Source organism: Nicotiana tabacum, chromosome 6 (assembly GCF_000715075.1).
Source record: "Nicotiana tabacum cultivar K326 chromosome 6, ASM71507v2, whole genome shotgun sequence".
NCBI lineage: Eukaryota > Viridiplantae > Streptophyta > Magnoliopsida > Solanales > Solanaceae > Nicotiana > Nicotiana tabacum.
In genome coordinates, this window is record NC_134085.1 from 119,445,207 (window position 1) to 119,517,295 (window position 72,089).

The 72,089-nt window shown below is 38.4% G+C and overlaps 1 protein-coding gene and 1 long non-coding RNA gene across 4 annotated transcripts; both read left to right on the forward strand.

Annotated features, from left to right (window-relative positions):
* The first annotated feature begins 7,776 nt into the window (after positions 1-7,776).
* On the forward strand, positions 7,777-11,536 carry LOC107828806 (proline-rich receptor-like protein kinase PERK8). Its single transcript, XM_075255248.1, has 4 exons — positions 7,777-8,561; positions 8,980-9,240; positions 9,318-10,190; positions 10,748-11,536. Exons 1-4 carry the CDS (start codon positions 8,132-8,134, stop codon positions 11,227-11,229), a joined length of 2,046 nt encoding a protein of 681 aa, XP_075111349.1. The 5' UTR covers positions 7,777-8,131; the 3' UTR covers positions 11,230-11,536.
* Positions 11,537-23,406: 11,870 nt separating this feature from the next.
* LOC107807434 (uncharacterized) lies at positions 23,407-45,176 on the forward strand. Of its 3 annotated transcripts, XR_012710675.1 has the most exons (5): positions 23,407-23,583; positions 23,720-23,802; positions 31,930-32,011; positions 32,186-32,339; positions 44,694-45,176. It is a non-coding gene; the product is annotated as an uncharacterized LOC107807434 (long non-coding RNA). The 3 variants fall into 3 exon arrangements; XR_001652909.2 differs by lacking the exon at positions 44,694-45,176 and having other exon boundaries at positions 32,186-35,123; XR_001652900.2 differs by lacking the exon at positions 44,694-45,176 and having other exon boundaries at positions 31,930-35,123.
* Positions 45,177-72,089: the final 26,913 nt, after the last annotated feature.

Below are 72,089 nucleotides of genomic sequence, written 5' to 3' on the forward strand. Positions count from 1 at the left end.
GCATATCCAAATATAATATCAAATTTTAAATACTATTTTTCAACTTAAAGAGTTAGGTACTGATAGGTCTAATTTTGGAGAAATAAAGTATACTAAATAGTTTGAAATTGATAGAATTATGAACTAGTTCTATGATTAAATATAAATACCTTTTTATTTACAAAATTTTTGGACTAATTCAAATTACTCATAGCATGGGTAAATATAAATCCACAAATTAAGACTCAAACATGAACCCCGATGATTGAGTTTTCTAAAATAGCTATGAATTAGCCTAAATAAGGAAATTAACATGAGATCGATATTATGTAATTATAGATTGATTGGAGGAATTTGTACGCATTGCTCGAGGTGAAGCATTTGGTATTTCGGCACGAGTACTGTGAGTAACAATCTTACCGCAATTTATGTTTTCATAACTTGCATGATTTACACATGATTTTTAATATGAATATGTTACCGATTATTTTAAGTTGCATGTGAGACAAGTCTTTTACTCGATTGTCGACGCCCCCCTTTTCTACGGGTCGAAATCGGGTATACGATATTGGGAGGACAACTCTATTCCCTTTCGAGAATTGGGTTTAGAAGTTGAAGAGTCGCCACCTAATGATTATAGTGCATTAGGACACTTTTTAGAAGAGTTTGAGATGAAGAGACCAGAGATTAGAGTAAGGGCTAGAAATTATCCCAAGGGGAAGGTATTAGGCACCCCTCAGGATCCACAAGTGTGGTTCCCGGCCATGCTACAATTGTGACTTTAAGAAGACAAGTAGAAAAATAAAGCAAAGGGCTTCACATAGTTTTGCAAACAAGTTTAAAAGTTGAAAAAAGAAAAGAAGTAGAAGGAGTTTAGAAAGTTTAAAAGAAAACTTAAAAGAATTAACAAGTAAAGGGGAGAGGGGGTCCTAGGTTTACAAACAATATGGATCACATCAATGCAATATCCATCAATCTCTCCTCAGAAGAGGGGCCGCACGTGATATTAGCGCACCGGTCATCATATCCATATTCTACCCTTCCCACCCCGTTAAGGTATTAAAGCGCGGAAAGTTTTGTTACTTATTGCATGCTAGTACCCGTCCCAATCCTATCAGTCCCGGAGGCATTTAGGACTACTAATCCTAAAGGGAAAGATATTTGGGGCCTTTTGAGATTTTTCAAAGGACAAAAATACTAGGGCGTCAATCAAAAACACATAATACAAGTAGAGGGGAAAGCAAGTAAGCAGTTAAGGCTCAGGTAAACCTCCTTAAATCAGATAAGCCATGGAGTTTAGCATGTCTTGCATGTACTGGTTTGGTCTTTAAAATTAAAGCGATAAGCGGACTGGTTCAACTCATACTTTTAGACAGGAAGCCGCATTAGGCTCGCTCGAATGCAGTTGTCAAAGACTGAGCCACTTTAATTAGTCAACTTTACCTTAAGTGTGGGACATAACTACTGATTGTAAAGGAGTTGCAGAATAAGATAAGTTTCAGAAAAGATGGCAGACTTAATACAGAGAAAATGGTTTAAAACGAGTTTCAGAAAACATACTTATTTAAGAAAAAGAGTTGCCGAGTTTTAACAAAAGAACTGAATTGCAGACTGATTCAAAAGGTTTATCAGATAAGTATAAAGAAGTGAATTCAGATTGATTTGAAAAAGTGTTTGTCAAATTATCAGGAAAGCAGTAAGTTTTCAGAAAATATGCACTGATTTGAGAATATTTATCAAGAAGGAAAAAGATGCACTGATTTGGTTGCAAGAAAAGTTTTACGGGCTCAGAAAACATGCAGAAAGTCGCTTGTTTTAGAAAAAAGTGTCCGTACTATTTTAGACGAGTGAAACAATGCTGATCTGAAGTTCCTATAGGCATGATCTCTACGAGTTACTGATTTTAATACCTTTCAAACGTTAACAGCCTTATAAACATGATATCTATATGCTGATTTATCATTAAACCTAACGGTTTGCCTAATGTCATTATAAATGCAGAAATGCAAATCCCTATAGGCATGGTATCTATATGCATAGTTGCAGAAATCAGAAAGTTAGATCCTATAGGCATGGTTTCTACTTGTGAGATTGCATAGATTAACAGTGAAAGTCCTATAGGCATGATTTCTAGCCCTTTGTGCATAAAAGTAAATCCCCTCCCCTTTTCACTAAAATTCCATGAGTTTATACAAATTATTACAAACCAGTAAAAAATAAGACAGAAATAAAAAATATATCAGAAATTACAACTACATCCGAGCAGCCTAATTCAGACTTAGTATCTAACAATATGGGATTGAACCACTTCCGAGATCCAGATTTCCAAAGCCTTCTCTTATCTAGGGTGTTTCAGAGATCCAAGGAGTTTCAAGAACTCCAGGCAATGCTTACACCCAAGATATTAATTAGAAAGTGTTATAGTGCAGTGTGGAAGGGCCAGCCCTCAGGTGTCCAAGTTCAGAGGGGGCTCAGGGGGGTCCCAAGGCAAGACTCACAAGAGAGGGGCAAAACTTAGTTTCTAAGAATGAGTGTAAGTGCAAGAGGGGGGTTAGGGAGTGCCATGGCAGGCTGGTGGTCATGCCAAGCCATAGGATAGGCTAGCACACCCCTGACCAGGCCTATTCAGCCAACAAAGAAGAGCACAAACCTATTGAAGGTCAGACTATGGTCTAGACAGTGATTAGGACACTGCCAGACCAAAGTCTCAGGCTCATAATACACATAAAGGGAAAGGGGAATGGGAATTGAAAGAGTTTAGGACTCAGGGAGTCCAGTCCATATACATGAACAACAATATCAAGTGTTGTCATGTTTTCTGAACCATAACTCAACATACAAAGGGTTTAGGGATGGGGATTCATATAGGAGCAGGAATAAACAAACTTGCAAAAAGCAATAAAATAAACAAAGAGAAGACTGAAGCATAAACACATAGGAGAGAGGCAGAATTTAAACAAGAAGAGACATACCAGTTGCAGAAAAGTAAGCAGGAAGAAAAGCAGAATACTTGCAGTCGAAGCACAATCAGAGAAGAGGACTCTAGCTTATGAGTTCAGAGAAAAACTCGAATGCTTTTAAGAAAAAACTAAGAGTATTTGAGAGAAGAAGTAGTGACTTATGTTGTGTGTGTTCGTGTCTTTGAAAGAGAAGAGTATAGGTATTTATAGTTTTGAAACGAGTAAATAATAAGGTAACAAGTATAGCTTTAACACAAATATGGGCATGATCACAATCATAATCAATTAACACAAGACTTCCCTTTAATCAAGGGATTATTGTTCAAACGGATACTAACAGGATCAAAAATAAGGAAAGAAAATCAGTCGGTAAGCAGAATGGTTGTTTCCATAAAAGGAGCAGTAAAATCATACAATAGGTATTTAAGTCCAAGTACAGGATTGTGCTTATTTTTGGAAAGGGTTTAGTAAGGCCAAACCAAGAAAGAGAATCTATTAACCCTTAACAAGCGAGTAAGAGGGAAAAGTTTTGAAATCAGTTATGAGTTTGAAAATCAATCACAGAAGGGACTCAGTATATAAAGGAATGCACAAGTAATAGACATGTGAGGCCAAGCTATGGCAAAAGAAACAACATACAGTAGTAGCATAGAGCAAGCATTCGAAGCATGATAGTCAGGTTTCAGTGGTTTAGTAATAGAGAAAAGGATCAGAGGCATGCAAAGAGTCGAGTGAAAATCATAGTCGAGTTTGACAGGTAGCAAGAACTCAGAACCAAAAGAGTCACATAAAGAAAAAAGAGAGTTGAAGTAAAGGAATCACATTGAGCAATTTCAACAGACGAAGAACTTCAGGAACTCAAATAGACCCCCAAAGAACTAGGGTTTTCAAAATCAGTCAGGTTTAGAGGCGATAAACAAGTGAAACAAGCAAACAAATTCAGAATCTCGAATAAACCCCAAAAATTAGGGTTTTCAACATGCTAACTCAGATAGAAAAATAAGGTAAATGAATGTTAACAAACAGACTAAGAAACTCAAACAAAATCTCAAGAATTAGGGTTTTAAACATGCTAACTCAGATAGAAAAACAAGGTAAACGAATGTTAACAAACAGACTAAGAAACTCAAATAAAATCTCAAAAATTAGGGTTTTAAACATGCTAACTCAGATAGAAAACAACACAAGCAAAACACAGTATAACATGTTGAGAATCAGAGAGGAGATTCGAAATATCTTAACATAAAACCCTAATTAAAGAATAAAGAGTTTTGAAAGCAAAAAATTAAAGAAACTTTCAGAAAGATGCTTAGAAAGTTCAAACACATATAGATCCAGGACAGATCTGAAATAAAATCGAAGGAACCTTAGAGATTAGGATTTCATAAGAAACCCAGGCGATGAGAAAGGCTTTGAAAACCATTAATCTAAGCAGGAAAGTCGAAGATCGAACTCGAATAACCATAGCTGGCCTGGATAAAGGTTGAAGACGACCGGAGAACAGTCATCAAGCAAAAGCTTGGTCGAAACCCCTTCTAGATCTGGTCATAGGACCTCATAGACGAGCACGTAGAGGCCATGAGAGGCTGGTACAGGTCTCCGATGAGCCTGGGAGGCCATGGATTAGGGTTTCAGTGAGAGGCGGCGGCTAGGGTTTGAGGTGGGTTGAGAGAGAGTTGAGAGAAAGAAGGGATTCAAAGGCGGCGTCTCTGAAGAAATGGGGTAAGTTTAGGGGTCGTTTGAAATTAAAAAGGAAAGAATCAATGGTGGCCGTTGATCTAAGTGATCAACAACCGAGATTGAACGGGGTTATGGGCTGGGTCGGTTGAGTAGGTGCTGGGTCGGGTTAAAGGTAATTGGGCTGGGTAGTTTGGGCTCGAATTTGGGGCTGAGTTGGGTTAATTAGGGGTGCCAAATTGGCTGAAATTGAAATACAATTGAGGCTAGATTGTAAATAGCCACTTTTCCCATTTTGTTTTATAAAAAATAGCAATAACGATTTTAAGAACAAATTTAAAAGTGCTAGGTAAACAAATATCATATAAATATTAATTAAAAAATGCTGGGGTTAATTTTATAATTATAAGATGCTATCAATTACAAAATAGGCTATAATTACAATTATATGCAATTTAGCTTTTAAAAATGTCAAACGAATTTGTAAGAATGTGCAAAAATCACCTTAATTGTAATTTGGTGTAAATATGAGGATAAATTAAGTTATTCACCAAAAATAATAATTTTGGGAACAATTATTGGATTTATGGTATTAAAATAGGCAATAACTTGGTTTTAAAAATCATTAAAAATACCAAAACTCTTGGATGTGCTGATATATGCACATATATGCTATTTTGGAAATATTTTGAGTATAAAATTATCTAGGGAAAAATTGGGTATCAACAACTGCCCCTCTTTACCCGAGGAGGATGAAAAAGTTGTCGGGTAAAGACAAGATGACCAATTTTGACCGGAAGCGGGGATTGAAAAGAACTTTGACCGAGCTTTGGTTTCTGAGCTGCCTACATATCCCTGGTTTTACAGGAATCAGGCCATATGTAGTTCAGTAACCATTGACGGAATATGCCGATGGAGATTTGAAACGGACGAACGCGATGTTTAGATTGAGAGAGGTTTCTGAAAATCGATAGGCTGTGGGAATTGGAGCGAGATCGCTCCTGATGAGACGACCATTGCTAGCCGGTTTACCTGCAAATGAGCAATACAAACATATATTGTGCATAAATTTAAACGTGATGCAAGTTCCCATTGGACCATGAATGCTGTCTTTGGACGGTTAGGATGACGTCCTTGGACCATGACATCCCGGGCTATGATGAGCGTAAATAAAAATTTGCAGGCCATGAAATGATGTTCTCGGGCCATGTAGATGATGCCTCCAAACTATGATGCCTTTGAATAATGATATGCAAAATATAAAATGGGGTCCTCAGGCCATGGCATGACATTCTCGGGCTATACAAATGGTGCCTCCGAACAATGACGCCTTTGGACAATTTGGCGATCTTTCAGCCCATGAAATGCAAAAGGTGGCGATCTTTCAGCCCATAAAATGTAGGATTTGGAGATATTTCAGCCGATGCAAGACGTAAATAAAAGGTGGCGATATTTCAGCCATGCGAGAGAGATAAGGTGGCGATCTTTCAGCCGATGCAAGAAAATAAAGTGGCGATATTTCAGCCATGCAGGATGGAGACAGAGCTTAGTCTCGGAAGACAGAAAGGTAGCCTTATGCGATGCAGGAAATGCAGATGGAGGTAGAGCTTAACCTCGGAAGGCAGAAAGGTAGCCTTATGCAAAATGCAGATGGAGACAGAGCTTAGTCTGGAAAGGCAGAAAAGTAGCCTTATGCAGATGATGATGGAGGTAGAGCTTAACCTCGGAAGGCAGAAAAGTAGCCTTATGCAAAATGCAGATGGAGACATGGCTTAGTCTCGAAAGGCAGAAAAGTAGCCTTATGCAGATGATGATGGAGGTAGAGCTTAACCTCGGAAGACAGAAAAGTAGCCTTATCAGGCAGAGCAACATCTACCTCTACTTCAATGAGCAGTCTGGCAAAGTTCAATCCAGTCTTCTTTTCCTTGTTTTTATTTACCATAATAGGCATTCCAATCAAACTACCTATCTTACTCAACCCTTTAGGATTCCAATACTTGAAATCCAACCCTGACATCTTCACCCAAATGGACACTGTAAGTAACTCCTTTCTTGTAAACTCCATATCTGGTGACCAAACCTTTACTATGAATGGTTTGCTATCAAAGTGGTAGATTCTACCTTGAATAACTTCATTCTTCTCAATTTCCATGTCAAATTGAACTATCACTATACTATTTTTTAGCATAGCAATTTTGTTTATCCCATGTTTTGCCCATAAACGTTGAGTATAACCATTTAGTACAGAGAAATGGGGGTGTTCCCCCAAAACATAACACATTACTGCATTTTTCCAGTAATTAATCTTCGAACTAATGTCCTATGTTTCGATTTCACATACTATAGACTCACCTAGCTTCTTTGGCGAGACATAATCCAGCTTGAAACCTGCATTTGAGATTTTCCCTATGTCGAAATTGTCCTAAATTGAGCTTTTCTTCTCCAATTCCTCCATTTCTTCAACTTCATCAGCCCAGGATAGTCTTCGGCTATTACTTGCTCCTTTGACCACGTTAGTCGACGATTTCTCATTCTCATTCACTGTTTCATTGATTACTATACTGTTTCATTGATTTCAATTTCTGGTGTTTCCATCACATTTTGGGCTTGAGTTTTGCTTCCTCCTTCGCTACTTTCTGATGGTGCATGTCCTTTCTTAGCTTGATTCAATCCTCTTGAGGTTGTAGGTTGGTTCATTGACACCATTACAGCCTTCTGGGATGGCACACGAGCTCTTTAGCCCATGGCTGGCGCACATTAGCAACATACGCCGAGAGAAAAGTCGTACCGTAGTACCTATCATGGCCTAAAGTTAACTCGAGTTCTAACACTAACTCCAATTTTTTTTTTTCCTTCAAAAACCTTAATTTTTATGTCCAAATGCCTACTCGATCACCGGCTGACCATTAAGCTCTTGGTGATGATGATTGTTAGACTCAAGATTCAACAATATATGCTGCCTCTGTCCCTGGCGAGCTAAAATCTATTTGTGAGAGTTCAACCAACTCAACAATAATATATATCTCTGTGTTAAGATATTTTTAAAAGTTAATGTCGACTTAAACATCACTATATATAAAAAACAAAACCACTTAATTATTTTAGCCAATAGCAATGTGGGCGCCCAATAACTTTGTCCCTTCTCCTTGTTCGTTCACTTGTTCTCTTTTTTTTTTGGGGTATTAATGTTGATATTGGTGTCTCTTGGAATAGTTACTTTCACTTGCACTGCTGCACGCTTCCAACGCCGATATACGAACCTCACCTCGGTCCCTGCCCTCTTCTATCAAAAGCCAAGAACATAGGACAACACCACAAACACAGCAGAAGAACAAAAAGCAAATATTTAAAAACAAAACACTATACTACTAAAGCAAGCAGACACATTTAAAGAAACATTAGTACTACTCAAGAGAAAAAGAAACCAAGTGCGTCAGTAACCCCAGGTCCCCAAGTACTACTTCTCTGAACCCACAAAAACCTCAATCTCCACCATTTTCAGTCAAAAGGGTAACATGAGTTTTCCTCCATTTCTCTGCTTTCTCCTCACACTCTTCACATTCTTTTCTCCAAAACCCATATATGGAAATGCTGAGTTGCAAGCTCTTATGGACTTAAAGGCAAGTCTTGACCCCGAAAATGCTTTGCTCATTTCATGGACAGTTTCTGGTGATCCATGTGATGGTTCTTTTGAAGGTGTTGCCTGTAATGAAAAAGGTCAAGTTGCAAATATTTCTCTTCAAGGTAAAAGGCTTTCTGGGAAACTATCGCCGGCCATTGCTGGGCTTTCTCACTTGACGGGACTCTACTTGCATTATAATTCTTTGTATGGAGAAATACCCAGAGAAATTTCTAGTTTGATTGAGCTTAGTGATCTGTATTTGAATGTTAATAATCTCTCTGGTGAGATTCCCCCCGAACTTGGTAATATGTCCAGCTTGCAAGGTTAGTGTTGGAAACTTCTCTCTTTATGCCTTGTGTTTTGTTTGATTTTTAGGCATTTTTAAGTGGCATTGTGATAAAAAGAAATGATTTTTACGTTTTCCTTGTTAGTTAGTACTATGTTTCTCTCCAAATGTGCTGAGCTCTTGTTGGAAAAATTAGGAGCTTTGCTGTTAATACTTGATGTCTCACTGAATTTTTTGATATTATTTCATTGTAAAATATAAATTGAAACTTGTTCTGGTTTTGGAAATGCTAAAGATTATTACCCCCCCCCCCCCCCCCAAATACTCTAGTAGTTTATCCACTGTATGTTCCAAAAGGTGGCATCGATCTTGGTTTTTGGGTGTTTATTTTCATCCTCATTTCGATTATGGAGTCTGTTTCTTATCAATTTATTATCTTGTTGCGGATTGTACAGTTTTGCAACTATGCTATAACCAGTTCAGTGGTAGCATACCAACTCAACTAGGGACTCTAAAGAAGCTCAATGTCCTCGCTCTGCAATCCAATCAGTTAACTGGCGCGATCCCCGCTAGCTTGGGGGAGTTAGGAGTGTTGATGAGGGTGGACTTGAGTTCTAATCATCTTTTTGGTTCAATTCCTTCAAAACTCGCGGATGCTCCCCTTCTTGAAGTCTTGGATATCCGAAGCAACAAGCTTTCGGGCAATGTGCCTCTTGGTAATAAAATTTCTCCCCTACATTATGTTTGTTTGGTGAAATTATATCTTATGTCTATCGGAAACAGTCTTCTGAAGCTTTGAAGAGATTAGTTGGTGGATTCCAGTATGAGAACAATCCAGGACTATGCGGAGTAGGTTTCCCATCCTTAAGAGTTTGTACATCTTTGGATCGCTCGAATCCTAATAGACCAGAACCCTATGGAGGTGGCTCGAGTGGTTTATCAACTAGAGATATTCCAGAGACAGCTAATCTCAATCTAAATTGCAGTGGAAATGGCTGCGCAAAGTCATCGAAAACCTCACAGGCATCTGTTGTTGTAGGGGTTATTGTGGTTACTGTTATTGCATCTGCTATAGGAGTTCTTACTTTCACTCACTATAGAAGACGAAAGCAGAAACTTGGAGGTGGACTGGATATGTGTGATAGCCGTCTCAGTACTGACCAAACCAAGGAGGTTAATAGGAAGAACGGTTCTCCACTAGTTAGTCTTGAGTACTCGAGTGGTTGGGATCCCTTGGCTGAGGGTCGGCGTTATGGTGGTGTATCCCAAGAGGTTTTGCAGAGCTACAGATTCAATTTGGAAGAGGTGGAGTCAGCTACACAGTACTTTGCTGATAAGAATCGATTGGCTAAGAGCAGCTTTTCGACTACATATAGAGGGACTCTAAGAGATGGATCACTTATTGCTGTTACGAGAATTACGAAAATTAGCTGCAAGTCAGAGGAAGCCGAGTTTTTAAGAGGACTAAACATCTTGACGTCTCTGAGACATGAAAATTTAGTTAGGCTGAGAGGTTTCTGCTGCTCTAAAAGCAGGGGAGAATGTTTTCTCGTTTATGATTTTGTTCCAAGAGGTAACTTGTTGCATTACCTAGACGTGAAGGAGGACGAAGCTCGTGCTCTTGAATGGTCCACCAGGGTATCTATCATAAGTGGAACTGCAAAAGGTTAGTTTTGAATAAACTCTATCTTGTTGGATTTAATATGCAACATTTTGAGATTATATTACTTTTTGAGTGCTTACTATCAGCAATTCAACATTGAGGGGTATTATGAGCAGAAACTGTTTAACATGCATTAAGATGTTAAGCATGCCTGTTACTAAAAGTCAGTTTGGTTAGGCCCAAGAGAACAGAAAAGGCATTTCATGGCTAAATGTCTAAAGAATTCATATGTATTCTTGTCCAGCCAACTCATGAGACATAGAGATCCTTGATTGCTGTTGGTTTCTGACTTTCTCCTCCTGTACTTTTTAGCACAAAAAAGAAACTAGTTGCATATCAAGATTTTATATAGGACTTTGTTGGATAGTTTTTACTGTGTTTTTCAAGCCTTGTCTTACTAGCATGGGCGTTCCTTAAAGTGAAAGGGTTTTTTCTTATATTGATTTGTGCTATTAAAAACAAGCGTAATACTTAATACAACTGTCAATTTGGGGCGCTTTACTGTAGAGTGGATCTAACAAGGGGCTGCCCTTTAATCCATCTGTTATCTTCTTGAGCAGGGATCGAGTATTTGCACGGGTGCAAGGTGAATAAGCCAGCTCTAGTGCATCAAAATATCTGTGCTGAGAACGTGCTCCTTGACCAGCGATTCAAACCATTGCTTTCAAACTCAGGCCTGCATAAGCTTCTCACAAATGATATCGTCTTCTCAGCACTCAAGGCCAGTGCTGCCATGGGATATTTAGCTCCAGAGTACTCTACTACAGGCCGATTTACGGAGAGGAGTGATATTTATGCCTTTGGAGTACTAATTTTTCAGATTCTCTCTGGCAAGCGAAAATTCACCAGTTCAATGCGTGCTGCTGCTGAGTCGTGCAAACTCCATGACTTGATGGACGCGAATCTCCGTGGAAGGTTCTCTGAGTCTGAGGCTGCAAAACTAGCAAAAATAGCTTTGTTATGTACACATGAATGTCCAGAGGAGAGACCAACCATGGAAACAATCGTACGAGAACTTGGTAATTTAGCTATCTTTTCCTAATGCTAATGAACTTCTTCTATCAGCTGTTGGCTCTACCAACTTTTCTTTCCTAACTTATTAGCTGGTGATAGATTCCTACTAACCTCGCCTCGCACGAGTATTGGGGCGGAGTGGATACACATATAGTTTGCCAAGTCCTTTGACCGCGAACTTGTCTCTTTTGTGAATGTCTGTATCTTGTATTCCATTTAACCTTAGAATTTCTCAGTTTGGAGGAATTTCTTCTATTGTTCTCATGGATTATTTCTATTATTATTATTATTGTTATTGTTATAGTTATTGTTTATAAAAAGATGGATTTTCCTCCATTTACTAGGATCATTGCTTTGTTCTTTTCATTTCTCATTTGTCCATGCTCCTATGTTCCACACGCTGAAATCTTATGCCCTGAGTCTCGTATGCAAGGGGTTCAATTATTCAATATATTTAAATGATAGCTGCCGTCGTAACAATTTTCGGACTACCATATCGTTTGGAGCAGCTTCGGGCACACTTTGGCTCAACAGAGCTGTGCTTGAATTCAGTGATTGTCATCTCACAAACAAATATATGATGTGGAGATTTGCTCCTACTATACTTCTTTCGCTAAGATAACCTGAAAAGATTAATATATGCACACGAAAAGATTAGCTCCAATCCCCCATCTTTGCAAGACATGTCTTTTACTGGTCGGTCGAAACATCTCCATCATAGAGTGGAGTTTCCCTTTAAGATTGGATTCAAGGTTGTAATAGTCTAATACTTAATCGAGATGGGGCCTACTGCATGGGACCTATTGCCTCCACATCTCCTTTAAGGTGAGTCCGAAACTTTTCTAATGCCTTTTTGGGCAAAAAATACGTTTTTACTACTAAAAAAAGTTACATAAATAACTTACTGCGTTTTACTTTAACGAAAAGTTAGCCGTTAAAGTAAAACGCAGTACTATACTGCGTATTATTAAAAAAAAATATTTTTTTTAAGGAAAACGCAGTATAATACTGTGTTTTCCTATTAATATTGGGCCAGCTATATTTAATTAAAGAAAAACGCAGTTCAATACTGCGTTTAAGGAGTAATGCATTTTGCTTTAAAATTTGGGTCTGCCAATAAGTGTTCTGCGGATAACTGACATACCAATAATTCAAATACATAAAACGTGATATTGTACTGCATTTTTCATAAAAAAATTCTGCACCCCAAGCTTATTTAAAGGCGTTTGAATTTTATGAAAATCCATTCAATACTTTCCTTCAAACTTTCGTTCATACTTCTCTCTTCTTCTTATCAATCATTTTTTTACAATGTCTGAAGAGCCAAAAATAAGGGTTTCATTATATTGGGGGGGTGAGGTTGTGCTGGAGAATAACTCTGTAAGGTATAGCTCACCTCCATAGTGTCATATTAAATTGCCGCTTACAATGTAGTACGATAAATTAGTATCGTTGTTACGTAAAAAAATGAGTCAAAGGAAGCGTTCGGTTAACCTTAAAGTAACCGGTAGATTTACGTATTCAGTGACTCCGCAGGGGTTTGCTTATTACTCTGAGTTTAACATCGAAGATGATGAAACTCTTAGAGATTTTTTACGAATTACGGATGAATACAGGGAATTTATTGTAATAAAATTGTTGGAAATGTACGTCAAGGTGGAAGACATTCCCAATAATGAGGGTGTGCATAGTAGGGATACCCCCAGTCATCGGGTGGTTATTCTGGAGCAGTTTTTGCCGGACAGATTACCGATGAAAGAGCTTGCCTTGATTTAAATTTGTCACCATCGGCGAATGAGCAACCACAAAATAATTTTTCTACTTTATATAATCCACAAGACGACTGGTAAACTTCAATTTTTCTACGCTTTAGCGATGTTTATTTTATGTTTGAATTGGATTTGTATTAACACTCATATTTTTCATAGGGGGTACCGTCCGGATATGAATTTTACAAGTTATGACCCCGCCCTTAGTTGGAATATATGTAGTTTTGGAGTATTGGACCACAGTGGTCCATCCGGAGGTCATCACCAACAAGAAAATATTCATCATGAAACGTCAAGACAGTACGACTTGTAAGTAAAGTGATATATCTATTTCTTAAGTATTTATCTAGTTGGGTAACTTATCATTTTGTTCTTTTTGTGTAGTGAAAACGAGCTTCTTGATGTTGCTGACCTCACACAGTTGCCCATAGACGACGTATTCACTCTTGAGTTGGCAGACGCGTAGAGTCAGGAAGATGATAGTGTTTATGACAACAATGCGGATGAGTCTGGAGATGACACACCCTTCCATGATGAGGGTGATGAGGAGGAGGAAGTGAATGTTGAACCTGAGCTGACGAGGGAGCATGTTCCTCCACCTCCCGCTAGACCAAGAGTGTACGAGTCCTACGTGCCATTTCATGAGCGTAATATTCCTTACCTTGATAATTTCTAAGTATGCCGAACGTGGATGCCCTCACAAGGGATGATGACGAAATTCAGTCAGCAATGTGGGATGAGTCTAGACCAGCTGTTCTGACAAAGGGCATGTATTTCCTCGACAAAGCTCGCCTAATTAGGACTGTAAAAATCTACAGTATAAGAGAGTGCCGTGAGATGATAGTAAGTGAGTCAACTACGGAGGTATACAAGGCTGTATACCGTAGAGACTTTATGGGTTGTCACTGGATGTTGCGTGCCAGCAAGAAGAAATCAGGTTTGTGGAAAGTGGGTAAATTTATTAGCACCCACAGATGTGAAATGGACACATTCAATGAGAATCACTTCAACCTGGATGTGGACTTGATTTCTCTTGTCTTGATTCCATATTTGGAAGTGTCCATTAGGTTCAAGATTAAAGAGTGTATTACAGCCGTCCACCAAGAGTATGGTTGTACTATAACCAAAAGAAAGGCATATCTCGGTCGCAAACGTGCCTTTGAACTTATTTATGGCGATTGGGATAAGTCTTTTTCAAATCTGTCCAGGTACATGACCGCACTACAACACTTTAACCCCGACACTGTTGTTGAATGGAGGTGTGAGCGTAGTCCGGATAGACCCAAATATATTTTCAACTATGTGTTCTGGTCATTTAAAGCATCAAATTGATGGTTTTGTGCATTGTCGTCCTGTAATTTTCATAGACGATACTCATGTCTATGGAAAGTATGATATTAAGCTTTTGATTGCAGTTGCACTAGATGCCAACAGACAAATATTTCCACTAGCTTTTGCCATTTGTGCCAACGAAAGCGAAGAGACGTGGACGCTTTTCTTGAACCACTTGAAGCAGCACGTTGTCAAACAACGTTCAGGTATTTGTCTAATATCTGATCGATATGGTGGTGTTTTAAGTTCTGTATGGCACTTTCCTGAATGGCAGGAACCATATGCATACCACCATTACTGTGTGAGGCACCTGAAGGCCAATTTCCAGAAGAAATATCCTGACAAGGCCTTGCATGACTTAATGTGGATGGCTGCAACTGAGCACCAGCAGTACAAATTCACCAGGCACATGGAAGCGATTCGGTAGATAGATCCACGAGCCTATACTTGGTTGATGGGACATGAGCTTCACATGTGGACATTGCATGCTGATGGCGGTAGACGATGGGGAGCCCTCACTACAAACGTGTCAGAGTCATTCAACAGCTTGTTGAAGTCTGCCCGTGGACTGCCTGTCACTGCCATGGTCCGCATGACATTCAAACAGAGTGCGGAGAGGTTAGTTGAAAGGCATGAACCTGCATCGGCATTGATGGACAGGGGTGTTCAATTTATGCTAATACCCATGAGAAGATTTGAAAGGTACAGGAGGCGAGCACAATGGCATTCGTTTCTACAGTACGATGATGACTAGGGTGTTTTTGAAGTTAAGATCGCTATCCGCGGACACCGTGGGAATAATCTACAGACGGTGAATGAAGCCAGAAGGTTTTGTTCTTGTGGGAAATGGATCATCTACCACATGCCGTGCACACATGCGTTGAAGTGCTTTCAACAAGTTGGATATGGGGCAACCAACTATATTGATAGGCAATACAGTGTTGCTGAATACGTAGACACGTGTAGCGGACAATTGCAGCCATTAGGTGCTGAGCATTATTGGCCGCCGGAACTTTTTAAGATGGTATGTAACAAGGACCATTTGCGCAAGATGCAAGTGAAAAAGAGAATGCATATACGGAACCAAATGGATGTTGGTGACACCGTTTATGCGTGTAAATGTGGCATATGCTCGCAGCCAGGACACGACCATCGTAAATGTCCTTCAGGTGGTGTGCGTGCGGTGGTAATCCAGCTCCTGGTGCAAGTTCGTCGAATGTACCCAACTATCAAGGATACCCCTAGTCTTTTGTTTTGTTTTTTTAATATGTGTCTGTACTTGTGTATGTTGCAATATATATCAAATAAAATTATGTTCCACAATCTTGTTACATCTTATTTTTTAACGTGACGTTTTGATATGGTTGTTCAAATATTAAACTTATTTGTGTTAGTAAATAAGACCAAGAATGTGGAATAAAAAAAAATACGTATTAAAAAATAAATCTAATATGTAAAGCGTGGTACAATAATACGTTTTATCTATTGTATTGTCGTTCTCAAAAAGTTGGAATGACTGAAGAAAAGCTGTTTAATTACAGAATAACTTTAATATGTAAAGAGTGGTATAATACTACGTTTTGTTGAGTTGTCATGTCGTTCTGAAAAAGCTGAAAACCATGTGAAAAACCTGTTTTGTTGCAAAATAACTTTAATATGTAAAGCGTGGTTTAATACTACGTTTTGTTGAGTTGTCATGTCGTTTAACTTCAATAACTAAAATGCAGTATAATACTACATTTTGTGTAAAATATTGACTATAAATAACAGGCGCATGCTACTTATGTTCTGCACTTAACAATAACCAAAGTTTCTCTTTAAGAAATGTCTGAACAACCCGTTTATGTCCCCAAGGTGCTATTGCGGAGAAAAATGCAGTTTGTACAAATGGTGGCCAGATGGTGGACGCCGCTACTGGGCATGTATGAACAAGGAGGACGAGCAACCCGACAAGCCTACATGTGAATTTGAGGTATGGATGGATGAACCATGTAACCAGGAGTACTACAAAGAAAGAATTTATGATCTTCATATTACCTGTACGAGGAAAGCGATACGCGAGCGCCGAACCAACCAAGAAATTGATGAGTTGAAGGCGAAACTCAATGAGGTAGAAGAAGAGAAAAAAAAGCTGGAAGACCAACTCCAGTAGTTGGAGAAAATAGTAGTACGCGGTCGTGACTAAATAGTGGCTTGTACGTGTTGAGCGTACTAGTGTATCTTTTCATTAGTTCTGCTGTTTGTTTTTGTTATGTGTATCGTTAGATTTGCCGTGTTTGTGTTTGTGTTGTCATGTTTAAATAAAATTGTTGTTCAAATTCTGTCACAATAAGGTGTGTCGTTAAACTAGAAGTGTTGCCATTATCTACATAATGTATTATTTTCTTCATAGAATTGTTCAAATATTCAACGTATTGGTGTTACTAAAGAACACCAATCTAAATTTTTTAAAAAAAATTATGTGCAAAGCGTGGTATAAGTCTATGTTTGTAATATGCAAAGCGTGATATAGTACTACGTTTTATGGAGTTGTCTTGTCAATCAGAAAAATCTAGAAACGCATGTGAAAAAGTTGTTTCCTTGCATCTTAATAATATGTAAAGCGCAGTACAATACTACGCTTTGTTGAGTTGTCATGTCGTTCTGAAAAAGCTGAAAACCATGTGATAAAACAATGTCGTTTCAGAGAAATTTAATATGCAAAGCATGGTATAATACTACGTTATATGTGAAATCTTGCCTATAAATAACTAGTGCATTCCAGTTATTTTTTGCGCTTAACAACAACCTATAGCAAATATTTCCATAAAACCAAAGTTTCTCTTTAAGAAATATCTCGATAATCCCTTTATTGCCCAAAGTGCGACTGTGGAATCAAAAGCATGATGTACGATTGTTGGGAAGAAGCTGGACGCCACTACTGGGCGTGTATGAACATGTTTTATAGGCAACCGGCGTACCTACATGCAATTTTAAGGTATGGATTGATGAACCATGTGAGCATGAATATTGCAAAGACAAATTATATCATCTTCATGATGTGTGTACGGGGCAGTGGGACAGAGAGCGCCAATCCAGCCTTCAAATTGCAGAGTTGAAGGCGAAACTCAAGGAGGCGGAAAAAGAGAAAAAAAAGTTGGAAAACAAGCTCGAGTGGATGAAGCAGAGAATACTAGGCGGTAGTGACTAAACAATGGCATGTACGTGTTGAGCGTTGTAGTGTATCTTTATGTTTCATTTGTCCAGTGTTTTCATTAGTTCTACTGTTTGTTTTTGTGTTAGGTTTGCAAGGTTTGTGCTTGTGTTGTACTGTTAAAGTAAAAATGCTGTTCAAACGCAATTAAAATAAAATTGTTGTTAAAAGATAATTGTTACCATTATTTACATAATGCACTATTTACACAAAGTAAAAACATAAGTAAATTAATGAGTCCCGCAGCCTGTGTGCTTCAGTGCTGCTGCTGGCTTGAGTCGCATCCCCTATCACCCGGGTACACTATCTGGATCATCATCATCAAGCCGCCTCTTTATGTGAGGATGTGCAGCAGCATCGACACCACAACTGGCAGGATCGGAAGAATAAGCCGTCGGGCCGTCAACAACCTACAAAACAAGTACTAATCTTAGCATGTGGCAATGTATATTTGTATTGTACGTGTTAAGTCAAAAAATATTTTCTCACCGTGGTCTCGTCGGCCTCCTGAGTATATGCATCCGTGGTGTCCTTATCAAAGCATGTAGTGGCCTCAAAGATGGGCTGGGACGAAGCCTTCATAAGAGAGTTAAAAATTAATTAATGGCATCTCATTAAGGAAAAGAAAACAAATTGAAATTTTAAAGTAATAAAAACATACCCGCGCCTGTGGTAGATCCGCATCAACCGCCGGGGATGAGGCATAACTCAACCTGCGCCCGCCATCCACGTCCCGGGTCGGCCGATCCTCAGCTACGATAGATGGGCATGCAAAGTACTGGTCTACATCCCCGTCAAATGTACCCATGATCGACAATGCTCCTGACGGGGTGACCTGCGATGCTGGCAGAGATAGCTGAAGGTTGTACGACGACATGCTGCTGGAAGGATCATCTACCTGAGGTATATAACCCGGCTGATCTTCTCCAAGATCCTCATCTCCAAAATCCTCATCATGTCCCTCAATAGATGGGTCGACAGGTGCCTCAACGCTCCCTTGCTGGGGACCACCTCCTCTCCGTCCCCCGCGACCTCGTGAGGCACCCCTCCCTCGTGCCCTACCCCTGCCTCGTGGGACAACATTACCCCGATGGTAGTCACCGTGAGGTCTATAACCAGTAAACTGCCCCATCATATCCAAATACTATCCACGCGTCATGGATCTAATGTACTAGGGCAGTGCCACGGCCCGTCCATCTACGCACAGCCCGTACAAAACCTGAACATCCTCCAACGTGATGGTGGTCTCTTCAGTGGGCAAGTGAAAAGTATGCATCTCTGGTCTCCACCGCTCTACCAAGGCCATGATGAGAGACCAATCAAGCTGCATCCGCCCAATCCGAAAAATCGTATAGAAGCCCGTAGCCTGTAGGCACGCGACTACGCGGGCATGGAAAGGATGCTGCGCCATGAACTCCCACAAATCGTCAGGTCTCCTGGCGCGGAGAGGCTCATCCGATAGCTGTCCCTCCCATACAAAAGAGGACCTATGGTCGCCCTGCAACACTAATAGCTGATCCTCGGCAAGTCCAGGATGCGCAGGCGGAAAGTCCATGTCGTCTACTATAATTTAAAGAAAATTAATTGTGTGTGTTAGTTTAATAAATTAAATAATTATTTTTAATATTGGACTGAGTAATTATCTATGGGTTCCGGTCTCGATTTTTGAGGTCCGGAAGCACCAAGTTATCCTTAATTATTATGCGTGTCAATTTCAACATTTTTAGAATTTTGTTAGTTTAAGGAATTAAATTAAAAATTATTGAATTGGACTGAATAATTATGTATGGGTTCCAGGCTCGATATTTGAGGCTCGGTAGCACCAACCTATCCTTAATTATTATGCGTGTCAATTTCAACATTTTTAAAATTTTGTTAGTTTAAGGAATTAAATTAAAAATTATTGAATTGGACTGAATAATTATGTATGGGTTCCAGACTCGATATTTGAGGCCCGGTAGCACCAAGCTTTCCTTAATTATTATGCGTGTCAATTTCAACATTTTTAGAATTTTGTTAGTTTAAGGAATTAAATTAAAAATTATTGAATTGGACTGAATAATTATGTATGGGTTCCAGACTCGATATTTGAGGCCCGGTAGCACCAACCTATCCTTAATTATTATGCGTGTCAATTTCAAAATTTTTAGAATTTTGTTAGTTTAATAAATTGAATTAAAATTCCTTGAATTGGACTTAATAATTATGTATGAGTTTCAGGCTCGATATTTGAGGCCCGGTAGCACCAACCTATCCTTAATTATTTTGTTAGCTTAATAAATTAAATAATTAATTATTTTTAATATTGGACTGAATAATTATGTATGGGTTTCAGGCTCGATATTTGAGTTAATTTGACAACATATATTAATTTTTTTACTTTTTTAAGTTTATTTTTATAAATTAAATAATTAATTTTGTAAAATGTAATTGGATAGAGTTTAGAGTTACTACATACTTAAACTATAGAGACTCTACGCTAAAAGGCTCTACATTTTACTACGCTAAAAGGCTATATATTTTACTACGCTAAAAAGCTCTATATTTTACTACGCTAAAAGGCTCTATATTTTACTACGCGAAAAGGCTCTATATTTTATTACGCTAAAAGGTCACTATTACATATAAAAACAACAAACATAACATACAAATATGAACAACAAACTAAATAAATAATGTTTATTTATTATTTAAGCAAATAAAAACATAACATTAACATTAAAAATTATTTATCAAATTTTAACAATTTTTTGTCCCAAAGCTAATAAATCAATCAGGGTATAAATAAGATACAAATTTAAATATAAACATAACACAAATTAACATGGAAACATATTCAACAATACAAATATGCATGTACTATATGAGTTTCGACATAAACAAAATCGAAATACCTCGATTTAAGTTTTTGAAATTGATTCAAATCGAAATTTTGCACCCGAATGAAGGAATCCAAAGCTTGTCTTGTGTGCTGGACCTACACTCTTTGCTTTTTGGGTGACGGGTGGGGCCCAAATTTTTTTTTAAATTTGAGGGGGTGGGGACCAGCAATAGGGGCAGCAATGGAGTTTTTTTTAATGGTGATGGTTGTCGTTGTCTTGGGGAAGAAGGAGTTTTTATTTAATTAAAGCAAAACGCAGTATAATACTGCGTTTTGCTTTAATTAAATATAGCTGGCCCAATATTAATATTAAAAAAAATTATTTTTTTAATAATACGCAGTATAGTACTGTGTTTTTCTTTAACGACTAACTTTCCGTTAAAGTAAAACGCAGTATTATACTGTGTTTTAGTTATTTATGTAACTTTTTTTTTAGTAGTAAAAACGTATTTTTTTGCCCAAAAAGGCATTAGAAAAGTTTCGGACTCTTCTTAAGGTAGAGTAGAGTTTATTCACGAGGATGATTCCTAGTTCTCATAAGAAAAGATATTAGGCCAAATACATATCCAAACCCTTAAACTTGGCGCTAAATTTCAGTTAGACACTTTAACTGATGCTTGTTCCTATTAAACACCTAAACTTTCAATAAAATATACCTATTAAATACATTTTGATAACATGTAACAGTATGTGTTTGTCACATCTTATGGGGGCGTGAAAAAGCTTATCATGTATATTGCTCACCGGAAAATGCAATTTTTTGGCTGGAAAACTAATCTTCGACAGCTACTTTTTCTTAACAATTTTCTAACCTATTTTCTTCTTCTTCGGCCATCTCAACCACTTACTTTCTTTTTCAGATCTGGCAATTGACCACCATAATCACTAGATCCTCTTCCTCCTTTAGATTCGGCCGCTGCCACTACCACCATCACCTCCTTCTCCTTCAAATCCGACAACCAACATCACCATTATATCCTCCTCGGTCTTTACCAGTTTGGACCGTCGACCGCCATATTAACCACCATCTTCTTCTTTTTTAGACTCCACGCTACTGCCACATCACCACCACCACCACCACCACTTCCTCGTCCTTTAGTTTCGACCACTACCACCACTGTCTTCTTCTTTATCAATCTGACCATTGTTACTACCACCTCCTCCCCTTAATCAGATTTGGGCGTCCACCACCACAACTACATTCTAATTTGCATCTTTGGTAACAATTTGTTTTAAAAGAAAGAAGAAGAATCGAAGCGAATGAAGGACAAACAAACGGCAGAATACATTGACAACCCATTAAAGTTGCCCCCACTTTTCACTTAGACATTCCATCTTAAGTTTGTTCCATTTGAATACTTTAACCGAATATTAATTGTGTCATTTAAACACAAATTGATGTGGCATAGTGCGTGTATTACACCATTTTTCAGAGCGTGACAGATCTATTTTTCTTTTTAAAATTTCTCTCTCTTTCTTTTTCCTTATTTTCTTTCACACACCATGATCTGCTTTGTTTTTCATTGCCGGAATAAGTTTGCCGGAAAAATTCCACACATTTGTTCTTCTTCGTTTCTCTCCTCTTTTCTCAACTCAAATTCAATTTGTAGGTCGTTCATGATTTCCATACAATTTTGACCCTTCTCCTTTCTGATGCCATAAATTTTTTGAACACTTTCTTTGGATCTGAAACACGTAGGTTCCGACACCGACGAGCTTGCTGGATTAGTGCTTTTACTTTGGGGCATCACTAAAATCTTCATTGCAGATCTAATCCGAGCGACATGGATATCTTTGGAAGATCCAGATTTGGCCATTAGAAACAAATTAAATCACTAATGTTCGTTGTTGGTGGATTTATTTTTCAGCAATTTGGGGTTAATATTCCATGACAGGAAAATTGTTACTAGTTGATTTCTATATGGAGATTAGGAGGAAGAAGAATGATGGCAGGAGTGAGTTTGTGGTGAAGACAACATGGGCTGCCTTTGTTTTTTCCTTTTTGGCATAAGAAGACAGAAGGGAGGAGGAGTTACGAGGAAGATGACGAAAGGGGGTTGGGGTTCTTGTTTTTGTTTTAACTTTTTTTTTTCTTCAAAATATTTATTTATTTAAATTAAATCCACGTGTCTCCATCTTATTCGTTATCCTGGCGTGTGAATTACACGTATTTTTTGTGTTTAGTTGCTTATCAATTTTTATTCTAAATGACACAGTTAATGTCTAGTTAAAGTGTCCAAGTGGAACAGACTTAAGATGGAGTGTCTAAGTGAAAAATGGGGACAACTTTAAGGGGTTTTCGATGTATTCTGCCTAAATAAACTACCTAATAGCGACATGCTATGCAATGGTATTTTCGGCCATCAACTCCGTTTTTCTATTTCTTTTTCTGGTCAGATTTTTTTAAATTTTATTTTTGCTGACATGTAAAATTTTTATTGGTTTGGTTTTCCATTTTAAAAGAGAGTGAGATTCACGGATTATGGTTGATTTGAAATTGTCAAATTTGTGTTTAATGGGCATATTTTATATGGAGTTCAAGTGTTCAATAGGAACAAGCCTTAGTTGAGGTATCTAAGTGGAATTTGATGTCAAGTTTAAGGAGATGTCTATGTATTTGGCCAAGAGATTACTTATGCAATTACCCTTTAAGACTCAATTACATTGAGCAATGCAAGGATCTTTTCTGGACGATGATATGTCTTTCCTAAGCAAGACGGGAAAAAACAATGAAGACTTTAAGACCTTCTTAGGAAAGTCTATATCCTTCTCTTACGGCCAATGCTTCTAATGAAAACTGTCAAGGCCTTTCACATGATATAGGGGTGTACATGAACCGGATTGGTTCGGATTTTATTAAAACCAATCCAAATCAAACCAACTATATCAGTTTGGATTGATTTAGTTTTGTCGGATTTTTTGACTATATGAATATTATTTTAATCTTACTTTATTAAAGTTATAGATAAAGTTTTAATAAGTGAATCTATATATTCTATTATATAGAAAAAGAAAGATGGTCGATATATTGCTCAAAGGATAAAGTACCTTCCATCTATTCATTTTACAATATGGGTCCAAAACATTTGCTCTTCCGACTTCCTTCTCTTCTATTCCAATCGATCGGAGGAGTAATTCAATTCTCCTTCAAGAGTTCAACAATACTTGTAGCTCTTTTCATCTTCTTATCTATTTGTTAGATTTCAGGTATCATTCTCTTAATATTTGTTCACATCTTCTTTGTTTTTACTTTGTCTTCTTTCTTTCTTTGCTTCGTTTAGATCTATGTAACTGTTTCCAATTTCATGGATAAATTTCCTTAGATTTTGTGTTTTCCAACCAGACGATGCAGAATCACCATTTTAAGGGTTATTCTTTGTCCAATTCATTGATGTTGCCTTCTTCTCGCTGATTTGCCTTCTTAAGGTATTGATATTTATTATTCTTCTAACTTAAAAATAAAAAGGATATTTAAATTTACTCCTAATGAATGTTGTTCTTCCTTTTCTTTACTTTGTTTTGTATATGTTATATTTCCATGAATTGTGAATCGCGAGTATATTTTCAGGTTCTTCATAACTGCCTCTTCACACACGTCACTCTTTATAATTGAGGAAAAAAGTAAGAACTCATAATAACCCAATTTTGATAAAGCACTAAAATTGGTGTATGGGTTGAGATTGACAAAAATGGGATGAATTAAGTCTGAATAGCTATTGAAATTTTTTTTGTGATTTTTTATTGATAGATTTTATTCATGATATCATGTGTTAGGAAGGCTTAAGATGATTTGGAAACTCTTCTTAAAAGTTGTGTTCGAGAAATATCTGTTTGTTTGAATTTATATTCGTTTAACTGGCTAAAACTTTATAAAATAGGGAAGGTGTCACGACCCAAAATCCAACTAGTCGTGATGACACCTAACCCAACTCATTAGATAAGCCAATTTAACAACTAATCAATTTCAATAAAATTTAATAACACTATTAAGTAAAGAAATATCTTAATCTTATACATACCCCAAGGACTGTTAGTACAAATCATGAGCGTCTAAGATTTAGAATTTACAAAAGCTGAAATGAAATAAAGCACGCCATCTGTTTGAAATATACATGAATAGATCTTTCATAAGTCTAGAGCTACCATGAACAAGAAGCAGCGATAACCGGAACGCAAGTACATCTTCAAATCCAGCTCCCGTCGAACACAGCAGCATCAACATCCACCATTTGCACGCAAGGTGCAGAAGTGTAGTACGAGTACAACTGACCCCATGTACTCAATAAATAACAAACCTAACCTTAGGTTGAAAGTAGTGACGAGCTTGAACAAGGTCGGGTCCGACACCAACAGCCAACAACAGTTTATAATAATATAATGCAAGTAATAAAAGAAGTATCTCAGAAATAGAATGCTCAGCTCGTTCAAAGTTCCAGAAAATAGACATGCTTTTCAAGTATCTCAGTGAAAATCCAAATCTTTTACCGAAAATTTGCTAAAATATGAGTAAGCTTGAAAACTGTGTTTTTCCCAAAAACCTTTCAACAATAAATAAGATGTTTCATTTTCAAATAGCATGAGGAAAAGACATCTTTATGCCTACATGTCAATATACAGGTAAAATCATGAATGTCACCAAAGCCGGGTAGCAGAAGGAAATGCATCTCTATGCATGTATCTCAAGTATGCATGTCAAATACAATGCATCGCAATGATGAAATCATGTACTCACCCTCTCAGAGTACTCCATTTCACTGTCTCGCATTCTCTCTCACCTTGCTTAATACTCAGCACACTCAGTCACTCAGCACTGTACAATATCCGCTGCGACGTGCAGTCCGATCCACATATAGCCATAAGGCCCGCTGCAGCTTGCAACTCGATCCACATATATATAGCCATAAGACTCATTGCGACATGCAACCCGATCCACATATATATAGCAATAAGGCTCGTTGCGACGTACAACCCGATCCTCACATATATAGAATCAACTGCACTCACTAGTGTGTGTGCAGACTTCGGAGGGGCTCCTTCAGCCCAAGCGCTATCATAAATCAGTAAAACCCGCTGCGGCATGCAGCCCAATCCCATAAATGTCACTCATAATTAGGCCATCGGCCTTACTCAATCATCAATCTCTCTAATCTCTCTCTTATAGGCTCACAATGTCATGAAACTAGCCCGAAAATAATGATATGATGTATCAATAAATAACAATGGAGACTGAGATATGATATGCAATGAATAAATATGACTGAGTATGAAATTTCAATGAAATCAATAAGTCAACAGCAAGAAACGACCACTATGGGTCCCAACAGTACCAGCATATAGCCTAAACATGATTTTTAGTATGATTGTCAGCTCAATTACTTTATCACATGATGAAAACATGGATATCAACAAGATAAATCCACTATACAGTTCCATAGAATCGACCAAGTACAGTTCTTACAGTGCACGCCCACACATCCATCACTTGGCATGTGTGACACCTTAACACCAGCCCGATCCATATATTGCTGCGGGTGCAGCCCGATCCATATATATAGTCGACTGCGCTCATTGGGGGTGTGCAGACTCCAGAGGGGCTCTTACAGCCCAAGCGCTATATCGTTGCGGCGTGCAGCCCGATCCATATATATATATATATATATATATTTCTGTGGCGTGCAGCTCGATCCATAAATGTATAATCCTCACAACCAGGCCCTCGGCCTCCCTCAGTCATTAACCTCACAATCAGACCCTCGATCTATCTCAGTCATTAACCTCACAATCAGACCCTCGGTCCATCTTAGTCATCAACCTCACGATCACTCGGACCATCAGTAAAACAAGGAACTCAGCCTAAACAGTTTTCACATTTTAAGAATTAAAGTGATAAAACCAGATTTAAACAATAAACAGGTAAAACATGACTTAGGATATTTTTTCAAACAAATAGAGTGAGGAAAAATAGTGAAAGTGCCCCTAAAGGTCTCAATAGGTCGGCACAAAGCCCCAAACATGGCATACAACCCAAATATAATATCAATCTCTAAAATATGGAATATCATAAGATTTCAAATCAAATACGCAACTTAACAGTCGTACGGGACGAACCAAGTCACAATCCCCAACGGTGCACGACTCCACGCTCGTCATCTAGCATGTGTGTCACCTCAAAGTAGCACAACGATGTGAAATCCGGGGTTTCAAACCCTCAAGACATTACAATCGTTGCTTACCACGATCCGGTCCAAGCTCTAGCCCGCAATACCTTTTCCCTCACGAATCGGCCTCCGGATGCTCCAAATCTAGCCACAATCAGTACATAACTATTAAAATATGCTAAGGGAACAAAGCTCACTCGAAAATATCCAATTTACATAAAAAATCCCGAAGTTGCTCAAACCCGGCCCCCGGGCTCACGTCTTGAAATCCGATAAAAGTCATATCAATAGCCTCATCCTCTCACGAGTATATACATACCAAGAACATCAAAATCGGACCTCAATTGCCCCTTCAAATTCCCAATTTACACTCTCCAAATTCAAGCCCTAATTCTCTAATTTTTAGGCTTTAATTTCCACATTTTTTATGATTAAACAAGTAAGAATCAACATAGGATCGAGTATTGAGTTCAAAAATCTTATCTCCAGGTGTTATCTCTTGAATCCCTCTTCAAATCCTCTCAAAAAGCTCCAAAATCGCCAAAAAATGGTGAAAATTAGCCCCAAAATCGCGGACAATGACTATTTAAACATTCTGCCCAGGCATCAAAAACCTTCTTCGCGAACGCGGTCAACACCTCACGTTCACGAAGTACCAAATAACTTTGACCCAAAATTACTCTTCACGATCACGACCACCCCTCGCGAATGCGATGGCTCCTCAGTTTGACCCTTCGCGATCACATTACCTCTCTTGCGAACACGATGATTAAAACACCTAAAGCCCACCTGGCCAATTTCCTCTACGCGAACGCGATGCCCAAACAATCAGCCCTTCGTGAACGCGGAACCTTCCTCGTGAACGCGAAGGCTAAAATTCCATCCTTCACTAGCTAACCCTTCGTGAACGTAAGGGCTTGCTCGCGAACGCGAAGGCCATTTCTCTGCAACACTGGTCAGCAATTTTCTGCAATTCCAAACAACACACAATGGTCCGATTGGCCATCCGAAACTCACCGGAGGCCCTCGGGACCTCAACCAAACATGCCAAGATATCCCATAACCTCATTCAAACTTGTTCCAACCTTCGAAACGCTCAAAGCAACTTCAAAACACCAAAATCGCATCGGATTCAAGCCTAAGAATTTCAAGAACTTCCAAATTACGCTTTTGATCAAAACTCAACCAAAACACGTCCGAATGACCTGAAATTTTGCACACACGTCACAAATGACACAACGAAGCTACTGAAACTTCCGGAATTCCATTCCGCCTCCTATATAAAAATCTCACCTATCAATCGGAAAATTGCCAAAATCTCAATTTCGCCAATTCAAGCCTAAACCTTTCACGGACTTTGAAAATGCATTCCGATCACGCTTCTAAGTCTCAAATCACCTAACGGAGCTAACCAAGTCTTAAAAATTCTGATCCGAGATCATATACAAACCAGTCAAATCTTGGTCAAACATTTCAAATTTCAAGCTTCAAACTGAGAACTGTTCTTCCAAATTCATTCCAATTACCCTGAAAACCAAAACCAACGATTTACATAAGTCATAATATATCACACAGAGCAAGTCATGCCCGAGAACTGGCGAGTAAAGTGCAAAAGCTCAAAACGATCGGTCTGGTCGTTACATCCTCCCCTACTTAAACATACGTTCGTCCTCGAACGTGCCCAGAGTTGTTCCAAAAGCCGACCAATCGCTGAATAACCTTACCATGCACATACCCGGGAGTGATCCCACGTCACCCTATCTCGTATAGGTCCGATAACACAATGTAACTGAAATTTCACAGTCCAACCTAGCCCATGAACCTTAGAACCACATTTCCACTTCTGAAATCATCCACAAGATCAATATCTCACATCTATACTCTGACTAAGACCGAACAAGCTGTAATAACCCATACCCACAACCTCAGTACAATTACATGATATACCACATAACTCAAATGCTTGCAGCGATAACTTCTAATCACAGCAGCTACACACAACAACCGAATATCGATAGGAAACCTCTTATCAACTAAAGTCTCATTCCAACACTTTCATATACTGCCAATGATAAATGAAACACGCAGTAAGCCATAACCGTTTTCTTAGATCAACCATTCATGAAGCCACTTCTACTTTGGCAAAGACCATAGCAAATTTCTGTGCCGAACCTCGATGTTATCCTTTCAACATACTGAAATCAAATCCGTTTGCAATCATTAAAGATCCCGACGATCTCATCTAATCCAACACCACTACTCTGGTGACATTGACACATCAATACAGACTAACGCCACGACTTGTGCAATCCGTGCACCAATAAGCCACAATCCAAACTTACTCAAATCATGAAAATGACTCAAATAAAAGAATTGTACCGCAAGCTCACTAGTACCACCACAACACAAGGCTGAGAACCCGCCACACATTGTAGAAACAGAACACACGAATCTAACCCGTAGGATCATACTTCCACATAGCTTTGCCCCAACGCGCAACCTCATCCAAACACTGGTCCATATGAGACACCTTAAGTTACTATGCTTAAAATCGACAATCGTGCGCAATATGATGTCTAAAACCAAAGCAATCATCATAACCACTGCGAGGCAATTACATAACACCACACAACTGGAAAGGACATAACCGATACGCCATCCACCGAGCAATACCCAGTGCTTTTCCCGCTCTAATTCCACTAAGAGGCCCCAATAACACCGCACCACATGTGCCTATAACCAATAAATCCTGACGTCTCGCAACACGGAAGATAACTCATAGATCCCCCTGATTACTAAAAGCTCCATAACAACCAAATCAACACATCCCTCACCAATAGCAACTCGAAGTTAACAAAACTGTCTCGATGCAGAACACACATCCATATAGGTTTACCAATAAACCACACATCAACTCTAGTCACCCACAACAGATAAATAGCCCTCCGAAAGTTCACAATGATTGAATCATAGCACATACTGTCATCTGACTAACTTGCCCACATATTTATCGTCCACAACCACGAGTTAACCTGTTTATTAGAACTTTCAGTCTCCAAGTCCATAAGGCACACGAATTACCATATCTGATCCTAATTTCGCCGCTCGAATATACAACAAACCTCTAATACTCAATCATCCCATGAGGTGTACACCAATAATTTTTCTGTGCCACCAAACAAACTCGAATATCATCATTCGATTAGGTGAGATAGTGCCGCAATACCCATAAACCATCCATAACTCAGACACATCGCCCCTTCTAAAATGTATACCCTCATCAAGCTACACCAACCAGTGATATCATTTATCTAGTCACCTGAAGCTGCCTATGCTATCTAAGAATTTATGACCTTTCTTTCAAAACTGAACTGTGACCTTACACATGCAAACCTTAACCCCATACAACATACTGCATATACTATACCACCCAAATGATAGTTACGAGAACTTCGCAAACCACTCTGAGCTACAAGCAGCTACTTACTCAACCAGCCAATGACTTCCCATTGATCCCATCTAGAAGAAAATCACTATACATCCCATGCTCCTCATGTCAATAGGAAAAATATACCTCTCTAACTATAGTGGAAACCATCTAGAGCACTCCGAATTCCATTTGCGCAACACTAAATCATCAGGACTGAATCCTTCTAACTCAACCGAGCTATGCAGGTCGCTAAACCCAAAAGAATTGTCGCGAAACACATGTAGAAACCCATTACCTCATAAGTACCTAGAGAACTCATCATATCCTTTCCCCTGCCGAGCCGACCTACTACCAAGCTATCCCATCTATACAAGTCCTCTGAATTTACCTTTGTCTTGATACTTATTCATGCTATCACATCACAATCCTCGACCCAAAATCGTCACACGAGACTCGAGCATAACACCACACCGTCTAAGGCTCATAAGCCTCTGAATACTCTCTTAAATATTCCCAAAAGCACCACGTTCAAAATACCTCCCCTGAAGAGTCTTTCTGCAAATCCCAAGCCATTACCTTCACCTTCCTGATACTGATATATAGATCTCCCATAATTGATATATAAATGCCATAAGTCTTGACATCCTCCAATGAAAACTCGATTTCTAGCCACATATACAACTTGAAAATATCCAATTATCACATGTAAAATCTTGGACACATCAGAACCATTCTCGAGAGTCATTCACTCTACTCAAACTGCAATTAGCCTGATCAAACGAACCGAACAACTCGTGCCTCAATAGCACTCCGACACCGCAGAGTGTAACCTCATCCTAAAACAACCAAGCAGCTTCCTGCTCTATGTACCAAGCATCCTTTACCGACAACAACTCAAGACATTTCGTGATTCTCACACACCTATGAAGCATATTATAACCTTTGTCAAGAATTTTCCTTTACTCGAGCCATCTTCGGTCTCAAACTATGTAGGATATAACTGATTCTTCCGTACGCCTCAACTGGTACCAACATAGCACATAACCGTGCAGTCAACTGTAATTTTTTGGCTTTTTTTCTTTGATGTTTTTAGAGAGAAGCGGCGGATCAGTGTCTAGGGTCTCTCCCAATTTAGGGATTAGGTACTATTATATAGGGGTAGAGATTAGGTTAGGGGTTTGGTCATAGTAATTATGAGCTTGGAAATTATGGGCTAGGTCCAAAATTAGGCTTAAAAAATGGGTTGCTCGAGCTCAAGTTTTATTCTTTTTCCGCGAACGTGGCTAAAATACGACCTCATTTATTAATTAATCCTACTTAAGTAAAATAACTATTAAAATAAGACTGACCGTTAAACAAAACTATTTTTGGTATTTTTCAAGATTAAAAATGACTACAAAATATTAATGAAACTATTTTTTGTAATTTTTGTTTTCGTGTAATAAAATAAAGTAAAAAAGTAAAAATGAGTTGAAATAGCTATATTATGCCTAAATTAAATATTTACATGCTAAAATATGAAAAATCTTGGGGAGGGTCAAAAATCACATGTCTACAGCTGCTCCTTTTTGACTGGAAACGCGAAGAGTTTTCGGACAAAGAACGACTAGACAGGTTTTATGACCGACCCTTATTTAAGGAGACCAAAACTAAGGGAAAAGGGGAATGTGACCGAGTCCTGGTATCTGGGCTACCTACATATCCTTGGCTATAAAGGAATCAGACCACGTGTAGTTCAGAGGCGAGTGAGATGATGGAATATACCGAGGTGGAGAGCCGGTCGAGGTGCCATCGAGGTTCCGGTCCGCGATCTCGTTGTTACATCAAAAATAAAAAATGAACAAGACTAACTAAGCCTATCAACTACGAGTTACAAGATTCCTATCTATCAGTCTTCTGAAGCTTGATCTTGAGTCTTGGTTGGTTCTTCATACGGACTCTAATCTGAATCTTGATGCTTGTTAGCTGCAGGTGTTGGTTCAATCTTCTTCAGCTTTTTCAGATCAAGAAGGGACATGCAGAGCCTGTGACTTCAATTATGTCTTGAGTAGTCCACATCTTTTCTCTACTTCTGCACTTTGGATTTACTTTTTTTTTCTTTTATTCTTGATTGAGACTTCTTTTTTGTTATCTCGGACCCTTGTCGACCCGCATTCTTAAGGCGAGCTTCTGCTACTTCTAACATGAATCGGATTCTGAAATGTTTTTCCTTGTTCTCCAGGTGGGGGCCTGATTGCTAAACTTGACCTGTCGTCCTTCGAAGCTTGAACCGTTTTCCCTTGTTCTCCAAGTGGGCGCCTGATTGCTATACTTGAACTGCTTTCCTTTGAGACTGCTTTTCCTTGAAACTTGAACTGCTTTCCTTTGTTCTCCAGGTGGGCGCCTGATTGCTGAAACTTGAAATGCTTTCCTTTGAAACTGCTTTTCCTTGAAACTTGAACTGTCTTCCTTTATTTTCCATGTGGGCGCCTGCTACTACAACAAAACAGACAAAACAAAAGAAACTTTTCTACCCCAGTTTGGTACCGGGAACATCTGTGAGTGTTAATCGAATCCTGTTATTCAAAAGAGTTCTATGAGTTTAAAAGTTGAATCCCATTATCTAGGAGGGTTCTGAAAAACTTTAAAATTAAATCTCATCTTAAGAGTCAAAATTTTAAAGCTAAATTATATTTCCTCAAGTAAAACTTACACAAAATCCCATTATCTAAGAGGGTCCTGAAAAACTTTTAAAATTAAATCTCATTATCCAGGAGGGTTTTAATTTCAAGACAACTAAAGATTGATAACTTAAGAAAACTAAAATTGACCCCTTCTTTTTTTTTTCAAATCCATTCTTCCCTTTTTTTTTTTCAAATTATCCTAGGAGAACATTCATCAGACTAGGTTTTCTATCTTAGGAGAAAGATTCATCAGACTAAGATTTTGATCCTAGGAGAAAGTTCATCAGACTAGGTCCTTTTTTTAATCCCTTTTTTGTTATCTTAAAAGAAAAATTCATCAGACTAAGATTTCTATCCTAGGAGAAAGTTCATTAGACTAGGTCTTCTATCTTAGGAGAAAAATTTATCAGACTAAGATTTCGATCCTAGGAGAAGCATCAGACTAGGTCTCTTTATCATAGGAGAAAGATTCATCAGACTAAGATTTTGATCCTAGGAGAAGGTTCATCAGATTTGTTATCTTAGGAGAAAGATTCATCAGACTAATATTTCTATTGGGAAGAAAATCCATCAGACTAGGACTTTTTTATCCTATGAGGAAAAATGTGAAGATCAACGACAAGATTTTATGCACAATAACAAGGCAAATAAAGGGAAAGATTTGAGAAACTTCCCTTTGTCGGCTCTGCTCTTCTTTTCTTTTTGTTTTTTTTTCTCTTTTTTTGAACCACTTTCCTTGCACTGCTTTGTTCCTATTTCATACAAAGAAAAATTTGTCAGTTTTGAAAATGGTGGTCGGTTTGTGGTCTTGGGTAGCTTGGTTTCTGCTCAATCAGCTTGAGTCGGCTCCAAGAGACTTTTGCTCTGCATCAACCCTAATTGTTTCACACCCAGTACCATTTGTATTTGTGGCTCAATCAACCTATCCCAACTGGAGATTTTTGCTTAGGTGACCTTTTCTGATATCTTGAATGACTTCCTGCTTTTGAGCAATTTGTCTGTGAGAGAGAATCAACAGTTATCTTTGCTTGCGCCAAGTAGACTGACAAGAGTCTTTTGGGGGAGCCTTTGCATGAATCCTAAAGGCACGTTGACAGTAACAACCGAGTGTGCTGGCCAAATTTACTTTGTGCAACTGAAAAGCTGGTAACAAATTTTGAAATCTTTTCTTGCTTGTTTTGACAAGGACTGACTCAGAGTGAAGGCCACAATGATGCAAAGAAACAGTATTAACAAGAAATGCCCCTGTCGGGAAGGATAGAAGGAAGGTTTTTTTTCAATAACTAGTCTTAATGATCATGACATGCATTTTGGACTTAACAACATGATCTATCAAATTGATCTAATCTTACCTTTTACCATTCTTATGACCTTTGAAGTCAGGCTTGTTTGTGCCAATTCTTTGCATCAACTTCATGACTCACTTTCGACTAGTGGTGCCCCGAGAGATTTTTACCTACAAGTCTCTCTCATTTATTTTCTCTACTTACCGTCGACTTACAGTGCCCGTGAGGGTTTTCACTAGTAAGACTCTCTCATTTTTCTTCTCTATTTTTCTTTTTCTTTTGCTTTCTTGCGCGAGCATCCTGACAGTGTTCTATGTCGCATGACAACCGTTGCTCATTGCATGCTTTTCTTGGCATTTCCTGAAGGTCTATCGGGACGTCTTTATTTGGAAGGATTTTGGATAGGGTTGGAAAGAAAGAAAGAAATCTCAAAATAGACTCAAAATAAAGCGGGTTGTAGACTTACAACTCTTGGAATCGACTCTTTCAAAAGTGAAATAAAATCTTTGACCCAGTTTCAGCTATTGGGGATTTTTTTTGAATTCTTATTTGGTTGGACCGAACCGTGAGGCTGCCTACGTATCCTTTTTTAAGGAATCAGATCTAACGTAGTTCAAACATTTGACCTAACTATCTTTCTTTCAACTTTCTTTCCTCTGTCTTTTTTCCTTCTTTTTTTCTATCTTTTTTTTCTTTTTGTTTTCCAAAACAAGTTGCCCCGACTTCTATTTTTTTGAGGGCATGTACCTTTGACAATTCTTTTCTTCTTTATTTTTTTTTCACTTGAACTTTCTAAGAATTGCCCCAGTTTGTACTCTTGGGACATGAACTTTTTATTTTTATTTTTTTTTATTTTTTTTATCATTTTTTGACTCTTGACTCTAAACTTGATTCCAAAAGAGGGTAGTCAAAGAAACTAACACATGCTCAAAAGGGGTAGTGAAGGATATAAAGTGTTTGGATAGCAGAAAGAGGGACTCTCGGCATCGAGAATGCTAATTATAGTATCCTTTCGCGATCACAACATTGATGGGCATGCCTGTCTTCTTGGGTCTTTTTCAGTGTAAAGTGTATGAGCAATACTTTCCTCGCTGTGAATGACCCTTATCAATTTGGGTGACTTTTATTGGATTTTGTCTTGATTTAGAAGATGCATTTGTCACTAACTGATCCATTTCAAGTTGTCTGGAATACACCTTATATTGAAAACACTTTCTATCTCTTAGTGCTAAACAGACTTCAAACCATCCGATTATCCTTAAGCCCGATCTTCTCAAATGATTCAAAAGGTAGAGATCCTTAACTTCAATGAGCATGACTGCTTTGGTTCCTTATAAACTTAGCTCATGCTTATTTTCAAATGTTTCACGTGTCTATTCTTATCCAAAAGTGTCTCTTTATCACTTATTCAATTCAAGACTAAGTCAGTTTTCTAAGATCTGGCCAAAAATACCGCATGCATGTCATGTCACTAAAACTAGCGTGAAAAGAACTATGCACAAAATGGACACAAAATGACTGACTGATTTTTATTTAATAAAGGATAACAAAGTCCGATAACACAAAAGAGGAAGAAAAGACAACAAAAATAAACTATCATGGCTGAAGGAGGAGTGATTTTCCAGTTACTAAGCGACATCTTAGCCACACATTCGCACATCAGCATTACTATGACATTTAACCATTTTGATTGCTTTGGATTCAACACTCAAATTTTGATAGTCATCCCGAGCAGTCCATGTCTTATTGCTCAAATTTGGTAAATTCAATCCCACATTTGCCTCCATTTTTTATTTTTCACCGCCAACTTGCCTGCTTGCCTTTTTGTGACCTTGGATCAACAAGAATGGTGCTTGTTCCATTGGTTGAGAAGATGCATTTATTTTCGAGAGATCTTGGATTGTTTTTGTTACATGCCATTGCAAACCAACAAACCGCCCACCCCTGACTACCTTTTATTCCAAAACAACAAGCATGTTAGAATAAATACCCTCTTTCTTTCTTTTTCCTTCTTTTCTCTGTTTTTTTACCCATTCGATCGAACCTGACGTGTGTTGCCTACGTATCATGTGGGAACATGAATCAGATCTTGCGTAGTTCGGAAGATCAGGAATAAAGTAAATAAACTAAGCTTTTTTTGGATTTTAAATTTTTCATTTTATTTTTTCGAAAGAAAGACTTATAAAGAAGAAAGAGAATATTTTTGGATTTTGATTTTTCTTCAAAATTTTTGCAAAGAAAGACTCCTAAAGAAAAAAGATATTTTTTTTTTGAATATCGACCTTTTTGTTTTTTTTTGGAATTTCGAAGAAAAAACTTCTAAAGAAGAAAGAAAATATTTTTGGATTTTTGAAATTTTATTTTGAATTTATAATAGAAATGCTTCTAAAGAAAAAGAAAATATTTTTGAACCTTGAATTTTCTTTTCAATTTTTTGAAAGAAGAATGAAAAATATTTTTTGATTTTGAGAAGAAATTAAAAGAAAATATTTTTATATATTTTTTTTAAAAAATTGGGGTCTAAAGAAAGACTTTCTAAAGAAGAAAGTAATGAAAAATATTTTTGGATTTTTTTTAAAAAAAAGTTTGTGGGCCGAACCGATGAGGTTTGCCTACGTATCTCATATCCGGTGAGAATCAGACCCGCGTAGTTCGTCAGTTTTGACGGAACAAAAATTGACTTATTTTGAAATGACTTTTTTTTCTTCAAAATTTCGGCATAGTTTCAGGATATTTCAAATATCTACCTCTCACTTTCTTTTCTTTTTTCTTCTTTCTCTTTTTTTTTTTTGATTTTCTTTTTTCTTTCCCTATTCTAGAAGCCAGTCAACATACAAGCCGAAACAGATAGATACGCAAGTAGCACGTAAGATGCATCAGGATGGTCTTTTAATTTGGGTACACCTATCCTAGATGGACCCAACCCCTGTGTTGAGTCCCCAAAGTCAAATGCACGTGATGGAAACAAGCGTTCCTACTAGAGATCCGGTATGAGACTGAGTTATTCTAAGCTAAAAACCTAGGTATATTATTCTAGACTTGTGTACTCGAGCGGACAATTCGAGCCTAAAGCATACTAGAGAGCAAGTAAGAAAAGCAAAATAAAAATAAATAAATAAATAAATAAAAACTCATTTCATGCTTCATTTCTTTTAATTTCTCGTTTCATGTATTTGGACCGAGCCCAACATAATCTCCTACGTATATCTTTTACTACCCGCCAATATTCAAAACTAAATTAAAATTCATGGCCTGAATATAATAGGTACGTACATAACAGATTAGCCACTAAGATAGATGACTAAATTGAAACCAAGGAATTCATTGAAGAAGTCTCTTGTAACTCTAATTTTACCTTATCAAGCTAAGCTAGCTACTTAAAAGAAATAATTCAAATAGACAAGAAAACACAACTATCAAAGAGATTAACCACAAGATATACTAATAAGAAGGACAAAAAAAATTGAACCTGGCATGAGCAGCGTAATAAACCAAACATAGAATATTGAAAAAAAAAAATCAAACACTCATTCGTATAAACTTGAAGTTAAAGAAAAATGAATTACCCCAAATTATTAAAGAGGAAACAAAATCGAAAGAAAATGAACCTTTGTATAGATGATTGTGAATTTTTAATTACAGCAATACAATGATCAGACAACTTTCAACAGGGCCTTCGAATCGCGGAAACCTCGAACCATCAGCTAGAGTTCCAGCGAAGCCCACTCGTCGCGCTAAAATTCGAAACCCGCCCGCTGGAACTCGATTGCTTTTCGTCACCCTTCACTCTAGTGATAGTTCTGGCAGCATTTTAGTGGTAGTTTCATGAAAGAAGAAAGATGTTAAAGGCTGGATTTAAGGAACGTTTTCACGGCTAAAGGATGAAACTTAATTCATGAGTTTTTGGGTGATTTTTGGTTATAGATCTAAATGATATTTTGGGAGGTTCTCTGTGAGAAAATGACTAGAAGCTTTTTATGGTGTTTGTGTGATTTTGTATTGAAGAAAATGAGGGTGGAATTGAGAGGAAAAAACGTGAAGAAGGTCCTCTTGTTCTTGCCTCTGTTTCATTTCCGATTTCCATTTTTCAGCTCCTTTTTATGTGTTTCTTTACAAATCAATAACGTCTCTAAATGAGAATGATGTTCTTTTGCTTTTTTTTTTTGGTTCGTTCTTTCTTAGTGTTAGCTCTAGGTCAGTCTTTTTGTCTCTGTAATTTTTTGGCTTTTTTTCTTTGATGTTTTTAGAGAGAAGCGGCAGATCAGTGTCTAGGGTCTCTCCCAATTTAGGGATTAGGTACTATTATATAGGGGTAGGGATTAGGTTAGGGGTTTGGGCCTAGGAATTATGGGCTTGGAAATTATGGGCTAGGTCCAAAATTAGGCTTAAAAAATGGGTTGCTCGAGCTCAAGTTTTATTTTTTTTCCGCGAACGTGGCTAAAATACGACCTCATTTATTAATTAATCATACTTAAGTAAAATAACTATTAAAATAAGACTGTCCGTTAAACAAAACTATTTTTGGTATTTTTCAAGATTAAAAATGACTACAAAATAATAATGAAACTATTTTTTGTAATTTTTGTTTTCGTGTAATAAAATAAAGTAAAAAAGTAAAAATGAGTTGAAATAGCTATATTATGCCTAAATTAAATATTTACGTGCTAAACTATGAAAAATCTTGGGGAAGGTAAAAAATAACATGTCTACACAATGTACTTAATAAGTAACAAACCTAACCTTAGGCTGAAAGTATTGACGAGCTAGAACAAAGGTCGGGTCCGACACCAATAGCCAACAACATTTCATAATAACATTATGCAAGTAATAAAAGAAGTATCTCAGAAATAGAATGCCCAGCTCGTTCACAGTTCCAGAAAATAGATATGATTTTCAAGTATCTCAGTGAAACCCAAATCTTTTATCGAAAATTTGCTAAAATATGAGTAAGCTTGAAAATTGTGTTTTCCCCAAAAATTCTTTCAACAATAATTAAGATGTTTCATTTTTCAGATAGCGTGAGTACATCTCTATGCCTACATGTCAAGATACAAGTAAAATCATGAATGTCACCAAAGCCGGGTAGCATAAGGAAATGCATCTCTACGCATGTATCTCAAGCACGCATGTCAAATGCAATGCCTCTCAGTGATGAACTCATGTACTCACACTCTCAGAGTACTTAATCTCACTGTCTCGCATTCTCTCTCACCATGCTCAATACTCAACATATTCAATCACTCAGCACTATACAATACTCGTTACGGCATGCAACCCGATCCACATAAAGTTATAAGGCTCATTACCGCGTGCAACTCAATCCACATAAATATAGCCATAAGGCTCGTTGCGGCAAGCTACCCAATCCACATATATGTAGTCATAAGGCTCGTTGCGGCGTGCAACCCGATCCACATATATATAATCAACTGCACTCACTAGGGGGTCTGTGCAGACTTCGGAGGGGCTCCTTCATCCCAGGCGCTATCATAAATTAGTAAAACCCATTGCGGTGTGCAGCCCCAATCCTATAAATGTCACTCATAATCAGACCCTTAGCCTCACTCAGTTATCAATCTCTCAAGTCTCTCTCTCATGGGCTCTTAATGTCATGAAACTAGCCCAAAAATAATGATATGATTTATCAATAAATAACAACAGAGACTAAGATATGATATATAATGAATGAATATGATTGAGTACAAAATTTCAATGAAATCAATAAGTCAACAGTAAGAAATGACCACTATGGGTTCTAACAGTACCAACATATAGCCTAAACATAATCTCTAGCATGATTGGCAGCTTAATTACTTTAGTACATAGAGATTTTATGGTTACATATATGATTACGTAACTACACAGTACCACAGAAATAATGGAGTCACAATTTACATGGTGCACGCCCACACCCCCGTCACCTAGCATGTGCGTCACCGCAACACCAAATACATAACACGTAAATTTAGGGTTTCATACCCTCAGCACCAAGTTTAGAAGTATTACTTACTCGAACAAGCCAATTCCAATACCGAGCTGGTCAAACGATGCTCCAAAGTTTCCATGCCGTGTGTACCGACCTCCGAACGACTCAAAACCTAATCTTTGTGATGAAAATTTCTCCAAAGATTGCCTCAATCCGAGTCCCACATCTCAAAATATGATAAAAGAACCAAAACCTCAATTTTATAGCTTCTGCCCTGCAGTTTTCACATTTGCGAACAAATCGTTGCAACTGCGACCACCGCTTCTACGGTAAATGTTTCGCTTTTGCGAAGAGCCCCTGACCAGCAACCATCGCTTTTGTAATCTTTAACCCATTTCTCCGATCGTGCTTCTGTGCACTTGAACCACATCTGCGGTTGCGTAGGTGCGCCCAAGCACCCACACTGTGATCCTTACACCCAGCTCCCCTTCATGCTTTTGCAATGACACTGTCGCTTTTGCGGCTCCACACCTGCACCCAATACTCCACAGGTGCGGTCACACCAGAACCAGTAGTCTCAGCAATTCAACATGAAATGAAAAATGATCTGAACCTCGTCTGAAACACACCCGAGCCACTTGGACCCTGTCCAAATATACCAACAAGTCCTATAACATAACACAGACCTACTCGAGACCTTAAATCATGCATAGCAATATCGAAACGACGATTCGTACCTCAAATCAAACTTAAATGAACCTTGAGTTATCAACTTCCATAACTTGTGTAGAAACATAGAAAATCAACACGGAATGAATCCAAATTTTGCTCGAAAGTCCCGATTAACATAACAAAATATTCCAATTCTCGAAACCACAATCTGAATCTGATATCAAAAAGTCCACTCCCAGTCAAGCTTTCTAAAAGTTTAACTTTTTGCCATTTCGAGCCAAATTCAACTACAAACCTCCAAATCAAAATCTGAACACGCTTCTAAGTCCAAAATCACCCAATGGTGCTAAAGAAACCATCAAAACTCCAATACGAGGTTAAATACTAAAAAGTTAAACTTGGTCAACTCTTCCAATTTAAAGCTTCCTAGTTGAGAATCATTCTTCCAAATCAATTTCGAATAACCTAAAAACCAAAACCGATGATTCACGCATCATACGGAGCTACTCATGCCCATAAACTACCGAACAAAGTGAAAATATTCAAAATGACTGATCGGGTCGTTACAGAATGTATGTTAACGGGCCTGTAATGGGATTGCTTTATATGATGACTCATTGTTGTTGGTGGGATTTGAAGGTAAAGGAATGGAAGAGTAGGAAGTGGAGTGCTAAGGATTTATATAGATTTTATGGAGTTGCAAGACAGTAATGGTCTAGAAAAAAGGACGAGAAAATAACAAAGATATCCCACAACTTTTAGAAGCAGGCAAGATGGATAGAGATGTAAAGGCATGCATGATGTCGCCCAAACTCACACTACTAATTGAGATTGTGAGGCAGTCGATGCAATTATAAATACCCAACGCGAGTCGGAGTCGATTCCACAGAGAGCTTTATGTGGGATTAGGTATATACCTAGTCTAGTGTATGACGTGCCCAAGATTGCACTTCCACATATTCAGTTGTTTCTTTTCTACTTCTAGTTTGTATGCTAATGCTTGTAATTGAAAAGCTAAGAGACAATATTTTTGGTATTGTTGTTTTTCAGGTTATAAAAGATCTATAGTTGTAACTTCCGCCTAGATGGTTACCTAATGGATTGAGAGCTTTAGGGCATGTTTGGTTGATCAGGATACAATATAGCTATCCCACGTGATTACTCACTCTATACCTCTCGGTAGTTTGAGTGATTTTACCTAATTTCGCTTTCTCAAGTCCAAATGGGTATTTCACGAAACAAGTGTATAGATGCTCAAGTCGGGTCTTACTATCTCTAGATTCAACCCTTTAATTGGGATTATCAATTTCTTGAGTTCACACCAGTTTCACTTTAGCCAAGTTTTTCTAGACTTAGTGTCTCTTTCTCAAGTAGAGACTAAGTCTATTAGGCATTAATCAATGTTTGCAACCATTAATTTTCAAATTCAAGCAAGAACTAGGCTAAATATCATATACCCAATCATAAATAAGCCCTAAATCAATCACCCATTAAGTACCCATACTAGGGTTGGGCCACAACCCTAGCTAAGGATTTAGCTTGTAATGACCTGACTGGTCGTATTGAGCTCTAGCACATCGTTCGGCAGTTTGAGGCTATGAGCAACTTCAGTTCAGGTATTATGACTGGTATGCATGGTCGGAATTTAATTTCGGGAAGTTTGGAATTTATTTGGAAAGAAAATACTTATTTCAGAAGCTTTAAGTTGAAATAATTGGCTAAGATCGGATTTTTGAGTAAACGACCTCGGAATCGGGATTTGAAGGTTCCAGCAGGTTCGTATGATGATTTCAGACTTGGGCGTATACCCGGATCGGGTTTTGGGGTGACCCGGGAGCGTTTTGGCACCTATTATCGAAGTTAGCCTTTTTGGAAGAATTCCATAAATTTGGGTTGAAGTGCATTTCAATGCTATCGATGTCTGTTTGGGATTCCGAGTTCGGGAATAACTCCGTATGGTGATTCTAGTATTGGGAGCTCGATCAGAAGTGAATTTGGAGGTCTGTAGGTCATTTTGGAGTCATTTGGCTGAAGATAGAAATTTGGAGGTTTTGAGACGTTTGATCGGAAGTGGAATTTTTGATATCGGGGTCGGATTCCAATTCCAGAAGTTGAAGTAGGCCCGTAATGTCAAATATGACTTGTGTGCAAAATTTAAAGTCAATCGAACGTGATTTGATCGGTTTAGACATCGAAAGTAGAAGTTTGAAATTCTAAATTTCATTAAGCTTGAATTGGAGTGCGATTCGTGATTTCGATGTTGTTTGATATAATTTGAGGCCCCGAGTAGGTCCGCATTATGTTTTGGGACTGGTTGGTATAATTGGTTGGGGTCCCAGAGGCCTAGGGTGGATTCCATATGGTTAACAGATCAAATTTGGAGTTTGAAGAAGAATTGAAGTAGCTGGTATCTGATGTAACCGCACCTGCGAGGTTTTGGCCGCAGGTGCGGAGTCGCAGACGCAACCTTGGTGTGGCAGAAGTGAAAATGGCTGGGCTTGGCTGGGGGCGCAGGTGCGATGCAGCTTCCGCAGAAGCGAGACCGCAGAAGTGGTCCTGGATCTGCAGAAACGGTCGCAGGTGAGTTAGCTGAGACCGCTCATACGATGGAAATTTCCGCAGGTGTGGAGCCGCAGAAGCGGCAGGTGAACCGCAGGTGCGAGAAGCGGGCTGGCAGTGTGTTCTTTTAAAAGCGAGGGTTTGGCTTATTTTCACCATTTTTCCTCCATGGGAGCCAATTTGGAGCAACTTAGGAGTGCCATTTTCATCACCAAGCTTTAGGTAAATGGTTTATGCAAGTTTTGAGTTAAATACATTGATTATGTATAGATTTTAGCATTAAAATTGGTAGAACTTGGGGTTTGAGGGAAAACCTAGAAAATTGGGATTTTCGGATCTTGACAACGATTTTGGGCATGAAATGAAGAGTAAATTATATATTTTAGTTCGTGAGGTTATGGGCAAACTTTATCTTCAATTTTTTTTGAAATCCGGGCACGTGGGCCCGAGAGCATTTTTGTCAACTTTTCGATCGGGGTTAGAAATTGTTATATATTGGATTATTATGAGTAATCGAACATGTATTAATGGGTTTACAAAATCATTTGCTAGTTTTGGGACGTTATGCATCAATTGAGTCTTCGGAAGAGCGTGGAATGCCGGTTATGGAACTTCGGGGCGAGGTGAGTCTCCTTTCTAACCTTGTAAGAGGGAATTGTCCCCATATATGAGTTAATTGGTTATTTGCTCCTATTTGTGAGGGTTACGTACGCACGAGGTAATGAGAGTCTGTGCGTAACTACTATTATGCTTAAGTCCGGGTAGTCTAGGGCACAAAAGCATGCTTTACTTGTAATATTTGCTACCTTGTTGTCAATTTAAGAATGCTTAAACACATATCAAATGTATAAATAAATTTCTAAAAGGCTAGACATTATTTCTTGACTTTTAAAAGAGAAACTTGCCTTTTCCTGAGTAGTTGCTCCCTGATAAATTCTTGATTGACTGCTTGAATGTGTTTATTTATTTTGGGACGGGCCGAACGCCTCGGTAGATTAAATAGATGCATCTATGGTTCGCGCCATTCGACCTTCTGGCAGTGCACAGTTAAATATTGTTGGATCGGGCCGTACGTCCTCGACATGATTTGCACATGCTTGTAATGTTTGCCTTAGAAATTATAAATGTTGATATTTGTTCTCCCTGGCCCGAGATAAACGTAAAAAAAATAAAAAGGAAATTTGGTAATTTTCTATAAAATAAAGAATTGTTTAATTGCTTCATTCTATTGAGTTACAATCATGTTTATAAAAATCTTTGATTTATTATATTATTGGACCACTAGTAAGTGTCAAAGTCGACATCTCATCTCTACTTCTTCGAGATTAGGCGGGATACTTACTAAGTACACGTTGTATTCGTACTCACGCTACACTTCCTGTGCATTTTTGTTGCACAAGCACATGTACGTGTTATTGTACTATATTGTTTCCTAGAAATTGCTCATGCACTTATGACACCGGGTTGTGTGATGTTAATGGGATTATTCAGTATTTTAAAATTTTTAATGTAACGACCCGACTGGTCATTTTGAGCATTTGTACTTTGCTAGGTATTTTACGGGCGTAAAAAGCTCTGTATGATGTATTAGGACTTATGTGAATCATCGGTTTTGGTTTCCAGGTTATTCGGGACTCACTTGGAAGAATGATTCTCAACTAGGGAGCTTTAAATTTGAAAGAGTTGTCCGAGTTTGGAATTTTTGATATCAGGGCCGGATTTCTGTTTCGGAAGTTGAAGCAGGCCCGTAATGTCAAATGTGACTTGTGTGCAAAATTTGAGGGCAATCGGACGTGATTTGATAGGTTTCGGCATCGGTTGTGGAAGTTTGAAGTTTTAAGTTCATTGATTTTTGGATTGAGGTGTGATTCGTCGTTTCAATGTTGTTATGTGTGTTTTGAGGCCTCGAGTAAGTTCGTGTTATGTTATGGGACTTGTTGATATGTTTGGACGTGGTCTCGAGGGGCTTGAGCGAGTTTCGAATATGTTTGGGTTGTGTTGCGCTCGTTTTTTTTATGTTTCAATGTTGTTTTTCAAGCTAAAATGGTACTACATTAAGCAAATGAACTTCAATTTCTGTTTTTATTGAAGCATTAGATCCATATCGTAATTACGGAGTCATAGCAAAAAGAATCGTCAAATTTAAATCTCGTATGAGGAGTTTATGGTAATTTTACTAAGAATTGGGTTGCCAAATTTTTCAGATTAATTACGAAATTGCCACTGACTTTGTTTTCAAAAATCTGCTCTATTTTCAAATATTGAAACCAACATATCTCCTTCAATATAAGGTCAAATGGAGTGATTCAAGAACCTAACTTGACTAGAATTTCACAAAAAATCCATTGAAAGTATCAAAAGCTAGTTTTGAAGTCATTTGACACAAGAAATGAGGCAGAACATTGTTAAAATGAGAGTTTTGTTCATTTGACATATTTTGAGTTGAGGAGCTCGGAATTGGGCAATTTTTTAGGCGATTTTCATCATATGAAATGAGGTAAGTATTATCTACTCAGTTTTAGTTATACTCTATGAATCTATCTTCAATTTTAGCTTTTGGTTGATGAATTTTAAAGAGAAAATTGGGGTTTTGACATGAAGTTTCATAATATGAATTTTTGAGTTTTGAACATCGATTTGGAGTCGAAATTGAGTGAAAATAGTATGGATGTACTCGTAATTGAATGGGTTGTCGGATTTTATAAGTTTTGTCGGGTTTCGAGGCGTGGGCCCCATTGTGATTTTTTACCGGATTTGGGATTTGATTTAAGATTCGATCTTTATCATTTGGAATTGTTTCCTTGGGCTTTATTTTATGTGTTTGAGTTGCTTTTGGCTAGTTTTGAGCCGTTCGGAGGTCACTACATGCGTGATGTCATTTTTTGAGCATGGCTTGGCTTGCTCGGTATTGTAATTGGCTTGTTCGAGGTAAGTGTCTTGCCTAACTTTGTTGAGGGAATTTTTCCTCCTATTTGACATTGTTTGCTACTTGCGGGGGTGATACATATATGAGGTGAAAAGCGTATATGTATGTGCCGAGGTTAATCATGCTCGGGGGTAGATTATGTTACATTAGTATTTGTAGAACTTCGTGACCTTCCTGCTTCATGTCTTACTTGACTCGTAAATGCTAAGAACATAATATTAGATGATATAAATCAAGACTTAGCTTATTATGACTTGGTCAAACTTGATGGAAATTCTGAGAATATATTGATGTGTCTAATTCGGTCATCTCTATGCGAAATCACTACTATATTACTACGGCCGAAGTTCTTGAAATACTGGACTCTATACTTGTGTAACGGATCATTTGTGAGATTTGTAGAAGTATTTGAATGATACGATTCATAAAGGTTGTTGACTTGGAAAGTTGTAATTTGGAATTTGTTTGGAATATCCGTTAAAACACTCTCCTCGATGTTATTTATACTTTCTGCCTTGTCATTTTATTGATATTCATATGCTTGGTAAGGAAAAGTGTAAAGCACAAAGGGTGATGCCGTCCCATTATATATATATATATATATATATATATATATATATATATATATGCATATGCTTGGTGAGGAAGAGCCTAAAGCACAAAGGGTGATACCATGCCATTGCATATACATTATCATGTGAGGAAGAGTGTAAAGCACGATGGGTGATGCCGTGCCATTTAACATGCATTATCATTTGAGGATGAAAGTAAAAGCACGAAGTAAAAACACGAAGGGTGTGCCGTGCCATTTCATTTATATTGTTATGCTTGTATGTTATCGTGAGGTCATGGCACGATGGGTGTTTCAGGCAAGGATGAGGGACATGCATTATGTTTGATATTAGTCTTCCGTGTATACATTCATGTCTTTACCTTGAACTGTCATTGTTATAATTATAGATCTGATATGACATTTTGCTATTGTCCTGTCATTGATCTCTATCTCAATTGTTGTTGTGTTGCTCATACCTTTTATCGCTTAACTTGTAAATACCATGTCTATTTCCTGCTTTTATAATTATGCTCATATCGTATCTATTCTGCTGCACTTTAGTATAAGCCTTCCACCATGCTAGCCATTTATGCTCTTATTTGTCAACTTGTAAAGATTATGTGTTTTCTTTTTATTTGTTGTATTTGTACTTAGGCCTCCAATATGCTAGTTAATTGAAGTTGATATTTCTTGTTTTCCAATTGTTGTTATTATTCACGTGCTTTCCGCTTAGTCTTTTACTCTACCCACATGTGTATCCTTGTCCGTTGTTGTTACTTGCGTATTTCCTACTTTGTAATTCCTGTTATCGTTATTTCTTTCATCTGGTTGGTTCTGTTACTCGTACATTTGGGAGGATGAGTTGAACGCACGAATGGTGTTGCCGTGCTAATTGATTTGTCACAAAAATTATTTTATATATGGTGAGGTAGAGATAGAAGCACGAATGGTGTTACCGTGCCGTTTGACTTGATATCTTGGATATACTTCTCATACTAGGAAAGACTGTAAATCTTTTATTGTGATTCCTTTTAGTAATTGTTGACTGTCTCGCAGAGTTATATATGGTACTTTTATCTTTTATGCTTTGAACTGCTTTTACTATTAATCTAATGTACATGTTACAACAATAAGCATCTTTTAACTAAAAGCCTCGTCACTACTTCGACGAGGTTAGATAAAATACTTACCAGTATATGGGGTCGGTTGTACTGATATTGCACTTCTATACGATATGTACATATTTCTAGAGCAGAGCTGCTGGTGATGTCGGGTGCTGATTCGAAAGATGTTCGCGCATTCCGGGTATAGCTGCCTGTTATCCTTGGTAGTTTAGATTTTACTATTCTATTTATGTATCATTCAAACAAAACGTATATTTATTCGTACCAGCTTTGTAAATTCTAAGTCTTAGAAGCTCATGAGTCGTACTACTAGGTCTTGGGTAAATTGTAATTGTTCAATTATCTATTCTTTAATTTTTTATTATCTCTATTGAGTTATATTATCTGTTAGTTGGCTTACCTAACGGGTTAAGTTAGGTGCCATCACGACTAGGGATCTTTGGGTCGTGACAAGGTTGTATCAGAGCACTAGGTTCGTAGGTTCTATGAGTCATGAGCAAGTGTCTGGTAGAGTCCTGCGGATCGGTATGATGACATCCATACCTATCTTCGGAAGGCTGCATGGCATTTAGGAAAAAATTCCCTTTATTCTCTCCTTATCATTCGGCCTTGTTTCAGCTTGAAATCTACGACGTTGACTCCTCCCAATTGCTCATATGTGGTGTTGTGCACTTTGTATTTGTTATGTGCCGACGATCAGTGATGCTGCAGATAGATTACGATTTGTTGTCTAGCCTCAGAAGCAGGTGCAATGTTAAATCTTCTAGTCGTTCATTTGTGGTATGAGGCGGGTTCATATGTCTGGTTGGTACGCACATATTTGGGAAGATTGGATGGTGGACTGGCTATTGTGACTAAGGTGGGTTCATGGCAAGGTATCGATTTGAGTATAACCAGTGAGCCATCTCCTGCATGATGAGTTTGGATCGTGTGTCTCGTATGAGGTTTCCATTCCATGAAGTGTATATGTGATCATTTCAAAGCATTTGAGGAAGTTGTTTGACTATTGCAATGATGGGTAAGCACTTGGCAGTATCTTCGGGGTGTTCTATGACCAGTATTGCATGAGTTTTTAAAGTATTCAGCTAAATAGTCATGCGGGATCGGGGCATGCTATGAAGATATGATACTTTGGGGTGCCGATGAGGTGATCTATGGCTTCAAGCTAAGTGGTGGAGTCTACTAATGATGACCGGATTATAGGATCATGAGGTGTATCAATTTTCGGACCAAGGGATTGTTTGGTTAATTCTTTGTATAATCATATGTTGGTGAAGCACGGGTTGCTCGACGCGTATTAGATATGTATTTGAAGATCAGAGTAAGATGAGTGGTTATCGAGAAGGTTCTGGCGAGTTCCAGGTTTTATGTAGCCTTTAAGGACTTTTGAATATGGGTGGGCTTGAAAACGGTAGCGAATGGTAATCGGATCTGTCGTATTTCCTTGTCAAGGAATGTCTACATATCAATATTCGAGTGATACAAGAAATGGCTTCGGGTTCCTAGGAAGTTCCCTCAGGGCGGTCATATCGGATTCAGTTACTTTCGGGTTGGCAGTCTGCGTGACTCGATTAAGTTAGAGGCGATTGGTTCTGATTACTCAATTATGTGTTACTAAGTTTTAGAGAATTTATCATGGTTATGAACACGGTCAGAGTTGATTTTTTCTACAAGTATATAAGCTATATTGTTTGTGGTGGTGTTCTCCTAGATTGAGTTAAATGAAAGATTCTCGGGTGATGAGGTGTTCAATTTGCTTATGGTTCAGAGTTGACTATGAGACTTTCATAGTGTTGCGAGTTAGCATGTTAGAGGCGAGGCACTGTGTGGGGTTGAAAGGTTGCATGTACAAGGATGTAGATAGTTTTGGAGGGAAGGATATAAGTTGTTGATGACATGATCGATTTAGGGTGTTTAAGGTCTTGCTGGCACTATATGTTCCCACCGGAGGAGAGTTCGCCTGTTGGCAGGTACATTGTGTTTTGACTTATGAGTATTTTTTTTCCGCAAGGTAAGGGGGTATGAGTTACGTGTCACCAATTTTGAGTGGCGGTGTTGAGATTAGATATGAAGATTATGGTATTCGTGAGTCTCAGAGATGGATGTTCTCGTTGGCAAACTATTCCTTGATTGCGAGTTGTGAAGAAATATCGAGGATTGGATGATGGATAGTAGGTGTTATGGAAAGGCTGCTATGGGCTTTTGGAAGGTTAATTGCATGTTTGGGGGATGATTGGAAATTGGTTTGGGGGTTGCTTTTGAGCCTAATAAGAATGTGTATTCTATATTGGAACGGACCTGTTTATTCTTGCATAGTTGTAACCATATATATATATCATCGGGCGTAATGGATGTTATTCGCGCCTTGGTTTATGTTATATGTTTCTCTCTTATGCTATGGCGGAATGTGAGGGTTACATGATTCTTCGCACATATATTGTGATTCAGTTTAGGACTCATGACATTATAGGCAAGGTGACCTTCATGATGTTGATTTGCTTATTGCACCATGGTTGTGCTTGTCCTTCTCAGTATTGTTTGTTCCTAATAATTTTTCCCAGTGTTATATTTTTGTGCACTCGGTTGTGCTTGATATTGACGCACATGTGATCAGTGAGACCGAGTATTATGGCTCGATGGGTACCCTTTGTGGATTGATGTAATGGGATAAGGTTGCATGCCGCAACGGTACAGTGATGAAATGTGACTTTTTATTCCTATTTCGTGTATTTTGCTTTCACCTTGTTGAAAATAGTTCATAGTAAAATGCTAAAATTTCCCTGGCTGCTTACCTTGCTTAGTAGTCTTCTTATTTAGTTTTCTTATTGTTATCTGTCATGTTTGAATTATTAATTGTTGGGGCACAGAATCGGGTTGTGTGGGGCTCCACATGATTATTGTTGGTACTTGTCGGTGGGGCTGCTTGTATTTGCTGAGATGAGGTTTCTAGACCTGAGATTTGCGCTATTATATTGGGATAAGGAAGGTTTGGAAGAATAACACTATATGTTGTTAAGGATTTGGATAATGGCCCTGGTCGGGCGAGTGAGTTTCTTGGCTTATTGATCAGATGAATGGTTAAGCGGTTATGCGTGTTTCTTTCATCATCGATAGGGCATGAAGGTTTTGAACGAGGTTCTAACCGATAGGAGGTTTGCTACCGGCACCATATTTGTTTTTGGTCATTAATGGTGGTCAGCAATTCCCACTGTGAGTGCCGAAGTGATGTGGTATATCATGTGATTACATCTTGGGTTATGGTTATGGCATGATACAGCTTGTTCAGGCTTATATGATGTGCAGATGAGGGATTCAAGTCTCGTAATGAATTCTATATGATAGAGATTGGGTTCTAAGGTTTAAGGAGCAAGGTTGAAGTAATGATCTCTAGTTTTGTTGTGTTGGAGGGCTTATATGGAGCAGGGTGACGTGGAATCACCCTGGGTTTATGCTTAGTAGGTTACATCGTGATTTGATAGCTTTGGAACGACTCCTGGCACGTTTGAGGACGAACGTATATTTAAGTGGTGGAGGATGTAATGACCTAATTGGTCATTTTGAGCATTTGCCTTTCACTCGGTAGTTTACGGGCGTGACTAGCTCCGTATGATGTATTTTGACTTATGTGAATCGTCGGTTTTGGTTTTCAGCTTATTCGGGACTCACTTGGAAGAATGATTCTCAACTAGGGAGCTTTAAATTTGAAAGAGTTGACAAAGTTTGGACTTTTTGATATCAGGGTCAGATTTCAGTTCCAAAAGTTGAAATAGGCCCGTAATGTCAAATGTGACTTGTGTGCAAAATTTGAGGGCAATCGGACGTGATTTGATAGGTTTCGGCATCGGTTGTGGAAGTTTGAAGTTTCAAGTTCATTGATTTTTGGATTGAGGTGTGATTCGTCATTTCAATGTTGTTATGTGTGTTTTGAGGCCTCGAGTAAGTTCGTGTTATGTTATGGGACTTGTTGATATGTTTGGACGTGGTCCCGAGGGGCTCGGGTGAGTTTCGGATATGTTTGGATTGTGTTGCGCTCGTTTTTTTTATGATTCGACGTTATTTTTTCAAGCTAAAATGGTACTGCATTAAGCAAATGAGTTCCAATTTCTGTTTTATTGAAGCATTAGATCTGTATCGTAATTACGGAGCCATAGCAAAAAGAATCATTGAATTTGGATCTCGTATGAGTAGTTTATGGTCATTTTACTACGAATTGGGTTGCGAGATTGTTCAGATTAATTACGAAATTGCCAGTGACTTCGTATTTAAAAATCAGCTCTATTTCCAAATATTAAAACCAACATATCTCTTTAAATATAAGATCAAATGGAGTGATTCAAGATCCTAACTTGACTAGAATTTCACAAGGAATCCATTGGCTGTATTAAAAGTGAGTTTTGAGATTATTTGGCTCAAGAAACGAGGCAGAACATTGTTAAAATGAGGGTTTTGTTCATTTAACATATTTTGAGTTGGGGAGTTTGGAATTGGGCAATTTTTGAGGCGATTTTCACCATATGAATTGGGGTAAGTGTTCTCTACTCGGTTTTAGTTATACTCAATGAATCTATCTTCGATTTTAGCTTTTGGTTAATGAATTTTATAGAGAAAATTGGGGGTTTGGCCTAAAGTTTTATAATATGAATTTTTGAATTTTGAACATTTATTTGGAGTCGGAATTCAGTGAAACTAGTTTGGTTGGACTAGTAATTGAATGGATTATCGAATTTTATGAGTTTTGTCGAGTTCCGAGGCGTGGGCCTGGGTGCGATTTTTGACCGAATTTGGGATTTGATTTAAGATTCGATCTTTATCATTTGGAATTGTTTCCTCGGGCTTTATTTGATGTGTTTGAGTTGCTTTTGGCTAGTTTTGAGCCGTTCAGAGGTCACTACGCATGTGATGGCATTTTTGGAGCATCGCTTGGCTTGCTCGGTATTGTAATTGGCTTGTTCGAGTTAATTGTCTTGCCTAACTTTATTAAGGGAATTTTTCCTCCTATTTGACATTGTTTGCTACACGTGGAGGTGATACATATATGATGTGACAAGCGTATATGTATGTGCCGGGCTTAATCCTGCTCGAGGGTAGATTTTGTTACATTTGTATTTGTAGAACTTCGTGACCTTCCTGCTTCATGCCTTACTTGACTCTTAAATGCTAAGAACATGATATTAGATGATAGAATTCAAGACTTAGCTTATTATGACTTGATCAAACTTAACGGAAATTCTGAGAATATATTAATATGTCTAATTCGGTCATCTCTATGCGAAATCACTACTACATTACTACGGCCGAAGTTCTTGAAATACTGGACTCTATAATTGTGTAATGGATGTGAGATTTGTGGAAGTATTGTAATAATACGATTCTTAAAGGTTGTTGAATCATTTTTGACTTGGAAAGTTGTGATTTGGAATTTGTTTGGAATATCGTTAAAACACTCTCCTCGATGTTTTTTATACTTCCTGCCTTGTCATTTTATTGATATTCATATGCTTGGTAAAGAAGAGTGTAAAGCACAAAGGGTGATGCCGTTCCATTTTTTTATATATATATATTATCATGTGAGGAAGAGTGTAAAGCACGAAGGGTGATGCTGTGCCATTTTATATACATTATCATGTGAGGAAGAGTGTAAAGCACGAAGGGTGATCATGTGCCACATTATTGAGAGTAAAAGCACGAAGGGTGATGCCGTGCCATATCATTTGAGAGTAAAAGCACGAAGGATGATGCCGTGCCATATCATTTGAGAGTAAAAGCACGAAGGATGGTGCCGTGCCATTTCATTTATATTGTTATGCTTGTATGTTATCGTGAGGTAATGGCACGATGGGTATTTCCGTGCAGGTGAGGATGAGTTGAGCTCGCCACTACTTTCAGCCCAAAGTTAGTCTTGTTGCTTATTGAGTACATTGGGTCGGTTGTACTCATACTACACTCTGCACTTCGTGTGCAGATCCAGGTACTTTTGAGCACGACGGTTGCTAGCTTTGGAGCTTTATCTATCAGAGACTTTTAAGGTAGCTGCCTTGGCATCCACAGACCTTGACTCTCCTTCTTTTTAGTTATTTGTATCGTTCTATCCTTCTAGACAATGTTTAGCAGTCAGACTATGTTGTCAGTTAAATGCTCATGTACTCAGTGACATCCGGATTTTGGGGGATATTGTATTGAGTCGCGGTATTTACTTATCAGTATTTATGAAATTTTACTCTTGAGCTTATTTTACTATGTTTCCAAATTTAAAGATGCATGGTATATTCTGATTGTCAGCTTGCCTAGTATTGCGATAGGCGCCATCACGACATGTGAGATTTGGATTGTGACAATTTGGAATCAGAGCCTAGGTTACATAGGTCTCACGACTCATGAGCAGGTTTAGTAGAGGCTTGCGGATCAGTACGAAGATGTCTGTACTTATCTTTGAGTGGTTGTCGAACCGTCAGGAAAACTTCACTTTCTTTTATTATTGTCGTGCGAATTTGTTGATTCCGGAAACTACACTTCTGTTATTCTATTCTCTCATACATGATGAGGACACATGCTACTGGATCGGGCGGACGACCACCAATACCACAAGCTAGGGCCACGAGAGGCCAAGGCTGCGGTAGAGGCCGAGGTACAACTCGTACGACAGCTAGAGTAGCACTTGTAGACCCATCAGTTGCTCCAGCTTAGGAGCAGATTCCAAATGTGGTTGAGCCGGTGGGACCAGCCCACCCCATTGTGATTCTAGGGCTTTAGGAGGCTCTGGCCCAGATATTGACTATATGCACTAGCCTTGCTCAGGTGGTTTCAGTTAAGGCCGCACCACCCACTTCTCAGGCCGGGGGAAGTGCTCAAACTCCTGTCTCCCCTACTCCAGAGCAGGTGATGCAGGGTCTTCAGATACCGGGGGTACTACCAACCTAGCCGGTTACATGCTCAAGCCCAAGTGGGTCCCATTATGAGTGATGAGGAGCAAAAGAGACTAGATAGGTTTAGGAGGCTCAAGCCTCTATCATTCAGTGGGACTGAGTTAGAGAATGCTCAGGACTTCTTGGATAGATGCCAGCGGATTTTCACACGATGGTATTTTGGAGACTAGTGGGGTCTCTTTTACTACTTTTCAGCTTTTGCAGGCAACCCTTAGATTGTGGGAGGCCTATGTGCGGATCGGGCTAGCCGATGCCGCTCCACTTTCATGGTAAGAGTTCTCCGTTCTCTTCTTGGAAAAGTTTGTGCCACCGACCCATAAGGAGGAGCTGTGTAGGCAGTTTCAGTAGCTATGCCATGAGGGTATGTCTCTGACCTAGTACGAGATGAGATTTTCAGAGTTGGCTCGTCACGCGATCTGGTTGGTTCCCACAGAGAGGGAGAGGATTAGGAGGTTCATTGATGGCCTCAACTATGGCCTGCACTTTGTTCTGACTCGAGAGAATGTATCAGGAGCTAGGTCCGACGAGGTGGTTGATATTGTTTAGCAACTAGAAATGGTCGATAGTCAGGAGCATGAGGAGAGGGATGCCAAGAGGCCTCATAGTTCAGTGGTTTCAGCAATGTTTCTTCTGGGGGTCATTCGGGTCGTCCTTATAGGCTTGCTCAGATAACTCGTGCGGTTCATCATGACGCATCATCTATACATGGTTCATACAATGCTCGCCCAGGTTAGTAATCTCTCAATGCCCTCCCAGCTTAGAGATCATCTCGTGTTCCATCAATTCAAGGTTCCTCAGTGCTAGGCCCCTATATTAGTTATTCTGGTTCTCTGGATCCGCTTCAATACTTGCCAGCATCGTCAAAGCAAGATTGCTTTTAGTGTGGAGAGTTTGGTCATGTGAAGAGACATTATACCCGCCTTTTGGGAGGTCCTGTTCAGCAGAGGAGTTAGGTTGCGACTTCCACACCAGTTACTTCACCACCCGCTCAACCAGCTCGGGCGGGGCTCAGGCAGCTAGAGGTCGCCCTAGAGTGGAAGGCTGATCAGGTGGCGGTTAGGCTCGATTTTGTGCTATTCCTGCCAGGCCAGAGGCTATTGCTTCAGACATAGTGATCACAGGTATTATCTCGCTATGACACATCGATGCTTCTATATTATTTGTCCCTAGTTCCACTTATTCGTATGTATCATCATATTTTGCTCGTTATTTAGGAAAGGAGTGTCTGTCTTATTTGGCCTTTGTGAGGGACGTTGGTGCTGATACTCATACTATTGACTCTGCTCCGGTAGTGCAAGACCTCCCGGATGTGTTTCCTGCAGGCCTGTCGGGTATGCCACCTGATAGGGATATTGATTTTGGTGTTGACTTGCTGCCGGGCACTCAGCCCATTTCTTTTCCTCTGTATCGTATGACACCATCAGACTTGAAAGAATTGAAAGAGCAACTTCAATAGCTTCTTTATACGGGGTTTATTAGGACTAGTATGTCGCATTGGGGTGCACTGGTTCTGTTTGTGAAGAAGAAAGATGGTACTATGCGGATGTGCATCGACTATAGGCAATTGAACGAAGTTACAATCAACAAGTATCCTTTGTAGTGCATTGATGATTTATTTTACCAGCTTTAGGGAGCTAGAATGTTCTCTAAGATTGTTTGAGGTCTCGGTATCAACAATTGAAGATTCATGACTCGGATATTCTGAAGACGACATTCAGGACCCGCTGTCACAACCCAAAATCCACTATCGGTCGTGATGGCGCCTAACGCCACCGTCAGGCAAGCCAACATTGATTTATGAATTTTTTTACTCATTTTATTTCTTTCAAAATCATAATCCCCATTAATTTAATGGTATAAAATAGAATTTTCAGGGCAAAATGATAATAAATACGCAATTACAATAACGAACAACCTGTAAGAACCCCCAAAACCTGGTGTCACAAGTGTATAAGAATTTTCTAAGGAGTACAACAATAATACAACTTCTGTCCAGAATGTAAATAAGTTAGAATAAATAAATAATACAGTGGGGAGTCGGTGGACTACGATGCGTAACCTGAATTGCAGCTCACATAAAGTCTCCTCAATAGATGTGCCTACGCGCAGAGATGATCACTAAATGACTTGTCATATCTTGCACATTTAGTGCAAAAGTGCAGCATCAGTACGTAAATCAATGCGTACCCAGTAAATATCTAGCCTAATCCCGGAGAATTAGTGATGAGGGTTCTACATCGACACTTACTAGAAGTCCAAGTAAATAATATGATATTTTATAACAGATATGAAGTGCACAACAATAGTGGAGTAAATCTGTAATTTTATAATTTTCCAATTATTTTTTTAAATCATAAATTTCTCGATCTTGTATTCTACCTTAATATCTCAGAAAATGCCAAGTACCATTACCAAATAAATAAGAAGTACCATAAAATGCCGGGCATCAGCGGAAGGTTTATCTCGTGAATATTCGGACTACTAGCGATATCATGCACGATTCTGATGAGGTCGTTCGGCCTAATCCGGAATAATGTGTAGACTACCGAGGGTCGTGTGGCATGAACTTTAGATGCATCTATATACTGCCGAGGCACTCGGCGCACTCCACAAGAAAGGAAGGAAGTTACCGAATTACAAGATACGTGTTTACAATAAGAATATGAGCACAATAATAAGTACACCCCTTTACATTTATCAAATATCTTGGCAACAACTCAAGGTGATAAAACTTGGCCTAACATATTTATTTGTTTCTAAATCCATTTTTAGTTAAAATTTCAATTTATTTAAACTAGCAAGATGAGTCCAAACAATTTAAATATTATATGATAAAATTCTAAGTCTACCCGGACGTAATCATGCTTTAGCTACATACGTACTCTCGTCACCTCGTGCTTACATAGAACCCATAACTAATTGCACACAATAATGAATATCATGCAGGAGTAGTTCCCCCTCTCACAAGGTTAGGCATGAGACTTACCTCGCTCCGAAGTTCTATAACCGGCCCAAATGCCTCTCTAACTCTTCAATTCAAATCCAAACGATCCGAAACTAGTCAAACAAATGTGCGATTCAATCAAAATGGACTCCAATGCTTATAATTAATCAATCTATAACAGTTCCCAACACCGCTCAAAAAGTCAATAAAGTCAACCCTCGGGCCGACGTGCCCGGATTCCAAAACGTTTCGAAAATAAACTTTACCCATAACTCTACAAACTCAAATATATGATTTATTCCCAATTCCATGTCCAATTTCGTGGTAAAAATCCAAAAATATCAATTTCTAGGTTTTTCTTCAAAATCCCAAATTTCTACTAATTTCCATGTATAAATCCATATACAAACCATGTATTTAACTCATAATGTCCGGGAATTAGTTACCTTGACATAAATGATGAAAATCGTCCCTCCAAGATCTCCAAAAATCACCCAAACCAAGAGGGAAAAGAGTGAAATGAGCAAAAATTCCAATTTAAAACAATCTGCCCAGACCGGTCCTTCATCGCAATCATGGGAGCTCCTTCGCGATCGCGAAGGCTAAAACAAAAGCTCCAACCATTCCTCTATGTGTTTGCGACCTCCTCGTTGTGTTCACTAAGCCTTCCGACCCCTGCCCTTCGCGTTCGCTAGCCACGAGCCGCGTTCGCGAATGGGCAAACCCCAGCTCCGCTTCTTTTTCGCATTTGCTTCTGCCAACACGCGTTCATTTAGGCTTTCCCAACCTCTACTCCGCATTCACGTCTTCTTCATTGCATTCGTGATGGGCAAATCCTAGCATCCCAAAATTCCTTCTTTATGAATGCATGAATCCCTTAGCGTTCGCGAAGATAAAAATCAAACACCAGCACCAGCAGTTGCAAATCAGCCAAACTTGTTTCGAAACCATCTTGAAACACACTTGAGGCCTCCGGGACCCCTTCCAATCACACCAACCAGTTTCATAACATAACAAGAACATGCTCGAGGCCTCGGATCACATCAAACAACATCCAAATTACAAATCAACAATGAAATTCCTTCTTTACACTTTCAAACTTTGACGAACGCATCCAAACCCTATCAGAACAATCCGGAATGACGCCAAACTTTGTGTACATGACATAAATCACAATTCAAACCTATTCTAAGTCTCATAACCTGAAATGAACATTGATAACATAAAAATCTACTTCAAACCAAACTTATGAAATTCTAGAACTTCCAAAATGCCAACTTTCTAGAATAAGCATCGAAAGAATTTAACATTTCAAAAATGACAGGAAATATGACAATAATATCTCAGAGAAAGTCTTAATCTGTTGGTACACAGTACAGGAATGTAGACATGCTTCCAGGTTTAACAGTTAAGCTCAATACTAATATGACGAATATTACATCTCCATATCTATAGCTCAACATGCATGTCACATGTGATGCAACATAATAAAAACCTCACGTACTCACACTCTCAGAGTACTCAATCTGACTGTCTCAATTCTCGCTTACCACACTCAGTCACTCAACATTGTACGATACATGCACTCACTGTTGGTATGTCAGACTCCGGAGGGGTAGATCACGCCCAAGCACTAATAAAACATGTTGCGGCGTGCAACCCAATGCCATCATGAATTAATAATACCTGTGTATACGTTCATGTCTTTACCTTAGGCTATTATTGTTATAATTATAGATCTGATATGACATGCTGTTATTGTCCTGTCAATCATCTCTATCTCAATTGTTGTTGTGTTGCTCATACCTTTTACTCGCTTAACTTGTAAATACCATGTCTATTTCCTGCTTTTATAATTATGCTCATATCATATCTATTATGTTGCACTTTAGTATAAGCCTTCCACCATGCTAGCCATTTATGCTCTTATTTGTCAACTTGTAAAGATTATATGTTTTCTTCTTAGTTGTTGTATTTGTACTTAGGCCTCCAATATGCTAGTTAATTGAAGTTGATATTCCTTGTTTTCTAATTGTTGTTATTATTCACGTGATTTCTGCTTAGTCTTTTACTCTGCCCATATTTGTATCCTTATCCGTTGTTGTTACTTGTGTATTTCCTACTTTGTAATTCCTATTGTCGATATTTCTGTCATCTGGTTGGTTCTGTTAGTTGTATATTTGGGAGGATGAGTTGAACGTATGAAGGGTGTTGCCATGCTAATTGATTTGTCACAAAAATCATTTTATATATGATGAGGCAGAGATAGAAGCACGAAGGGTGTTACCGTACCGTTTGACTTGATATCTTGGATATACTTCTCATACCAGGAAAGACTGTAAATCTTCTACTGTTATTCCTTTTAGTAATTGTTGACTGCCTCGCAGAGTTATATATGGTACTTTTATCTTTTATGCTTTGAACTGCTTTTACTGTTAATCTAATGTACAAGTTACACCAATAAACATCTTTTAACTAAAAGCCTCGTCACTACTTCGACGAGGTTTGACAAAATACTTACCAGTACATGGGGTCTGTTGTACTGATACTACACTTTTGTACGATGTTTACAGATTTCTGGAGCGGAGCTGCTGGTGATGTCGGGTGCTGATTCGGAAGATGTTCGCGCATTTCGGGTATAGCTGCCTCTCGTCCTTGGTAGTTTAGATTTTATTATTCTATTTATGTATCATTCAAACAGAACATATATTTATTTGTACCAGCTTTGTAAATTCCAAGTCTTAGAAGCTCATGAGTCGTACTACCAGGTCTTTGGTAAATTGTAAATGTTCAGTATCTATTCTTTATTTTTTTATAATCTCTGTTGAGTTATATTGTCTGTTAGTTGGCTTACCTAGCGGGTTTAGTTAGGTGCCATCACAACCAGGGATTTTTGGGTCGTGACATGTAAAGGTATCATTATTTATTTAGTGAAATTTATTATTTATTGTTTAAATTTATAAAAGAAATGATTTTAGAAATATCCAAAACGAGAAATTACTAGTTACTTGGGTTTGGCTTGCCTGACAATGGTGTCTGACACCATCACGACCCTTAGTGGATTTTGGATCGTGACAACAAGGTATCAAAGTACTAGGTTCTCTTAGGTCTCACGAGTCATGAGCAAGTGTGGTAGAGTCTCGCGGATCGATACAGAGACGTCTGTACTTATCTTCGAGAGGCTACAGGGCTGTTAGGAAAGCTTCCCTTCTTGATTTCCTTACCGTGCTATTTGATTCCCTTTTTGGCATATGCATTTATTTCCTTTCATTCAATCTTATGCGATGCGAAGCGTTGGTCATGAATCGGCAAGTGAGTAATTGTAATGGTACGACGAATGTGGTACGAGATGTTTCTTCCTGCGTGGTTGTTTGAGCTATTGTTGTCGCCTTGTGGAAGGATATTCTATCGTTTCAGCTCAGTAGCTGTACTTCTGAGAGCTCTGAGGCTAGGCACAAGTTTCTATGATGCTTATGAACGGTGGTCGCACAATATTGATGTGATGGTAGGATGCTTGCCTACGTGTTGGGGCAGTGAATGACTTGAAGGGAGGTTTATTCAATGCATGATTCCGAGATTTGGTATTTTATTTCCAATGAGGAGGAGCAATCGGACTAAGAATGTTTAGGTTGGGTTGATGGTGTGATGAGACTTGGTATTTGCGAGCGTGGTGGAATTTTCATCTGTGATAAGGTGTCGTTGTCCTTGTTGAATGTACCAAGTTTGCCGGTGTTATGATCTTCTACAATCCGCCTTTAGGGCAGAATACTGTGAGATAGCAATGGAGAAGCGACTGTCAGAGATCGCGGGGTGCGGTGGTTCAGGATTGAATCAATGTTTCTAATATTGACGGCTCAGGAAAGATGATCTTTGGAAGGGCTTAGAGTTAATAGCGGTCTGTTGGTTCAAGTTCTACCGAGATAGGTTTTGATCTAAGGCATCAACTGAGCAGCAAAGGATGAGGAAGGACGTGTGGGAAGTATCATGCGGTGGTTAAATTCCTAGAAGGCCAGGTGTAAGAGGCGGAAGTCGAGTTGTTGCTTAAGGAAGAGGGGTTTGGCCAAAGTGGGAGAGTGGCAGAGTAGCGTATAGGTCCTGTGGTAGGATGACTATGCACCCGAATAAAGCGTCTAGATGAATTGGGATTCAAGGTGGACGATGATTGGGTCTACGGGTTTAATTTGAAATAGTGGCTAGTATACGATAGGATGTTTGATACAACAGAAATGAGTTGCTTGATATGAAGAAGGATACAACATGAATTTGAATTGGAAGATATTGTCATGCACTTAGTAGATGTTCATAAGAAGTAAATGGACTAGTACAGTTGGTGAATGATCACGGGCTCTGGATGGGTTATTGATATCGTAGTGATTGTACCCCATGCATCGACGCTGAAAGATGTCAATGTGTAATTTCCCCAAGGGAGGGTTATCACCTATGAGCAGGTCAGCGGTCGTGTGGTTGGTGATGCTTCTGTGAAGGATTTTACTGGCCATCCAATAAGAAGTTGAATATATGAATGTTGCTAGAGATTCAGAGTGTTCATGTAATGCTAATAGAAGGATATCGAGGGAATTTTGGCGGGTTTGTTGTGTAAGATCATGTCAACAATGAAGAAAGAATCTTGGTGGGTTCCAGAGTTGTGTAATAGTAGCTTCAAGCTAAGTGGGAGAGTCCCACCACCTACGATTGGGTTGTGTGGTTATCTTCTTGTGAGGTTTCGGATTATCAACATATTGGTAAGTTATTTCGGCTAAGGGAAAAGAGCATAAGTGGTAATTTGAGCAAAGGAATTGGTAAAGGTGTGCTATAGTTGGCCTGATTGGCTTATGTTAAGGTTTTGGGAAGACTCACGATTTGTGTTTCGTACGGTGGTGATTTACAAGGAAGTGATTCAGTCGGGTGGTTCATCGAGATGGGTGTTCATGTGCCAGCGGAGCCTCAGAGTTGATTATATTTAGGACCAAGCTAGAGTGGATGACTCTCAACAACGGACCTAGTGAATTCAAAGTTTAAAAATGCGGTGCCTAAGGATTTAAGCCCGCAATATGGTTAAGAATAAAGCCTTTGTAGCAGATTATGATAAGAGGCTCGGAATGATCTATGATGTTTTTGACTTGCAGCATAGCATCAGGACGAAAAAGAGAAAAGGACTTCGGATTCATAGAGGGAATATCAGAATGGGTGCATCAGTCGAAGATGCTAACGTGCGTGCAAGGAGGATATGAAATGGTTCATGGGTTTGGAGACAACGTGGTCTTATGGAATGGGGTCACTCAAGGTGAGTGCGGTTTAGGTTGGTGATATAAGGAATTGAGCTATTATTATCTCTAAAGCAAGTTAAGGATGAATTAGAAGAAGTTAGATTGGTTAGTCATGGTTGAATTGACATAGTGGTGGCGGTACGTGCGAGGCTTGACGGCCACCGTAATTGATTTTATTTGGAAGTATTCAAGTATTATGGCATGTCATGTGTAGGAGGATCCCGGAAGGGTTATGGTGGTTTAGACCACTACTCGAGGATTTTAATATTCTACGGTTATGAGAATTCACTCGTGTGTAGCTATGGTTCTCTTGGAATGAATTATGTGAAAAGTTTCCATGTGATGAAGTGTTTACCATATTAGTGGTTCAGGAGTTGTGATGAAATTCTTGTGCTATCGCATGTTGGCTTGTTAGGTGCAGTGAACAATATGAAATTTGAAAGTGAGGATCAAGGTTGCGGTTCGGTGTTGACAAGGATGTCACGAGCTTGGATGAGCAAGATGGCTCTTTAGTTTCAGAACATATATAGCACCTCAGTTGTGCTTGAGTTTGTTAGCTTATCGCCCTATATTTCTCCCCAGGGATGGTTATGCACTTAGCGTGCTTGTGACCGATATTCGGTATTTTTTTTGTAATGAGCAATTTAGCTTGATGTACATCTCCTTATGTGAATTTTATGTGTGGATCAGGTGGCATACTGCAATGGGTATGTTGTTTGGATCGGGGTGCACGCCGCAACAGTGTGATGTTGAGTATAGTTTTTTATACCTGTTTTTGTGTGTTTTGTTTCCCATTTTGTGAGGAAAGTTCATATTAGTCACGTGAGTTGAGTAGTCCCTTCTTGAGTTTGTTTTTCTTATGTATCACGTTCGAGCTTGCAGCCTATTGGCACATTACGACATCATATGGGACTTTTGATCGTGACCGAGGTGGCTTATTACCTGAGCAGTTCGTACTAGGCGAGACAAGATTATTGGATCTAGGATCACTGCAGTCGGATTATATGAAGTATATTAAATAGCAAAGATCATTATTTGGTTGAGAATGAGGTAATGGTTCTTGTCAGAAGAATAGACTTAATGATTTGTTGACTTAGTAGTGGGATATAAATTTCTACATGACTCTTCTATCGTGGCGGTATTGCGAGAGTTGGAACAAGACTTATATATATCATGAGGTGCTTTGTGAGAATCAGATTCAGGGAATGTTGGTTATTATAATCAGAGAATGTTATTATGGTCCTATGAATGATGTGGTGCATGGTGAGAATTCAACAAAGGTATGCAGTCATGTTCTGGTAGCTCGTGTAGTGATTGATACGGTTTTCATACATTAGAACAGGCCTGGCGGAGAATTTTGGATGTTGGAATGGGGCTCTAAGCGTATTTGCTTGAATAAAAGGGAATATTTTCAGAATTGATCAAACTGATATGCTCAACTGAGTTGTAGAAGCACGGGTAGGTGCACAAGGTGCTAAACAGTGATTTCGGACAACTCCAGCGCAGTTCTTAGCACGTTTGAGGACGAACATATGTTTAAGTGGCAGAGAATGTAACAACCCAACCAGTCGTATTGAGCTCTAGCACGTCGTTCGACAATTTAAGGCCTTGAGCAGCTTCACTTCAGGTATTATGACTGGTATGCATGGTCGGAATTGAATTTCGGGAAGTTTGGAATTTATTTGGAAAAAAATCCTCATTTCAAAAGCTTTAAGTTGAAAGAATTGGCTAAGATTGGATTTTTGAGTAAATGACCTCGGAATCGGAATTTGAAGGTTCTAGCAGGTTCGTATGATGATTTCGAACTTGGGCGTATGCCCGGATCGGGTTTTGGGTGACCTGGGAGCGTTTTGGTGCCTATTGTCGAAGTTAGCATTTTTGGAAGAATTCCATAAATTTGGGTTGAAGTGCATTTCAATGCTATCGATGTCCGTTTGGGATTCTGAGTCTGGGAATAGCTCCGTATGGTGATTCTAGTATTGGGAGCCCAATCGAAAGTGAATTCAGAGGTTTGTAGGTTATTTTGGAGTCATTTGGCTGAAGATAGAAATTTGGAGGTTTTGAGAAGTTTTATCGGAAGTGTAATTTTTGATATCGGGGTTGGATTCCAATTCCGGAAGTTGGAGTAGGTCCGTAATGTCAAATATGACTTTTCTGCAATATTTGAGGTCAATTGGACGTGATTTGATAGGTTTAGACATCAAAAGTAGAAGTTTGAAATTCTAAACTTTATTAAGCTCGAATTGGAGTGCGATTCGTGATTTCGACATTGTTTTATGTGATTTGAGGCCTCGAGTAGGTCCGCATTATGTTTTGGGACTGGTTGGGGTCCTAGAGTCCTCGAGTGGATTCCGGATGGCTAACAGATCAAATTTGGAATTTGAAGAAGAATTGAAGCTGATGGTATCTGGAGTAACCGCACCTGCGAGGTTTTGGCCGCATGTGCGGAGCCGCAGAAGCGGCCTTGGTGTCGCAAAAGCGAAAATAGCTGGGCTTGGCTGGGGCGCAGGTGCGAAGCAGCTTTCGCAGAAGCAGTCCTGGCTCCGCAAAAGCGGTCGAGGGCGAGTTAGCTAAGACCGCACCTGCGATGGAAATTTCTGCAGGTGCGGAGCCGCAGAAGCGACAGGTGGATCGCAGGTGCGAGAAGCGAGCTGGGCAGTGTGTTCTTTTAAAAGCGAGGGTTTGGCTCATTTTTACCATTTTTCCTCCATGGGAGCCGATTTGGAGCAACTTGGGAGTGCCATTTTCACCACCAAGCTTGAGGTAAGTGGTTTATGCTAGTTTTGAGTTAAATACAATGATTATGTATAGATTTTAGCATGAAAATTGGTAGAACTTGGGGTTTGAGGGAAAACCTAGAAAATTGGAATTTTCGGAGTTTGACCACGATTTTGGGCATGAAATGGAGAGTAAATTATATATTTGAGTTCGTGAGGTTATGGGCAAACTTTATCTTCAAAAAGTTTTGAATCTGGGCTTGAGGGCGTTTTTTTCAACTTTTCGATCGGGGATAGAAATTGTTATAAATTGGATTATTGTGAGTAATCGAGCATGTATTAATGGATTTACATAATCATTGGCTAGTTTTGGGACATTGTGCATCAATTGAGTCTTCGGAAGAGCATGGAATGCCGGTTATGGAACTTCGGAGCGAGTTGAGTCTCCTTCCTAATCTTGTAAGAGGGAATTGTCCCCATAGGTGAGTTAATTGGTTATGTGCTGCTATTTGTGGGGGCTACACATGTACGAGGTGACGAGAGTCCATGCGTAGCTACTATTATGCTTAAGTCCGGGTAGTCTAGGGTCCAAAAGAATGCTTTACTTGTAATATCTGCAAACCTTGTTGTCAATTTAAAAATGCTTAAACATATATCAAATGTATAAATAAATTTCTAAAAGGCTAGACATCATTTCTTCACTTTTAAAAGAGAAACTTGCCTTTTCCTGAATAGTTGCTCCCTGATGAATTCTTGATTGACTGCTTGAATGAGTTAATTTACTTTGGGACGGGCTGAACGCCTCAGTAGATTAAATAGATGCATCTATGGTTCGGTTCATTCGACCCTCTGACAGTGCACAGTTAGATATTATTTGATCAGGCCGTACGTCATCGGCATGATTTGCGCTTGCTTGTAATGTTTGCGTTAGAAACTATAAGTGTTGATATTTGTTCTCCCTGGCCTGAGATAAGCGTACAAATAATAAAAAGGAAATTTGGGAATGTCCTATAAAAGAAAGAATTGTTTAATTGCTTTATTCTATTCAGTTACAATCATGTTTATAAAAATCCTTGATTTATTATATTATTGGTGTATCATTATTGGACCACTAGTAAGTGTCAAAGTCGACCTCTCGTCTCTACTTCTTCGAGATTAGGCCGGATACTTACTGAGTACACATTATTTTCATACCCATGCTATAATTGTTGTGCATTTTTGTTGCACAGGAACATGTACGTCTAGTGACCTCGTTGGGCGCGGCGGCTTGGTTGAGACGGAGACTTAGGTGAGCTGCACTTCTCGTGACGGCCCGCATCCAACAGAGTCTCTTTCAGAGTACTGTATTGCATTTTCTCTACTGTCCAATTTGTATTCCGGACGGTTATTATACTATATTATTTCCTAAAAATTGCTCGTTCACTTGTGACACCAGGTTTTGGGATATTTATGGGATTATTCAGTATTTTAAAATTGTTAAAGGTATCATTTTTTATTTAGTGAAATTTTTTATTTATTGTTTAAATTTATAAATAAAATGATTTCAGAAATATCCAAAACGAGAAATTACTTGTTACTTGGGGTTGGCTTGTCTGACAATGGTGTCCGACGCCATCACGACCCTTAGTGGATTTTGGGTCGTGATATAGCTACTCATGGAAAATGAAGAAATTAAAGAAGAAACTAAAATAAAATTCATAATAGATGATTATGGGAAGATAATCTAATGTTAAAATGTTAAACTATTACAAAGTTACCCAATACAGTAAAGAAAAACGAGTATCTATTCTGAGGTTCCCCAAACTTAACCTAAAAATGACAAAAGGATCTATTTATACCCAGCTAAAATTATCGAACAAAATTGCCCCTGCGAAGGTTGTGCGGACGCACAATTATGTGTGCGGTCCGCACATTGAGACTTGGCTTGACAGGTTGGACTTCTGTGGCCGCACAATTCTGAGTTACGGCCACACTTCTTTAGCTTATGCGGACTGCACATTTCTGAGTTCGGCAGCACTCTTGATTCTGCGGCCGCACAATAATGGTACCAAACTTCTTTACCTTGGGCTTTGACCTGGGGAACTTCTGCAGACGACACATTTCTGAGTGCAGCTGCACTCTTAATTCTGTGGCCGCATGATAATGGTGCGGTCCGCACTTCTTCATGGCCCTAAAATCCATCTCTCCGAACCTCATCTTCTGCGGCCGCACAATAATTGTGCGGTCCGCATTTTGCATGGGAATTCTATCATAGGCTACCTCATGTTCTGCGGTCGCACTCAATACTGTGCGGTCCGCATTTTGCCCTTTTAGCCTTATTTTGGTCCTTGTCCAAAATTGCTCCTTCTTGAGTTGATTTTCATCTCTTTAGCTCATATTCCAACACTCCGGCAAGAAAGCACATTTTATTAATTTTTGGGAATATCTTTAAGCAATTTTGAGTTAAAACAAAAGTAAAAGAGTACAAATAAGTAGTCAAAATCTCTACTTAACAATGTGTAAGAGGAGACCTGAGCCAATAAAGTAGCTTTATTTATTTATTTATTTATTCCCTATTTGTTGGCATTTGCTAATACTATGTGTATTCAACAATAAATTATAGTTGTTTGTCTTTTTCACATCTGTAAGCCTAATTTTCTTATTATGTATTGATATGTCCATGTAGCTATGTACTAGATCGACATATGTTCTCATCATTCATATTTTCTTATTGTTCTCCACTTTTATGCAATTTTATTGGAATATTCTTTAAGTTTGTATTTTATTTAGATATTTTTTCCGAAAATATAAGTGACGGATGGATCTTGCCATCTTGCATGCTTGGTTGACCAATTCACTTGGTTACTTCTTGATAGTTGGTTTGTTCTCCAGTTGGTTCAGTACACGAATACACATGGGTTATCAGGTTTGTGCATTTATCAATTTGAAATATTATTGCATTCATACATATACTATGTTTTAACATAGATATAGTATGTATTAAAAATATTCTTCCACGATGATTACTTTCAACTTTTACATATTAAAACTATTACGGAGAACTTAGAAAATGGATTATTTTTAAGGTCATGGAAGAGTACTCAAATATCCTCCTCCATGACTTCAAGTGGCAAAGGCTGTGAACTATTGTCTTGGTACTCTTCTTTCTATCTGTCGGGTCCTCAATATATTGTTCTCCACTTCCTTTTTGGGTATAAGTTATTTTTCTCCACGTTTATATTTATCATTATTATTACTGATGATAAGACCTAGCTCTCTCTGCATTCAGTTTCATACATCAGTTGGTGTGCTTGCTTTGGTGCTTTTAATTTATTTCATCGCTTTCAAGTTGTAGTTACAAGTTCAAAGATCAGTTATTTTCACTTTTATATTATGGAACATATGGTGACTAATACTAGCATTTATAAACTTTTCTCTTGTTTAGAAAAAGGTAGTATTCTAATGCATGAAATAACTGGTGATCGAGGAGGTTTTATACCCATACTCTGAAAGTTCTAGCTTTAATGTTGCTTATTATTTGTGATTATAATAGTTGCTTTAATTTCCATCTGATTGGATAGATAGGGTGACTTTTGATAAAATAGCATGTACTAGTATTTACACTTTCAGAATTAAGTACTTAGTAAAATTGTACTATTGTTAGATATTGAGTTCTATTTGTGAATTGAAGTATAAAAACTCTTTAGCACACTGTATTAATACCACAAGATAATTTATGTTCCATGAGTTTATCTACTAAAATTAAGGACAAATAAAACAAGAAATCAAGGATAGTTTTGCATGATTATTGTAGAGTTTATTTGGTAATTGTTTCATGGTATAACTTTGTTTGTTTTCTTGATTATAAGTCTTGAAAATTAAATATAGTGTACTACAAATGCACTTATAAAAAAGTGCAATTTATGTAAAAGCGGTGGCAAGAACAAACCAAAATTTTGAGAAAGAAAAACACATCACCTAGGTTGAGTGCCATTTCAAACATAAGGTGCTCTTACAGATAGAATAACACAAAAATGTTATTAATGTTGCTTGACTGATCAAGCATTAGAAGTTCGTTGATTAACCTCTGATTGGGAAGTTCCAGAGTAAGTACCATCTTCAGCTAACGATCTTGAAAGAAATTTTATGTTTGATTATATCTTCTCCAATATTTCATGAACTCTAAATTATTTTTGTTTGTTGATACTGGTAGAAATTGATTATTCCTCAAAGGGAGATTCAAAAGAATCCCATGACTCTGAGGTATATATTGGGTCTTGAATACTGCCAGCTTACTCAACGTATTTTGATATAGAAAATGTGTTATATTACAATTGTCCTAAAGAGTTTGTACTTGAATTAAACCATTTACTTTGTTTTCTTTGGATATTTCGCTTATGGAACTTCAGTTTGATACTTTATGTGATAAATAGAGTAAATAAAGTATTTTATCAATATCTTGAAACATAGAAGAAACTTTCTAATTAAGGTCTTGAAGAAAATGAAAAAAGTAAAGTGGATCACTTTTTTATATTTCCCTTTCCGTGATGAGTAATCAAAAAGTTTTATTATTGACAAAGTCCACACTAAGATAATGTTGAGATATAAAAGAAATACCAATATCAGTCCATAGTTATTCTTGGAGTGATTGACAAAAAATGTATCAATGTATTTACTTCATATCCATTTATGTTCTTTATAACTAATGGACTTTTTGTGTCATTTAATAGTCATATGATATTAATATATTTTTTTCTTAATTGAGAGCAAGTAAAATGTATTGACCAACATTTCTCGACATCATTTACATTTTATATAGTTGTCCGTAGTAGCTTATCGAAGAAAACATAAGGCTTAGATTTTTTTTCGATTTTTCGTTAATTGTTTAGTGATTAACTTAAGGATAGGAAGATCCTATACTGTTTTGATAAAAGATTATATTTCATATGCATTTTTAGATTGTAATAACAGTTACTTGGCCTTTACTTACTTTGTTAATTCTTCTCTAAAGGTCCATAGCTCGACTCTTAGGTATAACACTCTGGAGTAATTTGTTTGTGGAGATCGCACACATCTCTTTATGTCATGATATCTTCTAGTTTTTGCTATGGGACTTTTTGTGATGACCCAAAAGGTCATCTCATATTTTAGAATCCAATACAGGGTTTCGAGGACTTCAAGACCTCATTTTCCTTCTTCTAGATTTGTGTGCGCAGTCCAGACGCACTTCTGTAAAGCCTATATGTGAAAAATTGAGAAAATACTAAATTTTGCCTTTTAAAATTGAATTAAGTTGACTTTGGTCAATATTTTGGGTAAACAGACCCAGACCCATAATTTGACAGTCCCGGAAGGTCCGTAGAAAAATATGAGAATTGGACGTATGTCCGAAATTGAATTCCGAAGTCCCTAGCCCGAGAAATAAATTTTTGAAGAAAATTGTTTAGCTGAAAAATATAAGAAGTTTGGAAAATTGAATAATGTTTGAATATGATGGTATCGGCAATGTATGTTGGTTCCGGAGTCCGGTACAGGTCTAAAATAATGTTTAAGTCTAATCTGTAAAATTTGGTAGGAAACGGACTTGATTTGATATAAATTGGACCCTCGGTTGTGAAAATAGTAACTTTAAGTGTTCTTGAGAATTTTATTAATTTTGAGGCTAAATTCATAATTGTTGATGTTATGTTGATGATTTGACAACACGAGCAAGTACGTATAATATTTTTGGACTTGCGTGCATGTTTGGTTCGGAGCCCCGAGGGTTCGGGTGAGTTTTGGATAGACCGTGGATTATTTTGAACTTAGGAAAAATTGCAGGTGAGTTGCAGGTCTGCAGGCTTCACAAATGCGAGCTCACATTTGCGATGACTGAGCAGGGAGGGGACCTTCGCATTTGCGAAGCTCTATGTCGCAAAAACGACTCCAGCAGTAATCGCAATTGCGAACGATGGTTCGCATTTGCGAAGTAAGCAGGCCAGGGCAACCTTCGCAATTGCGAAGCCTTGGCCGCATTTGCGAGTTCGCATTTGCAAACCTGGCATCGCAAATGCGATAACTGTGCCAGGGTAAATTCTAGCTTAGACGGGATTTTCTTCGTTTTATAAACTCTTTCAAACCCTAAGCTCTCTTGGGCGATTTTTCAAAGAAAGGTTCTTCCCCAAATCATAGGTAAACAACTTTTAACTCATTTCTTTCAATCTACTTCATCATTTTACAAGATTTCATCACAAAATTTAGGGATTTTCATGGGAATTTGGGTGTTTTTGGGTGAAATTTGGGAATTTAGACCTCAATTGAGGCTGGATTCCAAAACCAATTACATATCCGGGCTCGGGGGTAAATGTGTAATCGGGTTTTGATCTAAACTTCGGATTTTAACCAAGTGGGCCCGGGGTCGATTTTTGGGGAAAGCGTTGGGAAAACTATAATTAAGCATTGGGTGTGAGTTCTTTAACATTTATTGATGTTAATAAACTAATTATGACTAGATACAAGTGAATTGGAGGTGAATTCTAGAGGGAAAGTGATAATTGAGGCTTGATTTGTGGCCGTGGAATCGAGGTAAATGTTTGGTCTAACCTTA

What these genes read in the sequence shown, in the direction of transcription:
- LOC107828806 (XM_075255248.1), top strand. Translation starts at nt 8,132, where the DNA reads ATGAGTTTTCCTCCATTTCTCTGCTTTCTCCTCACACTCTTCACATTC. An exon ending in TTCGGGCAATGTGCCTCTTG is followed by an intron (nt 9,241 to 9,317) that starts GTAATAAAATTT and finishes AGTCTTCTGAAG; the next exon opens with CTTTGAAGAGATTAGTTGGT. An exon ending in CATAAGTGGAACTGCAAAAG is followed by an intron (nt 10,191 to 10,747) that starts GTTAGTTTTGAA and finishes CTTCTTGAGCAG; the next exon opens with GGATCGAGTATTTGCACGGG.